At 38.2% G+C, this 72,089-nt stretch overlaps 1 protein-coding gene across 1 annotated transcript; it reads left to right on the top strand.

The window, feature by feature from the left end:
• Positions 1-19,186: 19,186 nt before the first annotated feature.
• LOC100796678 (CDPK-related kinase 1) lies at positions 19,187-45,309 on the top strand. The gene is made up of 11 exons (XM_003535860.5): positions 19,187-20,432; positions 21,785-21,915; positions 22,205-22,246; positions 22,380-22,488; positions 39,847-39,925; positions 40,016-40,312; positions 40,411-40,526; positions 43,883-43,990; positions 44,066-44,128; positions 44,213-44,380; positions 44,692-45,309. Exons 1-11 carry the CDS (start codon positions 19,932-19,934, stop codon positions 44,827-44,829), a joined length of 1,752 nt encoding a protein of 583 aa, XP_003535908.1. The 5' UTR covers positions 19,187-19,931; the 3' UTR covers positions 44,830-45,309.
• Positions 45,310-72,089: the final 26,780 nt, after the last annotated feature.

Genomic DNA, 72,089 nt, shown 5'->3' with positions numbered 1-72,089 from the left:
AATTCAAACCATGGTCACATATTTATAATCTTTTGATGACTCAAGTCAAAGTTTGTGACTCTTGGCAATTTCTTTTAAAACTAGTCACTTAGAAAAGTTGTGACTTTTGAAAGAATCTTCAGAAACAAGTCACTCGAAGAATTGTGACTTTTGGAAATGAATTTTTTGAAAACAGTCACTGGTAATCAATTACTATTAAGGTGTAATCGATTACACATCAACAGATGTGACTCTTCATTTTGAATTTTGAAAATCTTAACGTTTTAAAACCTCTGGTAATTGATTACATGATTATGGTAATCGATTACAGCCTTGTAAATCAATTTGAAAAACAATGATGGCTATTGGTAATCGATTACTACCTTCTAGTAATCGATTACCACAGAGTAAAAACTCTTTGGTAAAAGATTTTGTGAAAACTTCATGTGCTACTCAATGTTTTGAAAAACTTTTTAATACTTATCTTGATTAAGTCTTCTCTTGATTCTTGAATCTTGACTCTTGAATCTTGATCTTGATTATTCTTGATTCTTGATTCTTGAAACTTGATTCTTGAATCTTGAAACTTGAAACTTGATTCTTGAATCTTTGCTTGAAACTTTGCTTAACTCTTGATTCTTTGGCATCATCAAAATAACCATGGAAGGCATTGCTTCCACACTAGCCAAGCGTCATCCTCAGATCCTTCTTGTTGGACTAAACTTGACTAGAACTGCATTAAGACATACATACCAACAACTAGGTTACTGTACCCTGATCCCTCGTGACAATACGATAAACTAGCCCCGTCCTGTCAAGTTCTAAGGATCAAACCATTTCCCAATGTTGAGTGACCCTAACTGAGCATGCATCTACGTGATCAAGGTAAAAGCATACTAACATGAAATACTGATAGTATAGAGAACACATAAAACACCATTAGATAGATATAGAAGTATTTTCATCAAGTACCCCATAGGAAGAACCAACTGAGGATTTAGCTCTCCATAGCAGGGAGGCTTCTTTTACAACAAAGAGAAGAGAAAGTGAAATATTTAAGAATTACAGGTAGTGGGGATGTCTCCTCCACCTCTAGAAACCTCATAATCACTCAAAATCTCATCCAATGCTCTACAAGATAGCTTCCTCTTCAAGCTCGGTTCTCTCCAGTCTCTCCATAACCAGAAACTCTCAAAACTCAACAACCCTCTCAATTTCAAGATTCAGCTTTAAATAGGCAATTATGTTGGGAGGCGTGCGCTTAGCGGGAGATAGGCTCGCTTAGCTCATGTAAGTGACATCTGGCTTAGCGCCAGTAATGCTCGCTCAGCCTGGAGGTTCAAAAGGTGTGCTTTGCGAATTGATTCTCGCTGAGCGCATCATGACAGCTCATCTGCTTCCAGGATCTTCTACGCGCTTAGCCATGAACTGTTGCGCTTAGCGGATGGTTCACTAAGCCAGAGAATTGGCTTAGCGAGCGGCTCAAAATCAGCACTTCCACAAACTTGCTTATTTTACCAAAAATTGAAATGGAAAGGTTATTAAATACACAAAAGTGGGATACTAAGTACTTATTACCTAAATTTACAAAAAGTAATTACAATACTACAAAAAGAATTGTAAATGGAAGGAGTCGAATACAATTTACACAGTTTTTTTACACAAAAGTTAGTCGTATTAACCGACTAACAACTCTCACCAAACATGGAGAACGAGCAATTTCTTATTGAACAGACTTTGAGATAAATGCAGGAGCGCAAGTCACTTGAGGAAACAAACCAACAACTTACACTCACATTTCAGTGGAAGTTGAATAAGCAAAGATATAATTGTGAGAGAATGAGAGACATGGATATCAAAATTATCCATATTATTAGCATTGTGACTGTTATTTACAGTAATGACATAAACTTGAAAATCCTAATGAGTCATTGGAGACATCTAACAACAACCTTCAAATTGCCCCATGCACAGTGTTGCTTGCCAATGTCAGAATTTACAAGCGATTATCCTCCTCAAATTTTAGCCAACCTGCATCAATTAGACTTTGCACCTTATGCTTCAGGGTCATACAAGGCTCAAGGGAATGCCCCGGAACTCCTCCATGATAATCACATGTTACATTCGAGTCGTATCCTCGAAAAAATGGAGGTTGAGGAACCTTGGCTAGGGTTATGGCTACCATTGCATTATCGAGTAGATATGGGAGCAAGTTAGCATATGACACCGGAATTGGGGTGAATTCTGTAGGCTTTTTTGCTGGAAAACTCCTTCCCTGGTTGGTGTTTTGGTTTGTGTTAAGGGTGGTGTTTGGTATTCGATGTGCGACCGGCGGGCCTTGTGGCTGATTTATGGGTGGCCTTTGTGGTTGATTGGGTATTCTTGGCTGATAAGGTGGTGGGTAATGAGAAGGGTTGATATTGGCTGAATAATGACATTGTTAAGCTGGTGGGGAATTTGGCCATGTAGGAACGACAGTCACAACATGGGTTCTTCCCTCCTTCTCATCCTCTCTATTTTCCCCAGGCTTCCTATTCATCAAAGCAGGATGATCAAATTTGCCTCTTTTCAAACCCACTTCGATCTTTTCGCCAGCAAAAACTAAATCGGCAAAGCTTGAAGGCATGTAACCCACCATCTTTTCATAGTAGAACACTGGTAATGTATCTACTATCATTGTTATCATCTCCTTCTCCGTCATTGGGGGCGCTACTTGAGCTGCCAGGTCCCTCCACCTTTGGGCGTATTCTTTGAAGGATTCATGCTCCTTCTTGCACATGTTCTGTAGCTGCATTCTATCCGGAGCCATATCAGAATTGTACTGATACTACCTAATGAAGGCAACCATTAGGTCCTTCCAAGAATGAACTCGGGAAGGTTCCAGACTAGTGTACTAGGTGACGGCTGCCCTAGTAAGACTTTCCTGGAAGAAATGCATCAATTTTCATCTTTTGCATATCCTCCCATTTTCCTACAGTACATCTTCAGGTGATTATTGGGGCAAGTAGTCCCCTTGCATTTATCGAAATTTGGCACCTTGAACTTCGGAGGGATGACGACGTCAGGCACTAGGCACAACTCTGCCATGTCAGCAAAAGCATGATCTATGCCTCCTTCAATGGCCTTCAACCTTTCTTCTATATGATCCAATTTCCCTTTTTCCACCATAGCAGGAGGGACTCTCCCTGCCACAAAATGCAAGGGTTATGGTTGTGGGTGAAACTGAGGGCTCTCCAAAGTGTTTGGCAGGGGTATACCACCAGCTGCTTGCCCCTCAGTGGCGTATCCGAGGCAAGGCTCGAAGTTGGCTAGATTGTGGTAGGGTACTTTATGTGTCTCCCCCATGGGTTGAGAGACATGTGCATGATCAGCTTGGGAAACTGATCAATTAAAATAACATGGACCGTCACATCTTGTCAAAGTGAAGCTGGAAAGAACACATGGACGTCAATAGTCCTCAAATTTTTTTGTAAATTAGCACAATTATGTGTTGGCAGTAGACAAAGAAATGATGTAACTCGATCCATCTTCTGCCCCATCTTTCGCAAGTTGGTTACTTCCATACTTGACCTTGACTTGATGAACCTTTTCTTAAAACCTGTGCTTGGTTCAACCCCATAATCCAAGGAAAAGAAATTTTGATTGGCAATACTTCAGCAACCTATCATAGAGATGAATGATTAGGGCATACTCAGGATATGCATGGCAAATGTAATTATGAGATTGAGATGCCCGAAGAACCATCATTTTCCTAGTTAACCATGCATTAGGTACCACATTCACATGATTTTCAATCATTTTTTTCTAGAGAAATGGTTGTATAATCCCAACAAGGTTAGTCTATAGTCATTATCATGGTACCCAACACATGTATCTAAGAATGTGGTGTGACTTCTTTTTGTTCTCTTCTTTTTTTGTTTTTGTTTTTTTTTGTTTTGTTTTCCCCTTCTTTTTTTTGGTAGAGGAAAATGCAAGGATCATGCATACAATGGAAATGGAATATATGCAGTTGGCAGAACAAAAGCATGCAAAATGAAAAGGGTATGATAATGCAGTGATTTATGCAAATGCAATGCATGAATGTGATAAAGGATGAATGCAGGAATGATATGTCCATTATGATGCCATGAAGAGATGCATGATGCAATCAAGGAACATGCCAAAGTGAGTTTGCTATGTGCCGCTAATTCAAGAATCTAATGGAAAGGATCCAAAAGTCCCTTTCTAGTGACAACCCCAAAGGGTGGTCTCAAGTAACTTTACTGGCTTCTAGAGATATCATCCTCTTAGGTAATACATTGTGGCGATAGGGACTATCAACGACAATGCATCACTAGAAGAGGAAAACTCTAGATGAGGCTTCATTGTCATCAAGCGAGTCGGAGACCCAGCATGACCATAGATCGACTTCCACTCCTTATGGCTCACATAGACCCGAGTATAGGGCCTAATATCTCAATGTGTGTGCAAGGTGTAGGTGTCATGTGTGTGTAGAAAAAATATTTCTAACTATGAATGTAATCGATAGACAAACACACACCAAATACAACAACATAGCAAAGGTTATATACAAATATGGAGAAAACAAAAGAGAAAAGGGAAAAAAAGTCATGATAAAAGCATTGCATAGTGATTGAATGGCCTAACTCTTTAACAGTCCCCAATGGAGTCGCCAACTGTCGCAACCTACCCTTCGGCGGGAAGGCAACGCGAGACTCGATGGTGCGTCTTCACGGAAGGAAAATACGCGGAGTCGCCACCAATGTTTATTCGAGGAAAAGGCTAGAAAAATAAAAAATATGAAGGTCTGCGTATTTTGAAAATGAGGGTTCAAGAGTTGTTTACGCACGGGCAAGGTATTAGCACCCCACACACCCATCACAAGGGACATCAGCCTTTAATCGAGTGTGCAAGATATGACTTCAAAATTATGTATTTTCCATTTTTATGTTTTTTTAATGTATTTTCCCTTTTTATGTTTCTTTTATATTTTTTGGGGTCAACAAGGGTGTTGCCCTTGCTCCTACGTATCTTCGGGTGCGATGAGGAAATCAAACCTACGTAGTTCTTTAAGTCTGAAATTTTGTGTGTTACATTGATTTTATCTTTTTTGAAAGATTGATTTTAATTGCGAATGAAAGTCGTTTAAGGCATTGGACCTCGAAACGATATTTTAAACTTTTGAAAAGCGGAGAGAATCGTTAAGGCGTTGGACCTTGAAATGATCTCTTGATTTTAGATGAAATGAAGAAGTTTATCAGTTGGTTTTATTTTGGTTTTCTGTTTATTAACCTTCAATCCCTTAAAGATAAATTGTGGTACTAACGATCAATTGAAACTTACTTTACAAAAGAAAAGCGATTACCGATGATAGGAGAAGGAGATGAAGATGCACAAAACAATAAAGAGGACCCCCTAAGGGTCCATAGAGTGAATTCAAAACTAAAAAATGAAAACTAATCGGACAAAGAATGATTGAAGAACGATGTAGAAATTGATTGCAGTCGCAATTCGACGACATTTTAGCTTCTTTTTCTCTTCTTTCTTCGCAATTCTGGACCTCTGGACCTAGGAACCCCTTCCTCATCCTCCCTTCACGCCTATTTATGGCAAAACAAGGCATTTGGGATGAAGGTAGCTCGCCTAGGAGAGCTGTTACTTCATTTTGAAGTAACCTTGCTCGCCCAGGCGAGCTCAGCTCGCCCAAGCAAGCTGGTGTTGGATCAAGTGGCCTCGGAATAATTAAGAAGGGGGGTTGAATTAATTATGAACGTGTCTTCACTAATTAAAAATCTATTCTTCCTAATGTTACTAGATTCAATTAGGCTTTTACTACTAAGTTAAGAGAGTAAAGAACGGAAATAGAAACTTAACCAAAAGTAAAAGGGATAATTAAAAGTACATAGCGGAAATTAAAGAGTGTAGGGAAGAAGAAGACAAACACAAGATTTATACTGGTTCGGCCACAAACCGTGCCTACATCCAGTCCCCAAGCAACCTACGGTTCTTGAGATTTCTTTCAACCTTGTAAAATCCTTTACAAGCCAAAGATCCACAAGGGATGTACCCTCCCTTGTTCTCTTTAAAAAACCAAGTGGATGCACCCTCCACTTAAACTGATCCACAAGAGATGTACCATCTCTTATTCTCAGTATAACAATCCCCAAGTAGATGTACCCTCTACTTGTACCACAAAGGATGTACCCTCCAATGTGTTGGCACAAAGAATTCTCAGGCGGTTAGTCCTTTGAATCTTTGTAAGGGGAAACAAAAGATATCTCAGGCGGTTAGTCCTTTGAAATCTTTTGCTTAAGGGGAAGGGAAGAATCAAAAGAATTCTCAGGAGGTTAGTCCTTTGAATCTTTTGTAAGGGAGAAGAGAGACACAAAAGAATTCAGGCAGTTAGTCCTTCGTTATTTTGGCAAAAGGAGAAGAGAATGAAAAAGATGAATAGCACAAGTTTTTGAACAAAGAACTTTTCTTGGAAGAGAAAGTGTTGAACAAAACTTTTTAGAAAGATGAAGAGAAATGAATTAGAAAGTTCTGTTGAAAGTGTTGAAAGAGATGAAAAAAGATATTGAAAGATAGATGATATAGATCATAGATCATTTTCAAATTCATGCCATGGTCACATATTTATAATCTCTTGATGACTCAAGTCAAAGTTTGTGACTTTTGGCAATTTCTTTAAAACTAGTCACTTAAAAAATTTGTGACTTTTGAAAAAATCTTCAGAAACAAGTCACTTGAAGAATTGTGACTTTTGGAAATGTATTTTTCGAAATCAGTCACTGGTAATCGATTACCATTAAGGTGTAATCAATTACACATCAATATATGTGACTCTTCATTTTGAATTTTGAAAATTAAAATGTTTAGAAGCTCTGGTAATTGATTACAAGTGTTGTGTAATCGATTACACTAGTTTAAAATGATTTAAAACTGTTAAACACAAGTTGTAACTCTTGAAATTTGAAATCTTAACGTTTTAAAACACTAGTAATCGATTACTACCTTCTGGTAATCGATTACCAGAGAGTAAAACACTTTGGTAGTGATTTTGTGAAAACTTCTTGTGCTACTCAATGTTTTGGAAAACTTTTTTAGTACTTATTTTGATTGAGTCTTCTCTTGATTCTTGAATCTTGTGTCTTAAATTTTGATCTTGATTATCCTTGAATCTTGATTCTTGAAACTTGATTCTTGAATCTTGAATCTTGAATCTTGATTCTTGATTCTTGAGAACTTGATTCTTGAATCTTTGGAATTTGCTTAATTCTAGATTCTTTGGCATCATCAAAATAACCTTGGAAGGCATTGCTTCCACAGCTGGTTACTTCACCATGAAGTAATTTGGTGGCCCAGGCGAGCCAGAGGCTAGCCTGGGCGAGCCAGGGGTCTGAAAAAGTGTACAGATGACCTTTTTGCCCTCTCTTTTGAGTATTTTTCGTACTTTTCTGAAACGTCAAAAAACCTTACGAATTGCGCGGCAACTAGCGTTAAGCAGCTCAATTCAGCTAGCAAGAATCAAAATGTTAGCAGATGAAGGTCCCCGAACGAAATTAGGGTATGACAGTTGCCCTTCTTTACTTATCTTTTATTGGAAATAAATGGGAAGTAAAGATAAAGACACTGTTTTCGTTCGAGCGATCTTGCTATTCGACCGGGCAACTGGCGAAAACCAAAGAAGTGAAACCGAGGAAACATAAGGACATCAAAGTTCTTCTTTTTTTTATTTTTCTTTTTTCTTTTCTTTTTCTTTTTTTTCTTTTTAAAAGCATAAAAATAGAGGACGTCGAGTCTTATGAAGCACAAGGACAAAAGACATTGAAGTCTTTGAGATGAGGACATTATCATCTTTGAAAGCATATATGGCTGAAGACATTGTTGTCTTTGAAATGTAAATGAAGGCATTGTTGCCTTTTGAAAGCATAAATGACTGAAGACATTGTCGTCTTCGAAATGTAAATGAAGGCATTGTCGCCTTTTGAAAGCATAAATGACTGAAGACATTGTCGTATTCGAAATGTAAATGAAGGCATTGTCGCCTATTGAAAGCATAAATGACTGAAGACATTGTCACCATGAAGTTATTTGGTGGCCCAGGCGAGCCAGGGGTCTGAAAAAGTGCAAAAATGAGTTTGTTATGTGTCCCTAGTTTAGGAACCTAATGGAAGAGATCAAAAGTTCTTTATCCGATGATAACCCCTAAGGGTAGTTGTATGTAACTTTCAAGGTTTCTACAGATATCTTCCTCTTTGGTAACAACATCGTGGCGGTAGGGACTACCAACGACAATCAAAAGAGGAAAACTCTAGATGAGGCTTCACTGTTATTAAGCGAGTCAGAGACCCAACATGACCACAGATCGACCTCCACTTCCTATGTCTCACACAAACCCGGGTATAGGGCCTATAACCTCAATGTGTGTGCAAAGGTGTAGGTGTCATGCGTGCATAGAACAAACAAATATTCCTAACTATGAATGTAATAGATAGATAGACACATAAAAAAACACTGTAACACAGCAAGGGTTATATACAAATATGGAAAAAACAAAAGATAAAAGGGGAAAGGGAACATAAATAAAGAAGAAGTCACGATAAAACATTACACACCGATCAAATGACTTAACTCTCTAATGAGTCCCCAGTGTAGTTGCCAACTATCGCAACCTACCCTTCGATGGGAAGGCGAGGCGAAATAAAAGTGCGTCTTCCAAAAAAAGGAAAATGCATGGGAGTCACCACCAATGTTTATTCGAGGAAAACATTAGAAAAACCAAAAAGAAGGTTTGTGGATTTTGAAAATAAGGGTTCGAGAGTCGTTTACGCATAGGGAAGGTATTAGCACCCCACGCACCCGCCACAAGGGGTGACAACCTTTAATCGAGTGTGCATAACGTGACTTCAAAATCGTTTATTTTCCCCTTTTTATATTTTTTCTTGGGGTCGACAAGGGTGTTGCCCTTGCTCCTACGTATCCTCAGGTGCGATGAGGAATTCAAACCTACGTAGTTCTTTAAAGTGAAAAAGTTGTGTGTTGAATTGGTTTTAGGCTTTTGAAAGATTCATTTTAATTGACAAAAACAAAAGAGAGGTCGTTAAGTCGTTGGACCTTAAATGATCTCAAGTGGCTTAAATGGAGAGAAATTCAGTTATATGTCGGTTTTATCTCGATTTTGTTTATTAACTTTCAACCTCTTTAAAAGATGACTTACGACACTAATGATCGGTTAAAATTTACTTTACAAAAGAAAAGAGATTACTGATGATAGAAGAAGGAGATAAATATGCACCAAAAGAACAAGGAGGACCCCCTAAGGGTGCATAGATCACGTTCAAATCTCTAAGAACAAACATTAACCAAATGATGAACGAAGAACACCGAACAAAGAACGATGTAGAGATTGATCACAGTCACGATTTTGTAGCGCTTCGACTTCATTTTTCTCTTCTTTCTTCTTTTTCTCTCTTATTTCTCTCAATTCCTTCACTACACAATGTTGGAACCCTTTACTCAGCCTCATTCACGCCTAAGCGAGTTGGAGCTCTCCCAGGCAAGCTAATGCTTCATCCTAAAGTAACTGGCTCGCCCAGGCGAGTTGGTTCCTTCAGCCTTAAGCAATTTGGGGGCCTAAGCGAGCCAGAGGCTAGCCTGGGCGAGCCAAGGCCCCACAAAACTTAGCCAAAAGACCCTTTTGCCCCTCCTTTTGGGTATCTTTTGTGTTCCTAATCAAAACGCTGAACGATCTCTAATTTTGTGCGGTAACTGGTGTCGAATAGCGCAGTTGGGCTAGCGAGAATCAAAACATCGTTGAATGATAGTCCCCAAACGAAATTAGGGTTTGACAGGTATCCACAATGAATTTTAAATAAGATTTTATAGGTATATATAAAGTCCAATAAAAATCAAATTAAAACAATCATAATTCATGACATTCTGAATAAATAAAATATTTAAATAAATGATGACACCTCAACACATTCAAATAAATATAACAAATACAATTTAATGATTCTCAAAATCATTAGACTCAATTCTTTGGTTCCCAAAACTAGTGTGAATCTCAGATTCGTCAAAGGGTCTATAAGCTCATATTTCATGCAATGGTGTCCCGCTACCTTTCCTTTCATAGATATAGGTATTTAGAATTTCTTCTCCATCCCAAATAGAGGTATTTATAATTTCATCTCTATCCCAGATGGAGGTATCTATCTTGAAATTCAAAATTATCAATTTATGATATGAACAATGCATCATTCACAATCATACATACAATTATACAACTACCAATGTAATCACTCAATCACAAGACACAACATGCCTGTGAGAAAATATCATAGAGGAACATCAATTTACATAACGTGTATATATTACTTGTGCATAATTAAATTAAAGTCATACATAAATGTAAATATACATGTTTATATAAACTAGTTTAAGCACAAGACACAACAAGTAATTCGAATTCTTCGTTATCTTTGCCTCAACAAAATTTTTCCGCTTTCTTACTTCTTATCAACCCTTGAACAACCCACTAATGCCAAGAAAGACCGTTTATTTGTGTGTTTCTAGGAAAAGAAACTGTCTATCGTTATATAAGCATTGTACGTAATTTGAAATTATATCTTTTGAGATTTGTTTGACCAATCTTTCTTTATCTCTTACTTTTCATTATCTTTATTTATTATTATCTTTAACCAATCTAATATATTATTATACTAACATCTTTTCAAAAAATATAATAATAATCTAATATATTAAAACAATTTAATATATCTTTTCCTTTACTAAAAGATATATTCATATAACCTTGATCTAAATAATTATTGGATTATTTTTGGGATTTTACATAGTTCACTTTTTAGCGTTGACTTTTGGCTAATGCTAAAATATGAAATTCTTGTAGTGGAATGGAAAAGAGCATGGGTGTTAGGGCAAAAGAGATTCAGATGGGGAGAGAAGAAAGAAGGGAAGGGAAAAAGGAAGGGAGCATGGCTGAAGGGAAATAACTTTTTTTTTGTTATAGAGATCATTGGCTTTAAATTGCAAAACTTGTATTTTAAATTTTGGTAAAATAAAATGTTCAATATTGGTCCTTGCAAAATTTTCAATACATTTTTTGTCCTCACAAAACTGAAATGTGTTATTTTTTTACTCGGAATAAGGTTCGAACATCATAACCTACAAGCATGACTTTTTACATTAATTATCTACACAATCGATGTAAAAAAAGTCACATTTACATTGGTTATATGCATAATCGATGCAAAAAATATCACATTTACATTAATTATATGTATAACCGATGCAAAAAATGTCATCATCGTAGGTTTGAATTTATCCAAACTTTATGTCTGGGCCAAAAAACAATATATTTCAATTTTGTGAGGATGAAAAACATACTAAAAATTTTGTTGGAACGCATTTCAAACATTTTCATATTTATGAGGACAGAAAACATATTTTAGCCTTGAAATTATTAATAAAAGTATTTGTTTATTTATAATAGTACATATTAAAAATATTTGTATAATACTTTGTAAAATTTATTAAAATTTTATTTAATAATTAACAATTATTTTTTAATTGATGTTTTAGAATTACATTCAATTAGCAACAATATTGTAATATTGATCTTCATGTTTTTTATTTTAAATATTAAAAATTCCTTATATTTATATATTTAATTTACTTATAAATATTCTATTAAAAATTAAAACCATTCTTGTTAATTACATAAGTATAAGTATAAAGAATAATTTATTTTATCCTTTTGTGCATTGTCCATGTCCCAATTCGGTTCTTATTAATCCCTAATTTTCAATATAGTTTTTTCTTAAAAAATATTAATTGTTAATATTGTTAATTTTTGTTATTAGAGGAGATTAAACTTATGATTTTTTTCTCTTTCTTCCTCCCTTAATCACTTAACCCACCTTATATATCCAATTTCGAATATAGTTTGACCAATTAAGTAGTTTTCTCTTCAGTATGAGTGTTCATGAGCCAATTTAGTTTGAATTTAGGAGGAAATAAAATTTGAAACAATTGATTTTAGTTGGTTTGAATATTGATTTTTTTTCTAACTCGAACCAATTCAAACTGAGAAAAACGAGTAGGTTCCAATTTGCTCATTAGATATCCAACAAAAAAAATAAAATATTTTTTTTAAAAAAAATAATATGATTTTATCCAAATTTAATAAAGAATGTTGTCATAAAACAATGTGAGCAACATATTTAAATGAAATTACCTTAACCAACTAAGTAATATTATAAATTATAAAAAATAACACATGATGATTGATTAAATCATAAAATTACATCTATATATGATAATAAAAAAATAAATTAAATTATACAATATAAATCTTGATTTTAGAGGTGAAGGACAATAAAAATAATTCAAGACATATAATTGTTAGTATAGAGCAATAAAAGAAGAGAAAGAAATAAAGGGAAGAAAGAAAAAGACACACAGTTTAACGTGGTTCAGCACACAATGTATGTGCCTACGTCCACGGCTACACTAGGAGAACTTTTTATTACTTGCACATAAAAGCTTACAAGGTGTCTCTATATATAACACTAGTGAGACACAAGTTTTTACAAACCAAGCGATGTGGGACTAAGCCCACACAAGTTTTACAGACCAAGCGATGTGGGACAAAGGAACTAAGACCACAAACTCTAACAATTCTCCCACTTGGGGTCTAAGTTCCAAACTCTAGCAGCTCCTTGTAAGCAACGAGTTCATCGACTCTTTACCTAGTGTAGCGCCTTCATCTTCAATTATCCTTGAAGGCCAACTGAGACAATGCAAAGCCTCAGTTTGTCAGTTGTAACAGCTTTAGTCAACATATCTGTTGGATTCTCTGATCCTAAGATCTTCAATAAAGATAAGTTTCCATCATTTATCAACTCCCTGATAAAATGGTATCTTAATTGAATATGCTTGCATCTAGAATGGAAGACTGGATTCTTAGCAAGACTTATAGCACTTTGACTGTCACTAAACATTGGAGCATTATCTTGTTCTTTCCCTATTTCATTGAGAAAATTCTTTAGCCAAATCATCTCCTTAGCTGCTTCTGAGATAGCTATGTACTCGGCTTCCGTGGTTGAGAGAGCAACTCTATCTTGAAGTTTAGACTTCCAACTCACAGCAGTACCTCCCAAGGTAAAAATGTAGTCTGTGGTGCTCTTCTTGGTATCAAAATCTCCTCCCAAGTCTGCATCTGAAAATCCCTGTAAAGTGAGATTGCCTTTTCTGAAGCACAAACACATCTCTAAAGTACCCTTCAGATATCTGAGTATCCACTTTACACCTTCCCAATGCTCCTTTGTTGGATTTGATAGGAACCTACTGACAACTCCCACTGCATGTGCTATGTCAGGTCTGGTACACACCATAGCATACATCAAACTCCCAACTGCTGATGCATATGGTACTCTTGACATGTAACATTTTTCTTCATCTGTCTGCAAAGATTGCTTCTTTGAAAACTTCAAATGAGATCCCAAAGGGGTATTCCTGGTCTTAGAATCTCCAAGGTAAAACCTGTCAAGCAACTTGTGTATATATTTCTCCTGAGACAGCTTCAAAATTCCTTCTGATCTGTTTCTAAGAATTCTCATACCAAGGATTTGTTTAGCTGGACCAAGATCCTTCATTTCAAAGTTTTCTGCCAACTGCTGCTTCAACCTGTTAATTTCTGCCATACTAGATCCTGCAATCAACATGTCATTAACATACACAACAAGGATAACATAACTATTAGTATATTTTTTTACATAGCAGCAATGGTCCATGTCACATCTTTTGAATCCTGAGTTGCTCATAAACTCATTAAACTTCTTGTACCACTGCCTCGGTGCTTGTTTCAAGCCATACAAACTTTTGTGAAGCTTGCATACAAGATTCTCCTTGCCTGACACTTCAAAACCTTCAGGTTGGGTCATATAGATGTCTTCCTCTAAATCCCTATGCAAGAATGCAGTTTTAACATCTAACTGCTCCAAGTGAAGATTCTCTGCAGCTACTATGCTCAGAATAACTCTGATGGTAGTCATCTTTACAACTGGAGAGAAGATCTCTGTGAAATCAATTCCTTATTTCTGCTGAAACCCTTTCACCACAAGTCTCGCCTTGTATCTTCTTCTACCGTCAGATTCTTCCTTTAGCCTATAGACCCACCTATTCTGTAACGCCTTCTTTCCTTCTGGCAATTTAGTTAAAGACCATGTCTTATTCTTCTGAAGGGATGTCATCTCATCTTTCATCGCTAGCTCCCACTCAATAGTGTCATTCCCCTGTGTAGCCTCATTGAAACATTCTGGCTCACCAGCATTAGTTAACAACAAATAATGCAATCAAAGGGAATACCTATCTGGTGGTACTGAAATTCTGCTAGATTTTCTTGGAGGAGTTGATGGTTCTGGTTCTGACTCAACCTCTATGCCTGTACTCTGGTTTTTGTTGGCTACATCACTTTCTGAAATTTCTTCAAGTGTTGCTTTCTCAGAAATTTCTGACAGTTTACCTGCACATGTAGATTCTGCAGAAAATTTGTCCTTATAAAATAAGTTCTCATTAAAAGTAACATTTCTGCTTCTGATAACTTTCTTGGTTTGGTCATCCTAAAACCTGTAGCCATACCATTCAGATCCATAACCAATAAAATAACACTTCCTCGCCTTCGGATCCAATTTATCTCTACTATTAGAGTCTGTTAGTATATATGAAACACAACCAAAAATTCTCAAATGTGAAAGTTTTACCTCCTTTCCAGACCATACTTCTTCAGGCAACTGATAATTCAAAGGAACTGATGGTCCTCTATTGATGAGATATGCTGCTGTGTTTATTGCTTCTGCCCAGAATGCTTTAGGCAAGCCAGATTGGATCCGCATACACCTTGCTCTCTCATTCAAGGTTCTATTCATCCTTTCTGCAACACCGTTTTGCTCAGGTGTTCCTGGTATTGTCTTGATCATTCTGATCCCATGTTCTGAACAGAAGTCTTTAAACTTTTGACTATCATACTCCCCACCATTGTCAGATTTTAGACTTTTAACCTTTAGACCTGTCTGATTTTCAACTTTTGCTTTCCACCTTTTAAACATAGAAAACACATCAGATTTATTTTTAAGAAAATAAACCCATACCTTTCTGGTAGAGTCGTCGATAAAGGTGACATAATAGCGTGAGTTTCCAACAGATTTCACTGGGGCTGGCCCCCAAACATCTGTGTGCACCAATTCTAGCTTTTCAGCTTTCAGAGTCTTCCCTGCCCTTGAGAAACTGACCTTTTTCTGCTTTCCAAGGATACAATGTTCACAAGCACCAACATCAACATGCTTGAGGCTTGATAGCTTACCCTTTGCCGCCATAAGCTTCATTCCTTTTTCACTCATATGTCCAAGTCTTTGATGCCACATGGTTGAATTATTGACAACCTCAGTAACTGCTACCATATCCTCATCTGCAATCATGTAAAGAGATCCTCGCTTCTTTCCACGAGCCACAATGAGATTGCCTTTTGTTACTTTCCAAGCTCCATCTCCAAAAGTGGTGTGATGTCCCTCATCATCCAACTGCCCTATAGATATTAAATTTCTCTTTAAGGTAGGAATATGTCTGACATTGTGCAATGTCCATAGGGATCCACTAGAGGTCTTGATGTTGATATCACCTCTTCCGACAATGTCAAGAGATTTTCCATCTGCAAGGTAAACTTTTCCAAATCTTCCAGAAACATAGTTAGATAATAAATCTTTAGAGGGAGTAGTGTGGAACGATGCACCTGAGTCCATGATCCATGAATCAACAGGACTATCCAAACTGCAAATTAATGCATCATCAAGTTCATCAGTTGCTGCATTTGCGGATTCATCATCATCGCGCTTCTTGTTTTTGTGCGACTTGTTCTTCTTTGGTGCCTTGCACTGATTGCTAAAGTGACCTCTCTTGTCACAATTCCAACAAGTAACGTCACTTTGAAATTTTCTCTGACCTTTCCCTCTTGACTTTGATCTGCCTCGACCATTCTGACCCTTCTGGGTAGTCCTTCCCTTGCCTTCAGTATTCAATGCTGAATTGGAAACATGACTGGAAGATTCTCCTGAATCTCTCTTGCGAACATCTTCGCTCAAGATCAAGTCACGGATGTCACTAAGCTTTAATGTGTTCTCCCTTGTAGAACTACTAACTGCAGTAACAGTTGCAGCCCAACTATCCGGTAGTGATGACAATAGAATCAATGCCTTCACCTCATCCTCAAATTTAATCTGCACAGATTCCAATTGGGCAAGAATAGTATTAAACTCATTAATATGATCAGTTATAGAGATACCTTCTCCCATCTTGAGGTTGAACAACCGGCGCATCAAGTATACTTTGTTGGCTGCTGATGGCTTCTCGTACATATCTGATAATGCCTTCATTAAGCCTGCAGTAGTCTTCTCGTTCACGATGTTGAACGCGACGTTCTTGGCTAATGTCAATCTGATCACGCCAAGAGCCTGTTGATCTAGCAAGTTCCATTCTTCTTGCTTCATGTCTTCTGGCTTAACCCCTGATAAGGGCTGATACAGCTTCTTCTGATATAGATAATCCTCTATCTGCATCTTCCAAAAGCTGGAATCTCTGCCATCGAACTTCTCGATCTTCACCTTCCCCTCTTCTAATGCCATTGCTCCCACTGCCTCCTCTAAACTGAGAAGACTCCCACTAATTCCTTTAAACTAAGGAAATCCCGTGGAATAACCAAAAGCTCTGATACCAGTTGTTAGTATAGAGCAATAAAAGAAGAGAAATAAATAAAGGGAAGAAAGAAAAAGACACCCAGTTTAACGTGGTTCAACACACAATGTATGTGCCTACGTCCACGGCTACACTAGGAGAACTTTTTATTACTTGCACATAAAAGCTTACAAGGTGTCTCTATATATAACACTTGTGAGACAAGTTTTTACAAACCAAGCGATGTGGGACTAAGCCCACACAAATTTTACAGACCAAGCGATGTGGGACAAAGGAACTAAGACCACAAACTCTAACAATAATAGTATGTAAGTGAAAACAATTTAAAGGACACATAATAGCATAATAGCATGTAAGTTAAATAATAAAAAATTATAATAAATATATAATTAATTTGAGGGTTGATTTGGATTAAGAAAATGTGAATCCAATACCTGATTTAATCATTATCAATTTTCAATTCGTTTGGTTTGGGATTAATAAAAAAAATCAAGATTATCATATTTAACGAATTATGTGATGTAAGTGCTTTTTTGTTTGATCGTAACGAACTGTGTTATCCTTTTTCATGAGTGATCCATTGGGACCCTCCATGTGCGAACCTATTTTTTTATGAAGCTATTTTCTTTTGCAGCTTAACGCTAGAGTTTAGGATTAAATAAAATATTAGAGCACAAACTCTGTAAACATTCAAATGAATATAATAATAGGAATTTTCTGACCTACGTCCTACAGATGTTTCTTTAGAAATATTAATTTAATGAGTCATAATTTTAATTTTATTAAAAAATATAAAAAATAGTGATAAGAATATATTCTTTAACTCACACTTTTTATTTCTAATATATATATATATATATATATATATATATATTCAATTATTAATTAATTTGATAAAAATTATAAAATTAGAAGAAAAACTCATTACATAAAACACGAGATCTACAAAATTTCTTGATTTTAAAAAATTTCAACAAATAAATTATAGTTTATTAAAAAAAATGTGTGAGAGTGTTTTCTATTTTTTATATAAAAAATTTCTAACTTTTTAATATATTTATTCTACATAATAATTGAATATGTCATCGAAAAATATCATATACGCTTTACAGGATAAAATAAATGGATAATGTACAGTGAGAAATTAAAATAATAAAAAATTTCAATATCAAAAGAGTGAATTTAGGTTAATTTTTTTAATCAACAAAATAATGTTTGAATTATTTTTAGAATAATTTAAAGCATTATTAATATTATTAAAAATATTTACTTATTATGAATTTTAATTATAATATAATTTATAAATTTAAAAATACTTATTTTTTGTAAATTGTAAATAAAATGATATACAAATAAATAGATTCTATACAATGCATACATAAAAAATACTAATTTCTTAACTAAGTATTTTCAAAATTATTCATTGAATAAAATTTAATTAGTCAATAGTATTTTAGATCAGTAATTAATGAAGAATAAATTCTACTAGTTATGTCAAAATTGTTTTTCTTGTGTTCAAGATGACACTAAAGAAGTGCAATAATGTACCCAAGACAATTGAAGGTTTGATGAAATGCTTTTTTTATGTCATGAAATGGTTGCTTTGAAATATTTTGGCATTAAGTTTGACTCACTGTTTACAACATTTCCTTTGTTGCCTCTTGCATAGTATACATAATTTAACTTCCAGATTTGACCATCAATTAAAAAAAACCCACCTCATTCACTGAATAATTTCTAAAAGAAATTACAAAACTTTCGACGACAACGAAAAATAATTCTTAGGAGAGTCAAACGACCAAAAAAATGTGCTTTCAGCTTTAGTTTTCCCCTCAATTGAAATGTGTTTCTGATCTCAAGCCACTTATTTGGCAAAACAAACAAATAGACCCACCATGCAAAAATTCAAAAAATAAATAAAGTAGAAAAAGACAGCCTTTCAAAGCCAATAATAAGATAAGGTCAAAGTCAAGAGTTTAACTATGCACGGATAATGAAAGCTTTAGTTTTCTCTTTTTTTATTCTCATTATTTTTTTTATCGTATTAATAATAAGTATTAGTAATTAGTAATACTAAAAATTATCAACATTTATCTTTAGAGTTAAATTAAATATATAAAAATAATATTTTTTTATTAAAATATTTACTACATTAAAATATAGAGTGTAATAAATATTTTTTTTTCAATCATTTGTTATTTTAAATACTTAAAATCTTAAAAACTTATATTAGCAAAATCTTAGTAGTATTATTTTTGCATAAAAACTTGAATTTCATAATTTCTTGTAATTACATTGTTCCCATATGAAATGGATAGTAATACATCATCTCAGTTTTTGTGGGATTAATAAGGACAGACTGGAAGGATCCAAAGCCAACCCCACTCACTCACCATTATTGTCAGACAAGGCACAATACACCCTCTCTCTTTGATAAAGTGTGTTTCTACATAGAAACTGTTTACCAAGGAAGTACTAACAGCTAGAGAATAAAATAAAATAAAGCCTTACAAAAAGCAGAAAAAAGAGACTTGTTTTCTTTTCCTTACGGCTTCTGCAAAGCCAGCATCTTTCCTTTCCCTTACCTTTTTCTTTCTAGTGTTCTTCTTTTGGTTCCACCCATCATTCTTTTTTTGTTTTTTTATTTTTAAGTTATTCTATCCCTTGTTCCGACCAAAGAAGATTCTCCTGTAGATCAATTCTATCAGATTTCCAATTTTCAACCCTGAAAAAGCCTAAAAAATTTCCTTGATTTTCATTCAGGAATTTTCCCTCCCTCCTATTTTCTGGGTTTCATTGATAAACCCCTCTCACCCCCAATTTTTTTTTTTAAAAGTTCATTCTCTCTCTCTAGTACATACCTCACTTTTTTCTTCTTCTTAATTTTCAATATTTTTGAGCTTCAAAAGCCTTTGAATTGGACAGTTCCCTGGTCTCAAGTTTTGAACTGGTGAAATCTCTCCTCATCCTTCTTCTTCCTTTTTTTCTTCTTCAATTCCTCCAAACGGTCCTTCCTCTCTCTAGTACACAGCTCACTTTTTTGTCTTTTCAATTTTCCTAATTCTCTATATCTGAGCTTCAAAACTCAAAATCCTCTGAATTTGGCACTTCCCTAATCTCAAACTTCACTTTTCCTCCTCCTCCTCCTTGTTCTTATTACTACAATTCTTGTAGCTGATTTGATGGGAATCTGCCATGGAAAACCCATTGAAACCCAACAAAGTCAAAGAGAGACCAACACCCCATCAGAATTCCCAAGTGAACTCCAAACTCCCACAAAAACCCCCAAATCCTCATCAAAATTCCCATTCTACAGCCCAAGCCCCCTTCCCAGCTGGTTCAAAAACTCCCCTTCCTCAAACTCAAACCCTAGCAGCGTCAGCTCAACACCCTTGCGGATCTTCAAGCGCCCCTTCCCTCCGCCCTCTCCGGCCAAGCACATTCGCGCGCTGCTCGCCCGCCGCCACGGTTCCGTCAAGCCGAACGAAGCCTCCATACCGGAGGCCAGCGAGTGTGAGCTCGGCCTCGACAAGAGCTTTGGCTTTGCTAAGCAGTTTTCGGCTCATTATGAGCTCAGTGACGAAGTCGGCCGGGGGCATTTTGGGTATACCTGCTCCGCTAAAGGCAAGAAAGGGGCGTTCAAGGGCTTAAATGTTGCTGTCAAAGTCATTCCTAAAGCCAAGGTCTCATTATAATAATTATTCTCTTTACTACTTTCATTTTAGGTTTATGATAAATGACAATAATTTTATTTTGGATTTTTAATAATTTTTTTCACTGTTGTGTGTTGTGTGTTGTGAGTGTATTATAATTTTTGTTTTGAGTCCTCTCATCTTAATTGATGGCAGGATCTCAAAAACAAAAATTTCAATTTCAATATATCGAGACTCACATGAAACGAAAAAAAAAGAAAAGAATTTGAAACAAAATTTGATTAAAGAGCTTAAACATATTTTGATTATTTAAAATATTTTGAAATTTAGTTTTAATTTTTATAAAATTTTAAAAAGTTGTGATCACTGTTCAATATTTGGGTATGAGGTTCCATTGCTGGCTTGGCTTGAAAATGGAGTCGCAATTGAAAGTACACCTCGAGTCATGATTGGAGGAGGTATCATTTAGGCCGACCCGATAAAGGCAATTGGTTGGATGCCAAATAAAAATCTCAGATAACTAGCGGTTAAAAAAATATTTTTAAGGAAACACGTAATTTTTAATCTCTTGAATGACTTAATAATTTTTATATTTTAAGGAAACACATTTTGAGTCTCTTTTTTTTTTTGGATATTTTTGTTTAGTATATTTTTTGTATTTCACACGTAAAGATATAACAGTTGTGTGCATACTGAAAGGTTTTAAAAAACTGTTGGCAACTATAATTAAGGTTGCAATGTCAAGATTTTTGAAGTAATTAAGCTTGGATTACCATGATTTTTGGAGTAATTAAGGTTGCAATACCAAGATTTTTGGATTTTTTTTAACTGCAATTGTGACCGCACTAACCCTTGTCCATAAATATTAAGGATTGCGATGAAACTTCTACATTGTCCGTGAGTGTAATTTAAAACCTTGGTTGTGTGTTAGTTAAAGCCAGGTATCAGGAATTTGTTGGTTCTTTTCACCATCACTGCTCTCATGATTGCAAGATTTGTCTTTATAGGGAAAATACCATTTTGTAAAGTTGGTGGGAATAGTTGTTTTGGGAATACATTCAAAGTATTTTGAACTCTAATTTAAAACTGTCCATGTGTGTATGACAATTTGGTTCCTTTTTTTTTTCCTTTGCTTGTATGATCAGGTTTAATTGGCTAAATCTGGAACCATTAATATATAGGATTTTGATGTTTTTATTGACTCTACTACAATCATTCCCCACCCCCTTAATGAAGTACCTTCCAAGGATCTATTTTCTCTTGGTGACTTGTGGATGAAGTGCAAGTGTCACAACTATGATCATTTTTCTCCTTGTGTCTGTTGATTATGGAATCCTGTAGTGTGCTCTTTTATGTCTTATAAAAATTGTGATGATTGGCAGATGACCACAGCAATTGCTATAGAGGATGTAAGGAGAGAAGTGAAGATATTGAGGGCTTTAACAGGACATAAGAATCTGGTGCAATTCTATGAAGCCTATGAAGATGATGACAATGTTTATATAGTTATGGAGTAAGTTGATACTAGTACTCTTCTTTTAACCATGTTGTGAATCCCCTTTACCAGCTTTCATGCTGTTGAACAATTGGTATTATAATCTCAATCTGAATGAGTTTTCTGGGGAAAAGCAGACTTCTTTTACATAAGGAATTTACTCCCAAAGCAGTAAAACAATTATGCTGTTTTTTTTAAAAAAAAATATATATATATATATTGGGTTTATTGAGCAGGAAACTTGAAGAGGTTAATTGAAGTTAACCCATTAAAGATCTTACATTCTTATGTATCTTATGCGATTCAGGTTGTGCAAAGGAGGGGAATTGCTAGATAGGATTCTTTCCAGGTAACAATTTTCATCAATTTGCTTTTCCTGTGCTACAAGCGTAGGAAAATGTCCGAAGACATTCTGATTTAATTATTTCACCCATGCCTATATTAACATTTTAACCACGAACAAGTTCAATTGTGGTGTGTAGGGGTGGAAAGTACTCAGAAGAGGATGCCAGAGTAGTTATGATCCAAATATTGAGTGTGGTAGCTTTTTGTCATCTGCAGGGTGTTGTTCACCGTGATCTCAAGCCAGAGGTGATTAAGTTATAAAGCTAATTAACTTTTATTTTTTTTGGTAGCTGAGAAACTTAGGCATTGAGGTTTTCTTGTTTTTGGGATTAATTACATCATAGAACTACATTTCCACTATGTTTCTCATTTAATATGGATACTGCACTAGCCAGTGTGACACCCTCTACCCCTCACATACATACTAATAAGGAATAAAAAAAAAATTTAAATATTAATTAAAAGTATTTTTAAAACATTTTTTTTAAACAAGTCTTTCAAAGGGGAAAAAGGCTCACATTCATTTTCTTCTACATCATATTTAAACTTGTCCAAATAAATAATAAAGTATTCTCGACTCAACAAGGTCGTCTAAGCTTCATACAATTAATATAGAACCTATATCTTAATGTCACATCCTATCAGAGCGTTGTGTTCCCGTGTCCTCTAGCATGAGGTTCTTCATAGTCATCCACCTATATTCATCTGCTCCCTCGAACACAAGTTCAAGATCATCACAGGATCCAAACACAACAACACACAGGGAGTGAGTTATCACATTCCTAGCTAATAGAGAAACAAGACAATTAAATATACATATTATATAAATGAGATACCACTTGCTTAAACATAGCTCACGTAACTTTACCACTTCGTCATTCAAAATTCACTTTTCAATTATCAATCACATTACACAAGAATCCCACACTTCGATCAAGATATAATAACACATCAATTAGCAAGCATATGCAATAGTTATGCTAAGACTTAATCCTATATGCAATGTGGTACCATGTCAGTGAAAAACCACCCTGGGGCGCTTAGGAGTACATAACAAGACACACCACACCATGGGTTTGTCAGGTCACTCTCACTAAGTAAGATCATATGGAGACCAGTCAGGGTCACGATGTTTTGCAAGAATGCTCCAACCATATGAGATCAGCATAGGCTTAAAGGAGCACTCAAACCCGGTGACCCCCAAGGCCTACAGTCCGAAGAGTCCGTCAGGGCCTCTCCCTCCTGATTCAGGTCCAACCCCTAAAATAATTTTTGCATGCAGACACTGCTCATGAATTATACAACACCCACGACCTTACACTCGTGTTTTAAACACGTTCAACACAATTGCGCTACGATTTAACACTGGTTCCTAAATAGGAAACCTACATTTTCTCTTTAACACTGCGCATCAACGCTTTTCTCAAGATAACACTGGTCGGGTTATTGTACAATTCATAGCTTACAACACAAGTAATTTCACATCAAGTGTTAACTACACACTTATCCACAACTAGAACTCATTCACAATTTCACATCTCATAGTGTGACAATCCACCATCACATGTTTACACGTATCTCACAAATTAACACATGTTCAACTTTACACTTATACTCAATCTCAATAACAATATTATAATCTCAAAGCAACATGTTATTCTACAATTCATCACATACTCACAATTTGAATCATCATTTCATATCCTCAATATAACAATTTATATATAAGACCATCACAACATGAGGACTAAAACCCCTCAAATAATATTACACAATTATATCAAAATCATAGGTCGAAACATACAAATATCAAGAGCACAATTTATCAAGCAATCTTCATTAGGACATCAATATTTTATTTATAATCATAAAGGGAAAAATTGTAATTTAACAAACATCCCAAAATAAAACCCCAATTTAATCCTCTAAGGATCCCTACACATGTTCTCACTAATCCCCAATTGTGAATAACTCATCCCTTACCTCTGAGCGGACTCACGTGTCTTCAGCCAGCGATAGCAACATCTCTAGCGGTTCCCTGAAATTTTTTCAATTATTCCTCTGACTGCTCCGATAGAATTCCCAAACGTCAGAGAGACGGAGAAGAGATTGAAACTTCCACTTGTACTGTCTTCATGCGATTCCTTTTTCTTCCTCCACGAATATTGTCTCGCAAATCCCAACGGTGGAAGCGTGCATAATTGAATTTCGAACAACATATCCAAATTTCATGAAAATCCAACGGCTAACGAAACCGGGATCGTAGTTTTACCGAGACAGTTTTGGGTTTCTGCGGGAAATTAAAATGTTAAAATGCGAAGGGCTTTTCTCTAAGCTCAGATATGATTTTGAAATTCCCAACGGTGAGAATGTTCGGAATTGGGTTGCAAACATGATACTCAAATTTCATGACGATCCAACGGTGAACGAGTTCGAGATCGTCGTTTTACTGAGACAGGTTTGGTGGGCTGCGAGAAAAAGAAAGGGTTTTGAGAGGAGGAGAGGAAAAACGAAAATGAGGCCAAAATGAGGCAGCTGACTTAACATAACTATTTATACCTAGGGTACTCAGCCTATTATTTGCTCTATATTTATTTATTTATTTATTTTTACTAAAAAACTTTTTAAATTTATTTACGAAAAATTGGGATGTTACAGCCAGTCCTGGAAATTTTTTGCTGTACTTGAATACTGGACAAAAATGAACACAATTCTCCTGCAAGTTTCCACGCCATGTAATTACTCAATGCATTTTCTTATCTGTTACTATGTAGCATTTATATCCCAACATGTTAGTTATAACTAAGGATTAAGAATGTTTTTGTTAGCCTCTTTTTAGAATTTTCAATGACAACAACAGTCAACAACAACAACAAAAGCCTTATCCCATTCAGTGATCTTTTTAGAATGTTCAATAATTTTGTTAATTACTTCATAGTTAGTGCTAACATAAACCTAACAAATTTATTCTCAGCTCCCTTTTAACTCACTCATAGGGAGTGATGCTCCTAATAGAGTATACCTACTCTGATGGATTTATTTTTCTTTCATTAGTATAACTGCCGACAGCTGTCATTACAGCTGTAGACAGCTGTAGTAACTAACTACTGTTAGTTTGTTACTCTGTTTGTTCTGTTATGCTAGTTAGCTCTTATATAAACAGAGCATGTAATGATTCTAAACTGGGTTGAGTAATAATATCTTCCTCTCTCTCAAACTCTATTATGGTATACAAAGCTCAATTCTGGTCTGATTTTCATTTATGGCTTCTGCTTCCACAATCAATTCTCCTCTTCCGTCCCCACAGCGGCATACTTTGCTGGTGTAATATAAGTGTGACTGAGGAGAGAGTATGAGAGAGAAAGGTAGAGAGAAAAACAGTGAGTTGGGGGGGGGGGAGAGAAATAGAGAATGGGATCCCGACATCAAAATGTCGACACTGGGTATGGCCAGCAAGCTGAGAAGAGACGAACAAACTGAAGGGATGTATCCAATGTCCAATCTTTCTACTTCACAAGATTCCTAGAAGAGATGAGTGAAAAGGAGCTATGGTATGAGTTTAAGAAATGGGGGGATGTGCGTAGGGTGTTCATTGCAAGAACTAGGAACAGGATTGGCAAGAGATATGGCTTCGTGAGATTCAAGGGGGTGGGCGATGTGAGGAGACTTGAAAGACAATTGGATAACCTGATAGTAAGGGGGTTGAAACTACACGTTAACATACCAAAGCACGGAAGAGTGAGGATGTTAAGGGGAGAAACAAACGCAAATGTCAAGTACAGGATTGGGGTAACCTTAGATAAACCATGCGATGGGGGGAAATAACAAGGTAACCTGGAAGGTGTAACGGAACAGCAGCCCCAACGAAGGCAAATGACAACCTCGTATGCGAGAGCGGTGGTGTCAGGCAACAAAGCATGGGGTAAAGTCCGAACTTAATGCGTGCGAGCCCAATGGGAACAAGCTCTTACTCGTCAGTGCATCTGAACATACTTGCAGAGAAATGGACATGACTCAGTAATTCTTGGGTTGGAAGACTGAAAAACCCGGCGATGTTCAATAGAGTGGGAGACGAACTCTTGTGGAAAGGGGGAGAAGACATCAAGTCAAAATACTTAAGGAGATGACATGGTACTGCTAGTGGGACTCACAGATGATAGAGCTGTATAACTGGTAAAGGAAGAAATAGACGAGGGGTCATCCTTGTTCCATTCGCTGGAAAAGTGGAACCCGCAGATGCGAACCTGAAATAAACTGGTTTGGGTGTTGTGCTGGGGAATCCCTCCACATGCATGAGATTTGGAATATATTAAGCAGATTGTGTTGGTGGCAGGAGAAGTGGTGGTAGTAGATGACAATGTCAACGATTTAAGAGAATGGATATGGCGAGGCGAACTCTTGTGGAAAGGGGGAGAAGACATCAAGTCAAAATACTTAAGGAGATGACATGGTACTGCTAGTGGGACTCACAGATGATAGAGCTGTACAACTGGTAAAGGAAGAAATAGACGAGGGGTCATCCTTGTTCCATTCGCTGGAAAAGTGGAACCCGCAGATGCGAACCTGAAATAAACTGGTTTGGGTGTTGTGCTGGGGAATCCCTCCACATGCATGAGATTTGGAATATATTAAGCAGATTGTGTTGGTGGCAGGAGAAGTGGTGGTAGTAGATGACGATGTCAACGATTTAAGAGAATGGATATGGCGCGGGTGCTAATTAAGACATCATGACAACCCCTAATCCAACACGCTGTCTCAGCGTTGATCAACGGGGAGGAATACACAGTATACATGGTCGAAGAAACCTGCTACAACCCCGACAGATGCAAATGGTGGACAGGAAGCTCGATAGGAGTGTCAATTGAACTAAGCTCCGATGACAGCAAAGTCGGGACCCCATGGTTGGATGACGAAGTCATATTGGAAAATGAATCACTAGCGGCGCTTAGCGTAATGTTGGCTGACGGCGATGAGCAGGTGAGGGGTGAGGATGCGAGACAGCAAACCAGCGGTCAAAACTCCTGCCATGGACCACTGGGTAATAACCTTAGGTTACTGACACGAAGTCAGAACCTAGTTGCATTGGAAGGTACAAGCGGACCAACCGTAGCAGACAAAAGCAAAATTGGGGAGGTCACAAGGGGACAAAGTGAGGCTGATGGAGCGGAAGCGGGAGTCAATCGAAGCTTCACCCAACAAAGAAGGTTTGGGGAAAAGTACACAGAAGGGGTGACAATTACTACTATATCGAAGGAGAAAGAAGACAAAAATGGGAAAAATTGGAAGCAGTCAGATGCAGTGAACGGGGTGAAGAACAACAACGAAAGTGGGTAGGAAATGGATCCACTGATGTCACAATTTTGAAATAAAGGTGCAAGGGTCTCATGCTTGTCCACATGATAAGGAGGGAGATAGGCCTTTAATGGGCCATACTAAAAACACCAACACTGGTATAAATGAAGGGGCTGATGGTAATATGGTAGGAAAAGCAGCGTGATGAAAGCTTATTCCAAAGTTTATTCTAGAACCAGAGGGTGCAGTAAGCAAATGGGCCACATCAGAGTAGATGGGCCTGTTGATGAGATATCAACAAAGTCAAACAAAAATGACCAAAAGTAGGCTAGAAGCGCATCAAATACTTGTGATAAATACTCACCAGTAACAAGAGGCAGTGGTTTGAAGGAAGTGACAGAATGGGAAGAACAAGATAAGGGACAACATGAACCATGTGCTCTACCAGATAGCAAATATAATGAAACCTGTAATCAGATAAAAGAAGTAACATCATATTGGGTCATGGCTCAGGATTTGGGAGTAACATGTGGGGAAAGAGAGGAATCATTGATCACTACGATGATTAATCTGGAGGAAAGGGATAAGATCGAGGCTGATAAGATGGGGAAATAGGATGGCTGAATACTGAAGATTGTCACTTACAATATAAGAGGGCTGGGGAGGGGGGTAAAGTGGGTTGTTTTAGACTTAGTGAACAGAAAAAGAGAGAGAATATAGAGAAAGGAAACTGATATTATTGAATCTGAAAGTTAGTTACAAAGGAGTATTTATAGGCCTCTAGACCTTCAGCCTAAGTACAAAACAGAATAATAGAATAGGAGGAAAATTCTGTCAGTAGACTAATAGTCTAATACTAGTGAGGTGCTAACAGCAAAAGCTAACAGCCCTTGCAAACTGTTTTCACAATTATTTACAAATACTCTAATACCCCCCCCCCCCCTCAAACTCAAGGGGAAGAGTTTTCAGAGGAAAATCTCTTCACATTGAGTTTTCTCCTAAGAACTTCAAATCTTGCTGAAGAAAGAGGCTTGGTTAGTACATCAATCTACTGATCTAAAGTCGGGATATGCAAGATTGAAAGCTGCTTAGCCAGAACCTTTTCCCTAACAAAGAAGACATCTATTTCCATATGTTTCGTGCGACTGTGGAACACTGGATTATGTGCAATGAAAACAACACTTTGATTATCACAATAAAGAACAGGAGTAGTGAAGGAAACTCACAATTCTGTTAAAAGAGCCCGAATCCAAGTCAATTCAGTAGAAGTTTGAGCCAAGTTGTGATATTCAGCTTAAGTACTGAACATGGCTGTGACTTTCTGAGGTGGAACGCCTATCATCCACATCAGATGCCCAATCAACATCACAGAATGCATAAAAAGCCAAAGGTTTCACAATAGGAGCAGATTGAAGAAGTAAACCATGAGAGAAGGTACCCTTGAGATATCTCAAGATCCTTTTAACTACTGCCCAATGAGAGTCCAGAGGACTGGCCATAAATTGACAAACTTTATTAACAACAAAACTGATTTCAGGGTCTAGTGAGAGTAGCATACTGTAGAGCACCCACTACTGATTTGTAGAGAGTTGGGTCATGAAACAAATCAGCACCATGTTTGGATAGTTTACAATTAGAAACCATGGGAGAGGAAATAGAATGTGCTTCAGCCATTTGAGTTTTGTTAAGTAAATCACAAATATATTTGCTGAGTCATTAGTATAGAATTATTAGGAAGGTATTTAATCTCTAGTCCCAAAAAATAATCCAAATGACCCAACTGCTTGAGAGAAGGCAGTGTTTAGTTTGGAAGTTAGCTGCTGAATCAGAGAGACAGAACTGCCTGTGATGATGACAATATCATCCAGATAGATTGAAAGATAGATAGTATACTCCTGATGTGTGTGGATGAACAAAAAAGAATCACATTTGCTTCCCACAAACCCAAACTGAAGTAGTGTAGATTTTAACCTGTCAAACCACTGTCTTGGGGCTTGTTTTTGTTAGATTTCAACTTAAAACCAATTGATACTAAGTGAAGTTGTCCAACAGATATATAAGCTACACCCAAAGAATTGAGGTAGACGATGTGGGACTTCCTAACATCCCCCCTTCACAGATGCCTGCCGGCGAGCCTACTAGAATAGGCAAGAACTAAGATGGGCTATAGGCTTTGATACCATGTTAGATTTCAACTTAAAACCAATTGGCACTAAGTGAAGTTGTCCAACAGATATATAAGCTGCACCCCAAGAACTGAGGCAGGTGATGTGGGACTTCCTAACAGTTTTAAGCCATAGAGAGCCTTGTTAAGCTTGTAGACTAGGGATTTATCTATAACCTCAAAACCAGGAGGTTGAGTCATAAATACAGATTCCTCAAGAAACCCATTAAGAAAAGCATTGTTGACATCAAGCTGAAATAACTTCCACCCTTGACAAAGAGCAAGAGTGAGAACAACACGAATTGTGACAGGCTTGGCCATAGAGGAAAATGTCTCATGAAAGTCAAAACCATGAACCTGATGAAAACCCTTAGCAACCAGCCTGACTTTGAACTTGTTCATAGAACCATCAACATTTTCTTTTACTTTGAAAACCCATTTGCACCCAATAACTTGTCTATTAGGAAGTAGGGGAACTAAGTCCCAAGTTCTGTTTTTTAGTAAAGCATCATACTCCTCTTGCATAGCTGCAAACCAATTTGAATTTTTCAGGGCATGTTTGACAGTCTTGGGTTCAAAATCAGCAAGGAACAATGAAGGATGCAGTCTAGGATTATGTATTCCAGACTTGGACCTAGTTTGCATAGGATCAGTATTAATAGGAATTGAAGTTGGTGCTGTTACAAACTCACTGTGAGACCTTGCATTTGATGATTGAGGATGGACAGAAGTAGACTCAGATGAGGGTTGATTGGAGACAGAGGAAAGACCTGGAGGAACAGAGGGAGCAGAGGGTGAGTGAGAGGAAAATAGTTGAGAAGGTTGGGGTATAGGAGCTATAGATGGAGGAAACAGGTTAGGATCAAGATTGAAATAGGAATCAAGGTTTTATACTGAGCTAGAAGAAGAGGGAAATAGATCAAAATAAGAAAATCTCAGCTCATTGAACAAAACATCTTTGGAAATATAAATTCTGCCAGTTAAAGACAAACATTTGTAACCCTTATGAGATGAGAAGTACCCCAAAACCAAAAACTCTTGAGAACGAAAATTAAGTTTATGAGTATGATAAGGTCTCAACAAGGGAAAACAGGTACAACCAAAAGTTTTAAGGAATTGGAAATTAGGATCTTTGTTGAAAAGAGTGACAAAGGAAATGATGAAGTTGAGGGAAACAGTAGGAAGTCTATTAATTAGATAGACAATAGTAGTAAAAGCATAGTCCCAAAACTGTAAGGGTAAAGATGCATGATGTAACAAGGTAAGGCCCAGATCAACTATGTCTATGTTTTCTTTCAACCACACCATTTTGATGATGAGTGTGGGGACAAATTAGTCTGTGAGGAATACCATAGGAGGTTAGGAGAGCAAAAAAGGGTCTGTATTCACCCCCCTAATCAGATTGGACACTTTTAATTTTAGTATTAAGCTGTAGTTTAACCATGGATTTAAAAGCTTGAAAAACATAAGTAGTTTCAGCCTTAGTTTTAATAGGAAATATCCAAGTGTATCTGGAAATGGCATAAATAAAGGATACATAATACTTGAAACCAAAATAGGAAGTTAAATGAGATGGTCCCCACATATCTATAAAAATAAGTTCTCGGGGAGAGTAAATAGAAGTAGAAGAATGAGGTGGTAGCCTGAGACTTTCCCATGCAACACGAAGCACAAAAGTCTCCAAACTTTTTATTAGATGAGGAAATATTACACAGGTTGATGACTAACTTCATTACATGACTATTGGGATGGCCTAACCTAGCATGCCAAAGACTAACAGTGCTAGGAGGAGAAATAACAGAATTGGAAGCTACACTGAGGTTGACAACAGCTGAGGAGAGTTATCTTGAAGCTTGATGTTATGAAAAGAATAGAGACCATTAACACCAACAACACCCTGAAGAAGGACCTTATTGATCGCCTGAGATTTCACAAGACATAAGTGAAGATGAAATTCAAAGAAAACAGTTATCTTTAACAAACTGACTCACACTTAACAAACATGCAATAACTTGTGAAGTTTGAAAGTTGAGTCATTAGGAGACACAAAAAAGAAGGAACCAACACTAGAGATACTTAAACCTTCACCATTTCCTATGAAGATTTGGTCAGGTTGATCAAAGTGTGCAAACTATTTGATATTTTGTGATTCACCAGTCACATGGAAGTAAGTTCCAGAATCTGGAATCCAGGTTGAATTAGCTTTACCATTGGCATGAGAGGATGAGTTTGTAAGCATATCACTGGATTGATTTGATGGTTGAGCAACTGTCTTGGAATTAGGATTAATCCAAGTGTTTGAAGGTCTAGTCGAACTAGACGAATAAGGAATTGGTTGAAGTGTGGCAGGATTAAAGAAAGTAAGTGACTCATGGGGTTGAAAGTTCATGTTAGACCGAAAATGACACATTTGCAGTATGTCCATATTTGAGACAGATTTGGCATTGGAAGTTGGCAAATCGGCCACCACCACGACCCTTGCCAGAACCATTGCGGCCAACACCTCGGTCAGAAGGATTTCCACGACCACCATTGTCGTGGCCATATGCTCCCCTATAGCCACCAGAATCACCAGATTTATATGAATTTGAGTGCAAATAACCTTGAGTGTAATTCAAGGATGGAGAACTGAGCACTTGAGTGTCTATGTTGTAGCAAACAAGACGAGTCTCATGTCCGTAAAGCAGAGCTTCAATCTCAGTGATGGACGGAGAGTGTTTCTTGCTTTCGATCACTGAGATCACCAGCACGTAATTGGATGGGAGACCTTCCAAGAGTGCGTCAACATATTCCTCATGGTGAACCAGAACTCCAACACTGACAAGTTCATCGATGTAGCCTTTGATCTTATGAAGATATTCATCCATCGATTTACCTTTGAGTGAAACTGCGCACATCACAGTTCACAACTGACGTGCACGTGATTGGTGTGAAGGCTGAAATGCTTGTGAATCTTCTCCCAAACTTGATAGGAGTGATTCAAGCCAAGAACACATGAGAGAACAATCTTTGAAAGAGTGGATTGGAGCCAGAAAAAAGGAGTGTTTGGTCCTGAACTTCCCAAGCTTCGTACTCCGGATTCACGTGATCTGCTATTTGATCATCCTTTGTGAGATATCGAGGTGGAACAATTGTATTAAGGACAAACCATTGCAGTTTGTGCGATTTGATTATTGGTTCGACATGTTGTTGCTAGTGTAGGTATTTGGAATCGTCGAGCTTCTCGGCGATGGAGGCCAGAAATGAGTGCGAGACAAAACTCTAAGAAGCAAAAGCCATGGATGTTGAAGAAGGATCTAGAAAATTCGAAGAGAAGAACTTCTATGAAAAATTGACTTTGATACCATCTTAGAATGTAGGATTTTGGCCTAACTCAACCCCAAAAGCTAGCTCAAAGGGTGAGGGTTGTCCTTCACTTATGTACTTTAATTTGACTTTATCTTTAGCCGATGTGGGATTTGGGTTTTTTTTCAATACACCCCTCACACCTAACACTTCTTGGGCTTGGTGCATGGATAATATGGTGGGTGACCCTTTGAATTAATACTAAATATGTTTTGATATCATTTTAGACTTGGCGAACAAAAAAAGAGAGAGAAATATAGAGAAAGCGAACTGATTTTATTGAATCTGAAAGTTAGAAGGAGTATTTATACGCCTCTAGACCTTCAGCCTAAGTACGAAACAAAATAACAGAATAAGAGGGAAATTCTGTTAGTAGATTAATAGCCTAATACTAGTGAGGTTAGCTTGCCCTTGCAAACGGTTTTGACAATTATTTGCATATACTCTAATAGGATGCAATTAGAAAAATGGTAAAGAAAGAAATAACTGATATGCTGTGCCTACAAGAGACCAAGGTGGAGCAAATGGACAAATCTATTTGCCAAGCACTGTGGGGTGATTTGGAGGTATGTTGGGAGTTGCAGCCAACACTTAATAGGGTAGGGGGGTTACTTTGCTTATGGAGTGAACAATCCTCCTTTAGAATGGAGAGGAAGACAAGGGATCATGACTTTATTTATTTAGAAGGCATGTGGGTTCCTGATGGGCAAAAGATGTCCATAGTCAACATATATTCTCCATGCGATGTGGCTCAGAAGAGGAATTTGTGGGAGCAAATCAGGCAGTTGAGAAATTCAAGCTTTGGAGGGTTGTGGTGTATACATAGGGATTTTAATAGTGTAAGAAACCTAGTTGAGAGAGTAGGGATATGTCAAAGGGGGGTGTATGACAGTAATGTGGAGGAATTCAGTGATTGGATTGCTGAGCTTGATTTTGAAGATGTGCCTTGTGTGGGCAGAAAATTCACGTGGTACAAGCCAAATGGGACGGCAAAAAGTACGTTAGATAGGGTCCTTGTTTCTGCGGAATGCTTTGAAAAATGGCAAGGCTGTATCCAATTTATAATAGAGAGGAATTTTCAAGACCATTGTCCAGTTTTGCTAAAATCTGAAAACATTGACTGGGCAATCAAGTTTTGCTAAAATCTGAAAACATTTTCAGACCTTCAGGGTTCTGAATTGCTGGTTTCAAGATAAATCATTCAAAAAGGTTGTACAAGAATGCTGGGCAGCAGATCACATAAGGGGTTGGGGTGGATTTGTGCTTAAAGAAAAACTAAAGGCAATCAAGGCAAGGTTGAAAGTTTGGAATAAGGAACAATTCGGTGATATGCAGAAGAAGATACAACGTATTGAGAGGGAGCTAAACAAGTTGGAAAGTGAAGGTGATGAAAGACTGCTATCGGATGATGAGTTGTTGACTCGGAAAAAACTGCAGTTATGGATAACTGCTCAATCACATGAATCTTTACTAAGGCAGAAGGCAAGGTCAAGGTGGATCAAAGAGAGTGATTGCAACTCTAGTTTCTTTCATAGGATTGTAAATGCAAACCGCAGTTCAATACCTTGAGGGGCATGCTTGTTGATGGTGCTTGGATTGCTGAACCTGGAATGGTGAAAGAGGGGATACGCTTGTTCTTCAAAAACAGATTTGAGGAGGTAGATTGGGTGAGACCCAAACTTGATAGGGTTAGATTATGGGCCATTGATCATCACTACAATGTTAAACTGACGAAGCGATTCAGTGAAAAGGAAGTTAAGGAAGCTATGTGAGAATGTGGAAGTGACAAGCCTCTTGGACCAGATGGCATTAATTTCAAATTTATTAAAGAATTTTGGGAGGTGATCAAAGCTGATGTGCTTTGATTTATGGACGAGTTCTTTGCCAATGGAGTGTTCCTAAAAGGGAGCAATGCTTCATTTCTAGCACTCATTCCTAAGGTGCATGATCCACAAAACCGTAATGATTTTAGGCTTATCTCCTTAGTAGGGTGCATATACAAAATTGTGGCCAAGGTACTAGCAAGGAGGATGAAGGAGGTGATGCCATTAATTATAGATGAAAGAAAAATTGCATTCATAGAGGGGAGACATTTGTTGCACAACACCCTGATTGCTAATGAAGTAGTTCATGAAGCAAAGAGGTGAAACAAACCGTGCTTGGTGTTTAAAGTTCATTTCGAAAAGGCCTATGATTCAATTTTCTAGGATTTCAGAGAGGTGGAAGGAGGATGCCGCTATGTTTCTAAATTGCAGTCTACTAGCTATACCTTTTCTCTACTTGGGTATCCCGATTGGGACAAACCCAAGGCGTTCTGAGGTTTGAGATCCCATTATCAAGAAATGTGAGAGAAAGTTGTCAAAATGGAAACAAAAACTACTTTCATTTGGGGGAAGGGTAACTCTTATAAAATCAGTTTTAAATTCCATTCCTATTTATCTCTTTTCTTTTTTTAGGGTACCTAATAAAATATTGGACAAGTTGGTGAGGATAGAACAGAGGTTTCTGTGGGGTGGAGGATTAGAGTAGAGGAAGTTTGCTTGGGTAAAATGGGACTCAGTGTGCCTACCAAAGGAGAAAGGAGGGTTGGAAATCAGGGACCTAAGGAAGTTTAACTAGGCACTTCTTGGAAAGTGGCGATGAAATTTATTCCATAACCAAGGGGACTTGTGGGCTAGGGTGCTGGTCTCAAAATATGATGAATGGAGGAATTAGGACAAGGAGAGGAGGGGCAGCATCGAATCATCATGGTGGAAGGATATTAGACATATAGCTCATTCCACTAAAGAAGGGAGTTGGTTTGTTAGAGGGATAAAGTGGAATCTTGGGTGTGGAGCATGGGTGCGATTCTGGAGGATGGGTGGAAGGATGATGGTGTACCACTTATGTTGAAATACTTCAGACTGTACTCTATCTCCTATCAGCAACGATAGTCCATTCAGCAAATGGGAGGTATCACAGGTACAAGGTGGGAGTGAAATTTCCAATGGAGGCAACCACTTTTTGATGCTGAGATTGATTTGGCATCCAAGTTCTTGGAAGAAGTGGATGGTATCATCATTTATCTTGATCGTGTAGACAACTGGACTTGGAAGGGAGATTCAAGTGGTGTATACACTGTGGGGAATGCGTATACGATGCTTATGGGCGACTATACAGATGAAAATCAGGATGGAGCTTTTAGTGTGCTGTGGAAAGTAAGGGTTCCAAGCAAAGTTTCCTTTTTTGGTTGGAGATTATTGAGAGATGGACTACCAACTAAGGCGAACCTGCGTAAGAGACATGTGGAAATCTGTGATCCAATGTGCCCATTTTGTAGAAGTTCCGAAGAAGATGCAGCACATATATTTTTTAGCTGCAGTAATAGTCTGCCATTATGGTGGGAAGCTTTGTCTTGGATAAACATATTGGTAGCATTTTCCCAATGTCCGAGATAACATTTCCTTTCGCATGCGCATGGAAAGACATTTGGTGTTTGGTTCCAGCGATGACAATGCTGGTGGATATCCTTGACATGGAATATTTGGCAGCATTGTAATGTGATTGTTAGTACTGGGCCTAAAATACTGTCAGATTTTTGGTATAGTAACCTTAGGGAGACATTTTGTAATCAGGGAGGATGAGTATATAAGTAGAGGGTAGTACTGGGCCTAAAATACTGTCAGATTTTTGGTTTCCTAATTCATGTTATGCAGATTTTGTAATAAGCTTGTATTAGGGCACCACATTTCTGCTCATTTTGGCCTTCACTTGTATACTTACCAGTACTGTTTTAAATATAATATATTATTAGTTTTGCCGATTAAAAAAAAATACTTTGCTGGTGTCTTTTTCATCTTCTTCGTCTTTGAAAACATTCTCACACTCGATCTCTTAGAAGTTGGCTGGCAATAATTATCTCCTTTGGTGTAACAAGTTGAGCCAATCATCAAATATCACAAACTCTTCCATTTTCTTGTAAATCCAGTAATTCCGCCAAAGTTTCTTATGATTGCAGATCGCGACAATGGAGTTGAGACCGTTGTTAGGAAGTCCTACATCGCTTGCCTCAGTTCTTGTGATGCAATTTATATATCTGTTAGGTAATTTCACTTAGTGTCAATTCGTTTTAAGCTGAAATCTAACATAGTATCAGAACCTATAGTCTATCTTAGTTCTTGCCTATTCTAGTAGGCTCGCCTGTTTTGGCAGACATTTGTGGAAGGGGGGTGTTGAGAAGTCCCACATCACCTGCCTCAGTTCTTGGGGTGCAACTTATATATCTATTGGACAACTTCACTTAGTGTCAATTGTTTTAAGTTGAAATCTAACAATCGTAATGTCCACTGAGCATCTCGATCTTGTGCTTGATGGACTTTCTCTTGAGTACGATTCATTGATTTTTCTGATTAGTAGTCGTGTTGCCAATTTTACGACTGATGAGGTTGAGACCATGCTCTTGGAGCATGAATATCGCATTGACAGGGCCAAAAAGCGTTCCCTAGTTTCAGTTAATCTCAGTGAAGGAAATTTTAGGGCTAATGATTCCTCTCAACCTTCAAATTCCAATTCGCAAGGTCAAGTTCATCTGACTTCTCAAAATGCTAATGATTGCACGGCTGGGTGCAGTGGCCATGATTTTGGCAGACACAATCGCGGTGGTTGGAGCTTTGGACGTGGTGGTGGTGGTGGTTGAGGCTGTTTTGCTGATGTTCAATGCCAGGTGTGTCACAAATGGGAGCATGATTCCAGTGCATCTCACCATGTCACCAATATGTTCCAAAACATTCAGCAGTTAACTCCTTTTGAAGGTCCTGACCAGATTACTATTGGTTATGCTCAAGGACTTAACATCAATTCCTCAAGTGTCTCTACATTTCCCTCTCCTTTAAAACCTAATTTGTCTTGTCTTAAGTAATCTGCTGTTTGTTCCCTCAATCACTAAAAATCTCATTAGCGTCAGTCAATTTTGCAAAGATAATGATGTTTTCTTTGAATTTCATTCTTCTTTATGTCTTGTTAAATCACAGAACGCTAAGGAAATACTTCTTCAAGGGTTGGTGGGACATGATGGTCTCTACCAATTTCCTGCCTTACAATCTTTGGTGCCTCGGACTTCTCAGTCTCTTAGCACTTCTGATTCTGTTGTTCCCATTGTAGATACAGCTTCCTGTAAATCTGTTGTTTCCATTGTAAATACAGCTGCTTGTATTTCAAGTTCCTTTTCTACTTGGCATTCTAGACTAGGTCATCCTAGTGTGGATGCTATGAGAATTCTCTTTAAACTTTGTAATATTCCACCAATCAATAAAACTGTTTCTGATTTTTGCAATCATTGTCGTGTTGTGTTGGCAAGTCTCACAAACTTCCATCGTCTTCCTCTAAATCAGTCTATTCAAAACCTTTTGAACTTATATTTACTGATTTGTGGGGCCCTGCCCATATTCCTTCTCCCTCAGGTTTTAAGTATTACATTACTTTTGTTGAGACCCTTCACCTAGTTTCTCAATGACCTGGCAATTCTGCACGAATTACTATGCCCCGCACCCATCACCAAAATGGGGTAGTGGAAAGGAAGCATCGACATATAGTGGAACTTGGTCTACCTTATTCTCTCAAGCTAACATGCCTCTTAATTATTGTGATCATGCCTTCACTTCAAGTGACTATCTTATCAACCAGCTTCCCTCTTCTTCCATCAACCATGAGGTTCTGTATCAAAGGCCTTTTCAGAAATTACCCTCTTCTTCCATCAACCCTTACTATCCTCTCTCCCTCATAGCATACTTTGCTTCCTCCCACCACTGTTACTACACATGACTCCATCAGCCAACCACCAAGTCAACCTACCTCACCATCCTTACAAGTTAATGAACCTGAACCATCATTCCAACCTACCGAACCTGAATCATCCACACCACTCATTGCAACTTCAGCACCCCCTCTTCATTCTGAACCTCCTTTACAGCCTTCTCTAGTTTAACCTGGCAATGTACACTCAATGTGTACTCGTGCCAAATCTGGCATTGTTAAACCAAGAATCAATCCAAAATGATTTCTCACCCATCCTGAACCCAACCAAATCTGCTCTTTCAAATCCAGCATGGTTTGCTGCTGTGAAGGCTGAGTATGGTGCATTACTCAGAACTGGCACCTTAGTTGACTTGCCACCTTCAAGGAAAGCCATTGTCTGCAAGTAGGTCTTCAGGGTTAAGGAAAATCCTGATGGGACAGTCAATAAATACAAAGCCAGGCTTGTTGCCAAGGGCTTCCACCAGCAGCTTGGGTATGACTACAATGAAACCTTTTCCCCTGTCATTAAACTTGTCACAGTCAGGTTAATTCTCTCTCTTGCCCTCACATATAAATGGCCTCTACAACAGCTGGATGATGTCAACAATGCTTTCCTCAATGGAACTCTTCAAGAGGAAGTATTCATGACTCAGCCTCCAGGCTTTGACTCCTCCAACAAACAGCTTGTGTTGAACAAAGCCCTTTATGGCTTAAAACAGGCTCCCAGAGCTTGGTTTGACAAACTTAAAGCCACTCTTTTCCAGTTTAAATTCTCCTCCAGCTGGTGTGATCCCTCTCTGTTTGTCTATTCTGAGCAAAATTCTGTTGTTTACATCCTAGTCTATGTTGATGATATCATCATCACTGGAAACAATTCCAATCTTATTCAGTCACTTGTTTCATAATTGAATGCTGTGTTCTCTCTAAAGGATTTAGGACAGCTGAATATTTCTTTACATGGGTGTATATATTCCTTCAATTTAGATTGTTCTGATGTTTTTCTAATCATGAATATTGGTTTTATGCTTCAGAATTTTCTTTTCACTTCTAAGGATGACAAGTCCACGCTGAAGGCCATTGATTTTGGGTTGTCTGACTATGTAAAGCCAGGTTGGGCATATTGCCTGCTTTCTATACTTCTCTTTATTTATTGACAGAATATATCAACCAGTGCTAACAATCAGAATTTTTTTTTTGTAGATGAGAGGTTGAATGATATTGTGGGAAGTGCTTATTATGTAGCTCCAGAAGTTTTGCATAGATCTTATGGGACAGAGGCAGATATGTGGAGCATTGGTGTAATTGCTTATATTCTTTTATGCGGAAGCCGTCCCTTTTGGGCCCGGACAGAATCTGGTATATTTCGGGCTGTACTGAAGGCAGATCCAAGTTTTGATGAGGCTCCTTGGCCTTCTTTATCGGTTGATGCCAAAGATTTTGTAAAGAGGTTGTTGAATAAGGATTATCGTAAAAGATTGACTGCGGCTCAGGCACTAAGTATGTCTTTCCATTTCCCATGGTGGTGTATATGGTATCAATATTCTTACTTTTTTATCTCATTAATTCTGTTGCTTATAGCCAGATTTTATGCATAGGTCATCCATGGCTGGTGAATCATCATGATGATATGAGGATACCTTTGGATATGATAATCCACAAGCTTGTTAAAGCTTACATTTGCTCGTCTTCGTTGCGCAAATCTGCTTTACGGGTATGTGGTACTGGTGTTATTTGGCTATGGTTTTGGATTTTTTCTTTTAATATTGTTAAAGTTTTTTATGCTATCATCTAATCATGCATCATGAAATCATTAAATGAGTTTGACTATGACAACTACTTGAAAAGTCAACCATTTCCAATCATGTATCAACAAATGATGAAAATTACTCAAATTTTCTCGTGTCGGCAAAATCAATGACGATTATTCTATCAAGACGATAGCTAATCCCTATCCAAACAACACAAGGATCATTGCCCTTCCAATTCTTAGCAAAGATCGGATGATACTCCGTAAGACCAATCACGTAAAGCAGAAGCTCCACTCTAGGATCACAATCACCAGAACTGGGCAAACGAAAATTATTGGAACCAGGGGGCTTTATCCACCTCAACCCCATGAGCAAACACAGTCATTAGTCCCTGAAACAAGTTACCAGACAAGTTCACAATTTTGAGCCACGGAAGACCCAACAAAGAAGCTGGAACAGAACCAGTGAACTTGTTATGACTCAAGCTCGGAACTTCCAAATCCTTCAGGGCAGAAAAATCAGGCAGGGGACCCGTGAAAGCGTTAGTGTAACAGAACATCGGTCAAGTAAGCCATGCTATGCAAAAACATCAACAGTGCCGCTGAACCTGTCTTTGCTTCTCTGTTCATTCAATCACAAAGACTTAATCCTCATGACAGAGAAGCTTAAGGGTAAAGTTCCCTTGAGGTTGTTGAAGGCCAAGTGCAAAACGTGCAAGCCAGAGATAATATTGAAGAAATCCGGGAGGGAGGGAGCCTATGATGTTGGCAGAGTTGGCGGAGAAGTTCTGAAGTTTGGAAGCTTCTCAGAGAGTATAAGGAATCTCCCAAGCCTGATTTTTCTGCCCTGAAGGATTTGCAAGTTTTGAGCTTGAGTCTTAACAAACTCACTGGTCCAGTTCCAGCTTCTTTGTTGGGTCTTTTGTGGCTCAAAGTTGTGAATTTGACCAGTAACTTGTTTCACGGGCCAATGTCTGTGTTTGCTCATTGGGTCGAGGTGGATAATGCCCCTGGTTGCAATAATTTTTGCTTGCCTAGTCTCGGTGATTGTGATCCCAGAATGGAGCTTCTGCTTTCCGTGGTTGGCCTTATGGAGTATCATCCGAACTTTGCTAAGAGTTGGATAGGGAAATGATCCTTTTATAGTGGTTAAGCATTGTGTTTAGCTTCTTTTGTTGATGGTTAAACTTTGTTGCTTCTGCCTATATGATGGTTAAGCACTTGTTATTGGTTTGCTTTTGTCTTGAGTGGTTAAGCATCATGTGTAGCTTCTGCTTTTGTGGTTAAGCTTTGTTGCTTCTGCCTATATGGTGGTTAAGCATTTGTCATTGGTCCGCTTCTTCCTTTTAGGTGGCTAAGCATTGTGTCAAGCTTCTGCCATGGATGGTTAAGCATTTTTCATTGTTTTGCTTCTGCTTTTTAGGTGGTTAAGTGTGTTTGCTTCTGTTAAGTGGTTAAGCCATGTGTTATGGCTTTTGCTTAATGGTTAACCATATTCCAATTGTCTTTGAATGCTTTCAGTCATTTTTACTCTCTTGCAAGGGGCTGTTAGAGAAATGCCCTAGTTCCTTTGGCCTTGTCTTTTCACTTTTTTTATTGTAACAAGCTAAAAGCATAGTAGGCTTTAGCTTGAGGGGGAGTGTGTTGGTTGTGTCTCCCAATCAGTGCTAATCTTTTTGAAGTCCAGTCCCTTTGTGTTATCTGAGTTTGAGGGACCCTCCTTGTTTTGGTCTAAGGAAGTATTAGAGGAAGTTCATCATGACTCAGCATCTGAGCATTAGTCATGGGTTTCAGTCAAGCTTCACTGTAACATTTTAGAAGAAGAATCTTTACCACATGCTGGAGTCCTCTACCTTGAAGTTGTTTTCATTTATGATGCTTCAGTGCATATGTTCCATGCTTGGAGCATACAATCTATGTGCTTCAGCTTGAGGGGGAGTGTTAGATTGTGTTATATTTTCTGATATATCAGTGACAACAATAAACTGCTTTAGTTTATCTACTCTGACATAGTAGACTTAGGCTTCTACCCTATGTAATCTTTCTTTTCTCTCTTACTTCTCTTGTACCCAAAGACCTTTGGCCTATATATATGAAATTCTTTTGGCCAAGTGGGGGAACCCAACACACTCAGACACTCAACTAAGTTCTTAAAAAATGTAGACCATTAACTCTTACAAAGACCACAGTTTTAGAGATATTATTTACCATGAGATCCCTCTTGACTAATTCCTCTAAAGTCTATCTTGGTTCCCTTCTCTTTTTTACAGAACTATAAACTAAGCAATCTAGTCTTCTCACTAGTGCCTCTTGTGGCCTTCTTTGTACGTGTCTAAACCATCTTAACCGATTTTTTGTCATCTTTTCTCAATTGGTGTTACACCATTCTCTACTCATAAATCATTTCATATCTTGTCCTTTCTTGTGTGGCCAAACATCCATCTTCAAATTCTCCTTTCTGCTACTCCCACTGTCCCACCTTTCTTTTGTGTTGTCCCTTTAAAGCTTAACATTCACTTCCATAGAGTATGGCTGAATGTATAGCAATATGAGAAAACTTACTTTTGAATTTGGTAGTTATTTTGTGATCACAATTAGACCCTGATGCCTTTTTTCCATTTTAGCCATGAGCCATCCTACTTGTATCATGTATGTAACATCCTTATTAATTTTTGCCTCATTTTGTAGTATGGAATCCAAATATTTAAACTTCAAAACCTGTGGTATGATATTTCTCCCATTTTTATTTCCACGTCATATTCCTCATCTTTTTATAAAATTATTATGCATATTTGTCTTGTTCCTATGTAAGCGACAACCTTTCCAAAGTTTGTCTCCTTAACTGCTTCCCTTGATTCCTTAATCATAACTATATCATCAGCAAAATGCGTGCAATCAGACATTCAAATTTAAATGGGTTATTTTGAATTTTAATATTTGTATTTTTTGTTTTTTAGATCAAGCCAAATAAACATTCCCAGCTATTATGATAATAATGAGAGGGCTCAATAGGAACATAAAAGGAAAGCAGAATGAATGAATTGCTAAAATTGGTAGAAACTCAAACTAAATGTTTTCAGATAGGGATTAAACCTCCCCTGTCGAAAGGACCAAATTATAAGAATGAAGGAGAGAGAATCATAGAAATTTCTGCACTGATCAATTGATAACAAGTTAATTTATCACCTGGTTTAAGAGTTTGTGAACTTGCCTGTCACCATTTGCAAGTGTAATAAACTATTCTACCTTTCTTGAAGTAACCTATAGCAATTGCTCTTAGAAACATGGATGTTTATTGATACCAATTGTCATTTTTTCAGGCTCTTGCAAAGACATTAACAGTAGCTCAGCTAGCTTATCTCAGAGATCAATTTACTCTGTTAGGGCCAAACAAAAGTGGATTAATTTCTATGCAGAACTTTAAGACGGTCAGCACATATCTGAAGTTAGAAGTTATTGTTCCTTTTCAAATTTCTTTAAAGCATTGACGTTTATATTGGCAGGCTGTTTTGAGGAGCTCTACAGATGCCTCAAAGGATTCACGGGTCTTAGATTATGTCAGTATGGTAAGTTTGAGGGATCATCACTCCTCATTAACTGTTTTAACAAATTAGCTTCACTGAAAAGTTAATTTGTTATCTATGTTGCAGGTTAGTTCTATCCAATATAGGAAATTAGATTTTGAGGAGTTTTGTGCTGCTGCTATAAGTGTGCACCAACTCGAGGGAATGGAGACCTGGGAGCAACATGCAAGGCATGCCTATGAGCTTTTTAAAAAGGAAGGAAATAGACCAATTATGATTGAAGAACTTGCCTCGGTACTTTTACATCCCATTGTGTCTAATATACCACCAATATGTTGTTACATGATTAAATATAGTGCATGATGCCTAGGCTGCCATGATTTTTTTACTTTCTTTCTTCTTTTCGGGGCATACATAGAAGTTAGAACCAAGAACCTGATTAGTTTATTCCCTAGAGCTTGTTAACTGATTGTGTTTTAATTGCCCTCTTTATTTTATCAACATGATAGATATACCTCTAATGAGATTTTCTATCAGATGCATATAGTATAATCCTTCATCACATGTATAATGGTACTGAGCTCTTTAAAATTGACACGTTTCAGGAACTTGGGCTTAGTCCATCAGTACCTGTTCATGTAGTACTTCAGGATTGGATAAGGCACTCAGATGGAAAGCTTAGTTTCTTGGGATTTGTCAGGCTTCTGCATGGGGTTTCTTCCCGCGCATTTCAGAAGGCTTGAGAGAATGTACACACAGTTGCTATTATTTTTTCTTGCCCGTTACCTTTAAATATTTTGATGGTACCTAAATGCATGAGCTAACTCCATCAGCAGACCTCAGTGGGCTTCTGCAAGTTGAAGGCAGTGGCTGATAGGAATTTGTTTCTGAAGCTTTATGCAACATATATCTATCCCACTTTTCCAAGATTTACAAACACAACCTATATTCCCCACCTTGTTTCTCACTCACTTTAGTTTGGTGGTTCTGGAGTTAGAAGCTTGTACAGTTGAAAGCTAGACCAAAAATTGTACCCACCTTGTCTTAAGGGTTTACCCCTTGTGTACCCATGGCACCTATCAATAAACATCACGTGAACTCCTTGATAATAGACAGATATGTAGCCTTTTTTTCGTAGTATTTTGTTGCATTTATATGTTATTATTATTCAAGGCCACAAGGGTTGGTACTTTTTATATACCATAGCATTATTGAGTTTTGAATCTATAACTTCTTGCAAACTATGCAAATGCAAAACCCTTTTCATCATATATGGGTGGCATTTGGTTAATGATCTATACACAATATCTTTAGATGGTACCAAACTTCTAACGATATCAGTGTAAAGTTTTGCTTTTGAAGACATTCAAAAGCTTCTGGAGTTCAGTTTTCAATGTTAGTGATTGAGTCTTAAGTTTAGGATGTTAATTTCAGATTTCTAGCATTAAAATTCTAATTCGTATAGCTAGAACATTCTTTTTCTTTTTATTATTTTGAATAGGTCTTGTATATTTTTTTTTTCCTTTTTTAGTTTGCTATCTTTAAAAGGAGAATACCTTCTGTTAGCGTATAATTATTGACCTAGGTTCTTATGTATCTCCCTTGTAAACATTCATACTAGAATATAATTGAAGCCACAAATTGAATATCCATAATTTCATCCAATGGACAGGATCTGTTTGGATCTTTCTCCAAGGAAAGGGAGAGTAAGTATGTCACAGGGAAAGCTAGAGCCGATCTCAAAATTGAAGCTCAAGCAATGAAACTAGAGAAAAATTTATGTACATGCATTATTGCTAAAGAAATATGAGATGCAACATAAGAGACATTTAAACGTGGACAACAACACTTTTGAAATCTTCGTAAGAATATACGTCATGATTTTCCACAAGGTGAGTCCACACAATTTTTGAATATTTTCATGCCATCACATGCCATCGGCAACAACTTGATATTTATGAAGAAATCAAATGGAAGTGGCTTGAAGACAGCAAACAATACACGACTATAGTCGAGAGAGACAAGACTTGCTAGTTCCTAGTTGGGCTTAATAAAAAGACCTTGATGAAGAATGTGGAAGAATCCTTGGAACCAAGCCACTTCCAAAGGTTCATGAAGTGTTTTCAAAAGCTTTAAGAGAAAAAAGTAGGAGAAAAATAATTTTGAGGAGCCAATCTCAAGTCTTTGTTTTGAAAATCAACTATGGCAACAATGGGAAATCAACCAAATCAATCTTGGTCTCCATAGGAAAAGACTTTCATGATGTTTGAACATTCATGTAAAAATCAATTAATGCAAAATCATCATGTAGTAGGGAGTGTTGGGACGGAGCTAAAGGTCATGAACAACTCTTTTCGAGGCATGTGAGAACACAAGCCAAAAGTATTTATCTGTGGTATCCCAGGCAAATCCCCCAGGATACAACATGAACTTCTCAAATGTGCTGAGGCTACAAAATTGGCAAGGTGGAAACTCAAACCTAGAAACAAAGAAAACAAAAGAAGAGACGAGAGAAAATTCATGGTGCGTCCAAAACATAATTTGAAAGGTGATATTTGTAGGGGAGAAAAAGAATTTGTTGGGGACAAATGATGTAGACTTCCTTGACCGCCCCTAAGATGCCTTGACCTTGGTCTTTCTTTGGGTAAGAGTGAGGGCCATAAGATTTTGAAGTAGACTTCCTTTTAAGTTGTTGCTCTACCCTTATTTCCCAATCTAAGTAGGCCTCTACATTTTCCTTCCCGTGGAAATATGAGAGGTTAATGTTAGCCTCTTGAGATTTTCTTTCCTTTTCTATCCTATGGGAGTGAGGTCTAAGATGTGACCTATGCCTTCCTTCATAATAGTCACAAAGTTTTTCACTTAGGCTTTTGCAAGGGTCATGACTACTATAGGAGGCATGTTTTTCTTTTCTTAGTTCTTTTAGTATTTTCCTTCTTTCTTCTTTCCTTATTTGTTCCCTCTCATCTTGATTTATTTCTACCCTCTCTTTTTCTTTTTCTTTTCTTTTTAGTTTTTCTTTCCATAACTTGAGGGAACTCAACTCATCTAAGATTCTAGATAAAGAGTCCTTATGACTAGTACCCCCACCATTAACACTAGATGAATGATGACTCATGTTGGTTCCTAAGTTGTGGTTCTTTCTTGTTGGGGGTTTGCAAAAGGTAAAAGCTAGGGTTCAAAAGAACTCACGATAAGTGTGATAAGCAAGAAGAAAGTATTGTGCAATAACAAGATAAAATAAGCGTGACTAGTAAAGAAAATAAGCTATGAAAGTAAGCAAGAAATTAAAGTGCAAGAAATGTAAATTAGGCGGATCCTAAGAGTGTTTGGATTATCACATTTAAGGTTCCCAAAAAAACACTCACTATCCTAAGGGAATAATTGCCTAAAATTATTACACACAAATGGAAGTTTGGTAACCTATTGGAGGCTCCCAAGACACTTCCAATGAAAGGTTTTTTTGTTACAAAATTTGAAAGCAATGAAGGTAAGTAAATTGCCAATTACTAGGTTACAAAAAAGTCCTCAATGTTTGTGGCTGTTCTATCTTTGGTTTTCACTCAATTTTGGAGTGCTTCTTAGTCCAATAGCTCTTAAGGTGGTCGACCCCTTGCTTCTTGACTCAAATTCTTCAAGGGATGACACCAATCCTTCTTTCCAATTTCCTATATGGCAACTCACAAACAAGGAAACAAAGAGACAAGCAATAATCAAATACCAAAAAATGAAATGAAAGCTAAACCAATAAAGTTTTAAAAAGACAAATTTTCAAGGATTATTCAACAATTAAAACAATGAAAAGAACATAAAAGCAAGCTAGGACTCAAAGAGAAACCTAGAATGGCTCTAAAGTAGAGTAAAACAAAAAAACAAAAAAAAAAGACTCAAGAAATCTCTAGTTTTGGAACTTGTTTTCACACTACTTTTAAATTTAAATTTTAGAACTAAGATTGGTATAAAAATAGGCACCAATTATAGAACAAATTTCGAGTCAAAACAACAAGCACACATCTCTTTCACTTTATTTTTTCTGGACACTGATTTTCCTGCCAACTTGTGTGATTTTTAGTATTTTTCCTTTTACCCAAATTACTTGGTTCTTTTTTTCTAATTTTGTTCCAAATGTCTAGAAAATTCAGTAAAACTTTCAGGTAAATATTCATAATGACCAATTCCTAGTAATTTTTACAAGTTTGTATGTTCAAGCTATCAACACCAGCAATTTCAACCTAGCAATCAAGAGTAGTGTTTATGTTGCTTAAGGCTTGGATAGTTACAATTTGTGTTTGCTTATGCTCGATTGTCATGAATAACACAATTCAAAAGAGCTTAAGACTTATTTTGATTCACAAATCTAGCCACAACTCAGCACCACAACTCAATTTCTTCATAGGCATCATATAGGAAACTTAGAAAACAAAAAAAAAGTTCAACAATAAGACTACTTCTAGGAATTGATTTAGAACATGTTATGAACTGAATAACATGCATGAATTAGACTCAAAATTCAAAAGATAGGCTAAGAATGACAAGAAAATGCGAACAAATGTATCTAGAATTCAATCAACCAAATTCAAAATTCAACACAAACTTAGAACATAATGTGATAATTATTATGACTAAACATGACTCTAAGACAACATGGATTAAGTGATTGACACTTAGATTTTTGTGTTTTTTTTTTCTAATCAATATTTTGGAATAAAATTTAGATCTAACGGTTTAGTACAAGAATATTATGACTGAAAAATGATAGAACCTAAAATCAACACAAAAACATGATTCAAGAGTAGATCTATAAAATTTGAACCATAGAAATGCAAGAACAAGTGTAGAACTAAGATAAATCGGTTTTATTTTTTTTTAATCTACTCTAAACAACACCAAACCACAAGACAATGGAGGAGATACATAGAGAAGAAGATGAAGAACAAGGAATTAAAGTGAATTGACCGAACAAAAAGATAGAGGACGCAAAGCAACATCACCTAGATGAAGATGCTCTGATACCGCATGACGTAGCTCCATGGGGAGCTTGCAGGCCTTGGATCTTCTTCATCAATGAAGTCCTTTGCTTCTTGAGGTCCAATGGTAGAAAAATGGAGAAGGAAGAAAGATGATTGGAGACATCACTTCAAGGAGAAGATGAGTCAAGAAGAAGCTCACCACCATAGGAAGCCATGGATAAGAGCTTGAAGGTAGGAGAAGATGAGTGGAGGGAGAGGGAGAAAGGGAGCACGAAATTTTGTGCCTCAAATGAGGTCTGAACTTTGAAGTGTAATTCTCAAATTATCAAAGTTCAAAACAATGTACACACAAGGCCTCTATTTATAGCCTAAGTGTTACACAAAATTGGAGGGAAAATTGAATTGCTATTCAAATTTCACTTGAATTTGATTTTTTATTCAAATTTCACTTGAATTTGAATTTGTTGAGCCAAATTTTCACTAATTATGATTAGTGAATTTTATCTATGGTTCAGCCCACTAATCCAAGATCAAGTCCAAGATTCTCCACTAAGTGTACTTAGGTGTCATGAGGCATGTAAAGCATGAAGGACATGCATAAAGTGTGACTATTTTTGTGGCACTGAGGTGTAGCAAGCAAATGCTCACCTTCCCCTAAGGAAGGTCCAAAATTTAATTGGATTAAGCTTCTCCCAATTCAATTAAATTTCTCTCCCAATACACACACATCAAATACTGCACCTAATGCACGTAAAATTACAAAACTACCCCTAATATAAAAACTAGTCTAAGTGCCCTATAATACAAGGACTGAAAAGTACTACATTACTAGGGTACTCTCCCTATACTATGGAACCCTAAATACAAGGCCAAAAAATAATGAAACCCTAATCTAATATGTACAAAGATAAGTGGACTCATACTTAACCGATGTGCCAAAAATCTACCCTAAGGCTTATGAGAATCCTAGGGCCTTCTTCAACAGCTTTGGCCCAATCTTCTTGAAGTCTTCTATTCAATGCCCTTTGGGGGTAGGATTGCATCAACAAAGGCATAAATACAATTCAATGAGATTATCGTGAATAAAAACAAATTTAATTGTGATTAAACGATAACTTAGAAAAAATGTGTTTAAGGAAATAGAAAACTTGAATCCCTAAATTTTTGGTAATCAAGCCCATGTGGATCAAGCCCATACGCATAAGGCTTCCATATTTTGCTAGTCACTTTGAAAGCCCATATCACAAAATGGTATATAAACATATGAGCCAAAGTTATCCCAATCATTGTGGGACTTGACCTTTTGTGATATCCTTTACAACAATCCCCCACATATTACAAAAGGCTAAGTAAACCATTGTGAGAAAAACATTTTAAGGATAGAAGAAAAGAGTTCCTGGGTTCAAATGGGATAATGCATCAAACCTGGTGTAGCAAGCTATTGAACTAGGCATAGACTGGTAAGACATGATACACAATGTAGTAGGTGTAGCAAGCTATTGAACCTAAAAACACTTGGTGTGTGCTAGTGGTTTATTACTTAACACTCATATAGGTGATTTCATAAAGTGTATGTTACAAATCATACACCACCCATAAGGGATATGAAAATCATTAAAAGCTTTATAAGTTGTTAAGTTTTCTCATGACCTTATAAAACCTAACTATAAAGCTTAGTCTCTCAATAATTTAACATGTAGCACTTTCTCTCACTATAGGAAGGGACTAAAAATGAAAAATGATTGGATCAATTTATTGCTAGTAAAACTAACAAATGACTTGTTTTTCCCATTGAACCTTCTTTATGAGATCTCCAATCACAAAGGTTGGGTTACCATCATTGTTTGTTATCAATTGGCTTAAGTCTCATTCCCCTTAATGTTTCTATGACGGTATTGCAATCAAGCACATTACTCTTGAGGACCAGAAACCTATAGGCAACACTATGTCCCGTATAACCAAGAAACATACAATCAAAAGTCTTAGGTCCTATTTTTCTTTTCTTAAGATTTGGCAACATTACTTTGGCTAAGGACCACCACACTCTCAAATATTTCGGGTTTGTTTTGTAACCTTTTCATAACTCATAAGGTGTTTTTTATGTTTTCCTATGTGGGATCCTATTTTGTAAAAAGCAAGCCGTTAAAAGAGCTTCTCCCCAAAGGTTATCAGGTGTGGAGGTATAAGCAAAGCATTCATCATTTCCATAAGGGTTCTATTTTTCTTCTCAGCTAATCCGTTTGACTTGGGTGAATATGGTGGGTTTACCTCATGGATTACACCTTCCTTAAGTCATTAAACAAATAGTTTTACCTCTAATCAAATAACTTTTACCTCCTCTAGGCATAGTTTGTTTTAAATCAGCATGATCAAAATGAATTAAGCCAAGCAATTCAATTTCACATTGAACAGAAGGACAAAGGGTTTTAGTTAATTTTGATTCAACACATACATCACATATTTTAGTTTGATTATCATGCATGTTGATTAAGCCTAGTTGTCGTAATTTGAAAACAAAAGCAGAGTTTGTATGTCCTAATCTAGCATGCCACATATCATAGGAATCAATCATATAAGCAGAAGAAGATGCATTTCCATTAATCACTTCAGAAGCATTTAGTATAAAGAGTCCTTGATCACAATATCTCTTTCCCACAAACACATTATTCTTAGTCATAACAATTTTGTATTCTTAGTCATAACAATTTTGTTTGACTTAAATGACACTTTCACCCCAACCTTCCGCAATGATAATATAGAGACCAAGTTGACTCTGATGGTGGGAACATGTAGCGCATCACTCAAATCCAGTGTCTTCCCAGATGTGGGCTTGAGAAAAACCTTTATTTTTCCTAGAACTAGAGTAGTCCGGGAATCACTAAGATAAACTTGTTCTATTCCATTCCCCACAACAGTGTAGGAGGTAAGCGCACTTCTATCAGCACATATGTGATTGATAGCCTTTGAGTCTACCACCCATTTCGTCACACTAGTCACAACATTGACCTGAGAAATGACCGCAACAATCATGTCATCTCCTTCAGCCAAGTTAGCCCTGGGCTTAGGAGGATTGACATTTTTCATTACACGGTTCCTGCACTATGGTGCATAATGTCCTGAATTTCCATAAGCAAAATAATTTTCATTTTCCTTAAGGTGTAGAAGCAGAAGCATGTGAGAAAGTAAATTTACTTTTATCCTTTTTGTGATCAATTTTGTGATCGTACCTATTCTGAGTGGGTTTGTCTTGTACCATGTTTTCCTTGGCAAATAAAGCTTTGGCTCTTGTAGTAGTGTGCTTCTTTTTGTTGGTATCCTTAATGGTTGATGTCAGTGATAAGTTTTGACAGGGACATTTGTTTGTGCATGTGCTTCAGCTATTGTTGTAACTAGTCTGGGATTCAGGAAGTTTCTCGACCAGAAGCTTGAAAACAAATTCATCAGGCAGGGTTGTGTTTTCCAACAAGTTGTGGTATTTGTTGATTTGCACCTTGATGTCCTTATCCTCGATCATTGTCAAATGATAATAGTTGCTGATGATGAACCATTGTCTGACCACATCCTTAGTAGGGTACTTCAGAACAAAGGAGTCCCAAATCTCCTTTGCTTCCTTGTAGGAACAATAGTCATTGAACAACTCGTCAGATAATGCACTCTGAAAGGTGTGATGACATACCTTATTCGCATGATTTCGATGTTCAAGCTCTTTGGCAAGTATTGCAGAGTTTGGCTTCTTGGTGATAAGAGTGAAGGCTACTCCAATGCATGTCAAGCAGTGTGTCATGTTCTTGCCAACGTTGGAAATGCTGGAAGGAAAACCCCCCGATTTTTGACACATCTAGGAGTGGCTTGTCAAAGGTAGCTTTTGGCACTAGAGGAGTTTGCATCGGGGTCGGGGTCAGAGTGGCAATATGGATATTTATGGCTTCAACCATAGTAAATATTTAGATTGTTGGAGGTGGAGATGAAGGTCACAAACAAGTCTTCTCGAGGCATGCGAGAGCACTGGCCTAAAGGATTTATCTGCGGTATCATACGCAAATCCCCCAAAATACAACAGGAACTTCACATATGTGTTGAGGCTTCAAAAATTGCAAGGGCAAAAACATGGTTTGAAAAGCGGTATTTATAGGGGAGAAAAAGATATTATTGGGGATAAAGACATAAATGCAATTTAATGTGGTTGTCATGAATAAAATCAATATCACGGCCCATTATCGCATGTGCAGGGGGGAATCGGTGGATTTACACTACGTTAAGCCCACGTGGGTCAAGCTCATGTGCAGCAAACTTACATCTTTCATACAAGATGCAAAATTTTAGATAAAACTTGTTCTTTCATTGTAGATAGTGGATCTTGTTGCAATTTTTGTAGCACAAGATTAGTTTCCAAGTTGAAACTCACTATCATTCCCCACACAAAACCTTATAAACTTCAATGGCTCAATGAGCAAAGGAAAATGATAGTTAACCAACAAGTGAAGGTACCTTTCTCCATTGGAACATATAAGGATGAAATTAATTGTGATATAGTTCCCATGGAGGTAGGGCATATTCTCTTAGGAAGGCCATGGCAATTTGATAGGAAGATAATTTACAATGGCCTAACTATTGCAACCTACCCTTCGGTGGGAGGGCGACGTGGGGCTCACGGGAGCGTCTTCCAAGGGAGGAAGGCGCACGGAGTCGTCACCAACGTTTATTCGAGGAAAACGTCAAAAAAACCGGAACGTGTGTGGTCTACGAACTTTAAGTGTGAAAGGTTCGGGAGTTGTTTTTACGCATGAGGAAGGTATTAGCACCCCATGCGTTCGCCACAAGGGACGACAGCCTTTAACCAAGTGTGCAATATCATGTCTTCGATTTGTTTTATTTTCCCTTTTTTACGTTTTTATGTCTTTTTATGCCTTTTGTATTTTTTATCTTTTTGTGGTCGACAAGGGTGTTTCCCTCGCTCCTACGTATCCTCAATTGCGATGAGGAAATCAGACCTACGTAGTTTTTTGAGAACTGAACATTGGTTAAGTTGTTTTTATCTTTTTTTGCAAGAAATATTTTAACTGAACAAAAAGTCGTTTAAGGCGTTGGACCATTAAAGGATCTTTTGATTTTTTTGGAAAGGAGAGAAACATTAAGGCGTTGGACCATTAAAGATATCTTGGTTTTGAAAGGAGAGAAACGTTAAGGCTTTGGACCATTAACGATCTCTTGGTTTTTGAAAGGAGAGAAACGTTAAGGCGTTGGACAATTAACGATCTCTTGGGGTGGTCGATAAAAGCGGGGCTTTTGCTCCTACGTATCCTCGATTTGTGATGAGGAACTCAGACCTACGTAGTTCTTGCAAAAGCGGTAAAGTTACATGTTGATTTTATGCTTTTGAACGGTCCATGTTAACCGATAAAAGCAAAGAGGACCGTTTAAGGCGTCGGACCTTAAAACGGTTTTTAGTGATTTTTGCGGACAAAGCTTGATTTGTGAATTGATTTTAGCTTTAGTTTCACTTTGGTTATTAGTCAATTCATTCAAGGAAACTTCCAAAGAAAAACGTCCGATTGATTTTTTTGATTATTTTATTCAAAGATATTTTGATTATTTTATTATTATTTTGCCTTTTTTTGGTTTAACCGTAGTTACAGTGTGAACGATTGGTTACATTTTGCTTTAATTGTAATTAAACGAGATTACAATGCAAATGATCAGTTGAAATTCATTTTATCATTTATTAGGCGAGATAACAGCTTAAACGATAGGTTAAAGCTCGTTAAAAACGGAAGAAAAGAAAACCGAAAGTGAACGAAATAAAGATGAAAGCCAACAAAACAAGGAATGAATTGAAAGTCTTGGATTCGAAAATTATCGATTGAAGAACGAAGAACGAATGAAGAACGGCCGAAAACCTTCACGGATTTGCTCATAGAAACGTCTCGAAAATGTTACGGAAGCACCTCGGCTTGGATTTTCTCCACGGAAACAATTTTTTTCACCCAGAACAGCTGAAATGCATAACATAGGGGTTAAGGACCCTTTGGAACGACCTCCCTTCGCCTATTTATAGGAAAAAGGGGGAGGAGGTTGCTGCCCAGCTCGCCCAGGCGAGCTAGGTTGCTTCCTCCTTAAGTAACCTAGCTTCCAAAATGTTATGGAAGAGGTCAAATTCGAAAATTTGAAAATTTCTATTTGCACCCCCATCTTGATAAGTTCACCCCCCTTTTTCGTAATTTACAAAAAAGTTACGGAAGCCTTACGGAAGCATATAAGACTTGATTTTCTTCTTTTTCCTCTTCCCTTTCACCAATATCAAGTGAAATATGCTTACCCAAGGTTTTCGAAAATTTTATGGAAGCATTACGGAAGCTCCGGAAGCATATAGGACTTGATTTTCTTCCTTTTTACTCTTTCCTTTCACCAATATCAAGTGAAATATGCTTACCCATGGTTTTTAGAAATTTTTACGGAAGCATTACGGAAGCGCTGGAAACCATTTTTCAACAAAACGTGGAGGATCTTGATAAGTTCACCCCCCGTTTTTGTGTTTTGGCTTTCTTTCTGAAATCTCACGAAACTTTATGGATTCCACCGCGATGAGTGTTAAGCCTTCCGAAGCGATCAACAATGGTCCTCAAATGAAATTAGAGTGTAACAATTTATTTACACACACCCCACTTTGCTAAATACACTCTCATTTTTGTGTTTTTGACCGATTTCTTTCTGAAACATCTTGAAACTTTACGGATTCCACAACAATGGATGTTAAACATTTTGAGGTGGTTAAACGAAGGTCGCATGCCAACAAACAATGGTCCCCGGAAGAAATTAAGGTATGAAAGTTGCCCCTATTTACTTATCTTTTATTGTAGATAAAAGGGAAGTAAAGATACGACACTAATTTTGTTCGAGCTGAATCTTTACCCGACCAACCACTAGCGCAAATCCAAGCAGTAAAACCCGTGAAGGCATGAAGATATTGGAATTCCTTCTTTTCTCGTTTAATTCATTTTCATTTTCATTTTCACTCTCCCCCCCTTTTTTTTAAAAGCGTACAAACAAAGGACGTCGAGTCCTACAAAGCATAGGGAAAAAGGATATTGAAGTTTTTGAGGTGAAGACATTGTCGTCTTCGAAATGCAAATGAAGACATTGTCGCCTTTTGAAGGCATGCAATGACTGAAGACATTGTCGCTTTCGACATGTAGATGAGGACATTGTTGCCATTGAAGGCATGCAATGACTGAAGACATTGTCATCTTCGAAATGCAAATGAGGGTCATTGTCGCCTTTGAAGGCATGCAATGACTGAAGACATTTTTGTCTTCGAAATGTGTGCGGATTACCATATAGGGCGTCTTCGCATGCTACTTGACTTCTGACAGGTTGGGGTAGCATAAATATGTGTACGGATAACCCTTGGGTGTCTCCGCATGTCATCGGATTCGCCGTCTCTGGATGACAAAGGTGCAGATGACGATGTTAGTCTCTGCGTGTAAACGGGCTCACTTGCCTCTGGTTGACAAAAGGTGCGGATAACCATAAGGTATCTTGGCATGTCATCGGACTCGTCGTCTTTGGATGACAAAGGTGTAGATGATGAAGTTAGTCTCTACGTGTCAACGGGCTCGCTTTCCTTTGCTTGACAAAAGGTGTGGATAACCATATGGTATCTTCGCATGTCATCGAACTCGCCGTCTCTGGATGACAAAGGTACAGATGACGACGTTAGTCTCTGCGTGTCAACGGGCTCGCTTGCCTCTGGTTGACAAAAGGTGCGTATAACCATAAGGTACCCCCACATGTCATCGAACTCGCCGTCTCTGGATGACAAAGGTGCAGAAGATGACGTTAGTCTCTGTGTATCAACGGGCTCGCTTGCCTCTGGTTGACAAAAGGTGCAAATGACGACGTTAGTCTCTGCGTGTTAACGGGCTCGCTTGCCTCTGGTAGACAAAAGGTGTGGATAACCATAACATACCCCCGCATGTCATTGGATTTGCCGTCTCTGGATGACAAAGGTGTGAGACTAAAAATAGTCTCGGCGTGTTAACGGGCTCGCTTGCCTCTGGTTGACAAAAGGTGCAGATAACCATAAGGTACCCCCGTATGTCATCGGACTCGCCATCTCTGGATGACAAAGGTGCAGAAGATGACGTTAGTGTCTGCGTGTCAACGGGCTCGCTTGCCTCTGGTTGACAAAAGGTGCAGATAACCATAAGGTACCCCCGCATGTCATCGGACTCACCGTCTCTAGATGACAAAGGTGCGAGACTAAAAATAGTCTCAGCGTGTCAATGGGCTCGCTTGCCTCTGGTTGACAAAAGGTGCGGATAACCATGAGGTACCCTTGCATGTCATCGGACTCGCCGTCTCTGGATGAGAAAGGTGCAGAAGACGACGTTAGTCTCTGCATGTCAACGGGCTCGCTTGCCTCTGGTTGACAAAAGGTGCAGATGATGACGTTAGTCTCTGTGTGTCAATGGGCTCGCTTGCCTTTGGTTGACAAAAGGTGCGGATAACCATAAGGTACCCCCGCATGTCATTGGACTCGCCGTCTCTAGATGACAAAGGTGCGAGACTAAAAATAGTCTCGGCGTTCTTTCACTAAAATGCGAACATGCTTTAGTAAAGAAACAAAACCTCCAACTGATCAGAGAAACATATAATTTTTGGTGAAAAACAATGTGTCTATCGGGGAAGAAGAGTATACTGATGAAATTTTCTCATAACCATAAATGAGATTTTGGATGTTAGTGTTTCATTTATAAACAACCATTTAGAGGAAACACTGGGTCCAACAAAATAGAAGAAAATCACTCAAAGTGTATCAATCTCACACAGGTAAGTGTTTTATCCTAATTCCGAACCATAGATATGTCATGACTTGATTTTGCAAATCATTTCCTATCAAATCAAATATTACATACGTGATCATGGATCAATAGGACTTTTTTGGGAATGGTGTGTTTTTTTTTTGTGGGAAATTTGGCTTTGAGTGTTTTGGCCTTTTCCTTTTCTGTTTTTGTTTAGTGCGAGGCAAAAAAGTCACCGACGCACAGGATTTTGGTTGGCAATCAAAGGGAGAGGACCACTTCAAGTCATGGTTTCCTTTCTTTTCTTATTTGCTTGTGACAATTCAAATATTGTCTGGTCTGAAGACCTTTCTGTATATTTCTTTTGTTTTCTTCCGATCTTGGATCGAGAACTTTTCTTTTTCTTTTGTTTTCTTCTTATCTTTGATCGGGAATTTCTCTTTATCTTTTGTTTTCTTCCGATCTTTGATCGAAAACTTTCTTTGTCTTTTGCTTTCTTTTGATCTTTGATTGGGAATTTCTCTTTTTCTTTTGTTTTCTTCCGATCTTTGATCGGGAACTTTCTTTGTTCTGGAAGCGTGTTAGCAGCTCAATAGTGAATGACTTTTTTTCTTGGGAGATCCCATTGTTCCTTCTTCCGAGGACAGGGATGGAAATTCTCATCCTGGGTCAAGGTTTATGGTGGTTTGAGGTCTTGGGTCAAAAGGCTTGCAGAACGATCGGACATGATGTATGTCAGGGTGTTGGTTTGGCCAGTGGTTCAGGGATAAAGGGGATGCCCCACATTTATTTCCATGACACACATACAACAATGATGATTTGAAAATTTTATGCAAAACTGGTCATGCATGCACCCATGTGGACACTCAAGCATCAAGTTTTTATGGTCATGTGACACTAGGGCTCAGGATCCATTTTTCCTATTTAAGTTAACCCAGTGTTTCCGAAACATGGTCTTTTTATCAATTCATGCATTCATCTGAGCCCATTCTGGGCGTTTGGAAAAATTTTCACAGCATTCACCCTTCAGGTGCATACACATTTTTCTTCAAAGACCTTGTGTTCTAAATGACAAGTTCATTTCCTTTCAAAAGCATGTTGGCTTTTTAGCTAACCAATTTTATTTTTATTTTACTTTTTTTGTTTTTTTCATGAGGTATTTTGCTTCCTAAACATATGTATATTTTTGTGAGGTATTTTTGCTATATACATGCGTATCCAAGGTATCTTGCTACCTAAACATACATACATACATACATACATACATATATATATATATATATACATATACATACATACATACATACATATATATATATATATATATATATATATATATTGTGAGGTATTTTTTTGCTACCTAAATTACATACATGCATATCTAAGGTATTTTTGCTACCTTAACACACATACATATATTTTGTGAGGTATGACTACCTTCCGAGCTTGTGCTTGTTTTATTTAAATTCCTATGATCATGAGCAACTAGGTGTGTCTTAATATGACTTGAGAAACAAAGGTGATCAAACAACAAGCAGAGATTTAAAAGGTACTAGGTTGCCTCCTAGTAGCGCTTCTTTAACGTCTTGAGCTAGACGCGTGATGACTTGTTGGTCACGGACCTAGTACTTTTTCTTACCTTTGGCTTTGGACTTGGTCGCCTGCTGGTCAGCCACGGGTCGTAGGCAACGCTCCAGTCTTTGTAGATGAGCTGAGGGGTTTTGGAGGTGGTGGCGGTGCATCTATAGCCCTTTGAAGGCGAGGACGTGTAGTCCTCTGAAGGCGAGGGCGTGTAGCCCTCTGAAGGGGAGGACGTGTTGTCCTCTAAAGGCGAGGACGTGCAGTCCTCTGAAGGCGACGACATGTAGCCCTACGAAGGTGAGGGCGTGTAACCCTCTAAAAGGGAGGACGTGTAGTCCTTTGAAGGCGAGGGCGTGTTTCCCTCTGAAAGGGAGGATGGGTAGCCCTCTGAAGGCGAGGACGTGTAGCCCTCTGAAGGCGAGGACATGTAGTCCTCTGAAGATGAGGACATATAGCCCTCTTAAGGCGAGGACATGTAGCACTACGAAGGCAAGGGTGTGTAGCCCTCTGAAGGGAGGACGTGTGTAGTACTCTGATGGTGAGGACGTGTAGTCCTCTGAAGGCATCCTCTAAAGGTGAGGGTATTAGTAGTCCTTTAAAGGCAAGGATTTGCAGCCCTCTAAAGGCGAGGATGTGTAGTCCTCTAAAGGCGAGGGCGTGTAGCCCTCTGAAGGCGAGGACGTGCAGTCCTCCAAAGACGAGGATGTACAATCCTCTAATGGCGAGGATGTGAAGCCCTCTGAAGGTGAGGACGTGTAGTCCTCAGAAGGCGAGGGCGCGTTGCCCTCTGAATGTGAGGACGTGTAGTCCTCTGAAGGCGAGGATGTGTAGTCCTTTGAAGGCAAGGCGAGGGCGTGTAACTCTCTGAAAGCGAGGACGTGTAGTCCTTTGAAGGCGGGGGCGTGTAGCCCTCTGAAGGTGAGGACGTGTAGTCCTCTGAAGGTAATAGGTACTAGTACCCAAGGGTCCACCCTTATGAGAAAGCAAGAGATTGACTCATTAAGAGGTGATAATTCATGCAACCTTATCCTATCTTTTGCAAATCTCTCCTTGTTTGATTTAGTCACTTGACCATTTTGGAGTGACGATAATGGAGCTGTTTGACATTTAATCAATCCATTGAAATCCCAGGGTTTGCCCCCCTTTTTCTATTTAAAAACATCGACGAGTGAAAATTTTTTATCTGCCCCTAGGTTCGCTTGAGGCTCATGCACGGTGCCCCTCATTGCCCCAGTGTAAGGCTTTGAGGTACCAATCGTTGTCTTTCGTCATGACCTTGTAGCAGGGAACCTATTGGGTGAGAACTTCTAATCTACCCCTAGGTTCGCTTAAGGTTTATGCATGGTGCCTTTAATTACCCCAGTGTAGGGCTTTTAGGTATCCATCGTTGTTTGTTTTCACAACCTTGTAGCAAGGAAGAATGAAATAAGCGGTTGATTCTCGCAAAAAGAATTTTTCAAGGATGAGAAATAGTGGAAGGATTTTTTTCAGTTGACGGATTAAGTCAAATGACTCCTATTCTTGATAACTTACTTCTCTCTAAAAAGACAAACTTTCCAGAATGATAAAATGAGGTTACATGAATGTCTATATTTTTACTTGAAAACACAGTCAATCAAATGTTTTTTTTTTCTTTTTCTTTTTGAACTTTTCTGCTTTACTTGTTGTTTACGGAATCCTCACCAAATGTGTAGCACGGGTAATTTCTGATTAAACGGTCTTGGAAGTCCAAACTCAGGAGCAAAGGTCGCTTGAGCAAACAAATCAAAGGCTTGTACCCACATTCCAGTGGAAGCAAAGATGTAATTACGAGAAGATGAGGGACAAAGATGTCAAATTTATCTATTTTATTTAGCCTTGTAACTGTGGTTTACAATAATGGCATAACTTGAAAATCCTGATGAGTCATTAGAGACATCTAACAACAGCTTTCAAAATTTCCCCATGTGTGGTGTCGCTTGTCAATGTTAGGATTCACAAGCGATTCTCCTCAAATTTCAGCCAGCCCGCATCAATTAGACTTTTCACCTTACGCTTCGAGGTCATACAGTGCTTAATGGAATGTCCTGGAACTCCCTCATGATATGCACATGTTGCGTTCAAGTCGTATCCTCGGAAAAATGGAGGTTGAGGAACCTTGGCAGGGGTTATGGCTACCATTGCATTATCAAGTAGATATGGGAGCAAGTTAGCATATGACACCAGAATTTGGGGTGAATCCTACAGGATTTTTGCTGCAAAATTCCTTTTTGGTTGGTGTTTTGGTTTGTGCTAAAGGTGGTGTGCGTCATTGGAAGTGCGGTAGACAGACTTTGTGGTTGATTTAGGGATGGCCTTTGTGGATGATTGGGTGGTGGGTAATGAGAAGAGCTGATATTGGCTGAGTAATGATGTTGTTGAGTTGGTGGGGGATTTTCCATGTAGGAATGGCAGTCGCAACATGGGTTTCTCCTTCATTCTCGCCCTCTTCATTTGCCCCAGTTTTCTCATTCGTCCAAGCAAGATGATTAAATTTGCCTCTTTTCATACCCACTTCGATCCTTTCGTCGGTGAAAACTAAATCATCAAAGCTTGAAGGTGTGTAGCCCACCATCTTTTCATAGTAGAATATTGGTAATGTGTCTACCATCATGATTATCATCTCCCTTTCCATCATTGGGGGTGCCACTTGGGCTGCCAGATCCCTCCACCTTTAGGTGTATTCTTTGAAGGATTCATGCTTCTTTTTGCACATGTTTTATAGTTGCATCTTATCCAGAGCCATATCAAAATTGTAATGATACTGCCTAACAAAGGCAACCATTAGGTTCTTCCAAGAATGGGCTCGGGAAGGTTCCAAGTTAGCATACCAGGTGGCAGCTGCCCCAGTAAGACTTTCTTGGAAGAAATGTATCAGCATTTTCTCATCTTTTGCGTATGCCCCCATCTTCCGACAATACATCTTTTAGACGGTTCTTGGGGCAAGTAGTCTCCTTGTACTTGTCAAAGTCCGACACCTTGAACTTGGGAGGGGTGACGACATTGGGTACCAGGAACAACTCTTCTAGGTTAGCAAAGGCATAACCTCCACTTTCTTCAACGACCTTTAGCCTTTCCTCTATATGATCCAACTTTCCCATTTCTGCCATGTGGAATGCAAGGGGTGTGGTTAAGGGTGATACTAAGGGCTCTCCAAAGTGTTTTGCAGGGGTATACCACCAACTGCTTGCCCTTCAGTGGCATATCCGAGGCAAGGCTCGAAGTCGGCTAGATTGTGGTGGGGAATTTCATGTGTCTCCCCCATGGTTTGAGAGACATGTGCATGATCAGTTTGAGGTTGTCGGCTTTCAAAGAGTATGGGAGCGGAGTTATTGACATCCTCACTGGGAGTGTATGCCACATTGGGTGGTGTATAGTTGGGAGGCAAGTCATATGGTGGGAAGGCATGCTTGTTTTTGCACTAAAAGGGGCCCCCCCATACTTCCCAACTCTTTGCCTTCCAGACCTACCATATCTGAGGTTGGATGATTTATTTGGTTGAGGCCCTATGGGGGGTCAGGTCCACCTCGGCAATGGTGCTGGTAGCGGCTATTGCAACCGCATTGACCTCCATTATCTCCTTTATGCTCATCATGGCCTCCATCATTGTGGCCATTTGCTCTTTTAAGGCCTCCGTGTCAGCCTTCACTTGCTCTTGCACCTCTTCCACTTCACCCATTACTCTAGCACGGGTTCGGTAAGGGCGTCGTAAAGCGTGTTCTTTCCTTTTGATAACAATGATTAAGTTCATTTTTTTTTCAAGGAAAGAATGTAATGAGCAATGCAACCAATGAAAAGCATGGATGTATGAGAATGATGCACAATTGAAGTATTGCAAATTTTTACATAGGACATGGGGTTGAATCAATTTAGATTTTCAACGTGGTCCATGACATCTTTGTCAAGGTGAAACTAGAAGTAACAAGGACATCAACAGTCCTAAATGTGTTTGGCAGTAGATGAAGCAGCGATGTAACCCGATCCATCTTTTGCCCCAATTTTGCAAGATGGTTACTTCCATACTTCAACTTGACTTGATGAACCTTTTTCGTAAAAGCATGAGCTTGGTTCAACCCCATAATCCAAGGAATGGCAATTTCGATCGCCAATACTTTGACAACATTTCTTAGAGATGAATGACTCGGGCATACTTATGCTATGCATGGCAAATGTAATTATGAGATTGAGATGCCCGAAGAAACCTCATTTGCTAGTTAGCCATGCATTAGGTACCAGTTCAATCATTTTTTTTTAAAGAAACATGTTTATGATCCCAACATGGTTAGCTCATGGTACCTAACACATGCAACTAAGAATGCAGTGTGAACTTTCATGCTTCCTTTTTTTGTTTTTGTTTTGCAGATGAAAACGCAAGGATCATGCATGAGTAAACATGAAAATAAAAGGTATGCAAAAAGCATGTAAGATGTAGATGCATGGTGATGAAATGACTTATGCAAAATGAAATGCATGAAATGATAAGTGAAAAATGCAGGAACAAGATGTCCATTACGATGCCATGAAGAGATGCTTATGCGATGCATGATATGAAGGCATTTACAGACATGAGAGCCCGGAAAATCATCTCTTCTTACTTGCACATTTGGGGGTGCAGTGTCCCATGTGTGCAGTTAAGAAGGTGATATGGATCTTCCGGCTTCCTGTGACAAAAGATGAGACCAACATACAATGCGTGCATGACGACATGATGCAGACACGCAAAAGCACAACATAGGGATGCACACAGTATGACAATATCCACAAATAATCATACAGCAAAGGCGTACATGACATTTAAGTTATATGCATGGCTGTGTTTAAAAGGCACACAACATGTTCGCTTTGTACCCCTATTTTAGGGACCTAAACGGGAGGAACTAAAAGGCTTTTAGTGATAATTCCCAAGGTGGTCATATCTCTCTTGATGGTTTCTAGAGGTATCATTCCCTTCGGAAAAACATCTTACGGCAGTAGGGACTACCAGCAACAATATGTTATCAAAGAGAAAAACTCTAGATGAGGGATCACTGTTATCAAGCAAGTCGGAGACCCAGCATGACCACAGATTCACCTCCACTCCTTATGTTTCCCATGGACCTGGGTATATGGCCCATTTTCAACTCACCGTGTGTACAAATAGTGTTGGTGTTTGTGTGCATCAAATGAATAAATATCTATCTCATGCATACATTTCAAAAACACACTAAAAGCATCAAAGAGTTATATACAAGAATGTAAGACAAATAAAAGGAAACCAACAAAAGAGGAAGTCATCATAATGCACGAGATTAGAAGGCCTAACTCTCTAAAAATAGTACCCAGTGGAGTTGCCACCAACCTACCCTTTGGCGGGAGGGCGACGCGGGGCTCACGGGTGCGTCTTCCAAGGGAGGAAGGCGTGCGGAGTCGCTACCAACGTTTATTCGAGGAAAAGGTCGGAAAAACCAGAACGTGTGTGGTCTACAAAATTTAAGTGTGAAAGGTTCGGGAGTTGTTTTTACGCACGAGGAAGGTATTAGCACCCTACGCGTCCGTCACAAGGGACGACAACCTTTAACCAAGTGTGCAATATCATGTCTTCGATTTGTTTTATTTTCCCTTTTTTTACGTTTTTATGCCTTTTGTATTTTTTATCTTTTTGTGGTCGACAAGGGTGTTTCCCTCGCTCCTACGTATCCTCAATTGCGATGAGGAAATCAGACCTACGTAGTTCTTTGAGAATTGAATGTTGGTTAAGTTGTTTTTATCTTTTTTTGCAAGATATATTTTAACCGAACAAAAAGTCGTTTAAGGCGTTGAACCATTAACGATATCTTGGTTTTTGAAAGGAGAGAAACGTTAAGGCGTTGGACCATTAACGATCTCTTGGTTTTTGAAAGGAGAGAAACGTTAAGGCGTTGGACCATTAACGGTCTCTTGGTTTTTGAAAGGAGAGAAAAGTTAAGGCGTTGGACCATTAACGATCTCTTGGGGTGGTCGACAAAAGCGGGGCTTTTTCTCCTACGTATCCTTGATTCGTGATTAGTAACTCAGACCTACGTAGTTCTTGCAAAAGCGGTAAAGTTACATGTTGATTTTATGCTTTTGAACGGTCCATGTTAACCGATAAAAGCAAAGAGGACCGTTTAAGGCGTTGGACCTTAAATGGTTTTTAGTGATTTTTGCGGACAAAGCTTGATTTGTGAGTTGATTTTAGCTTTAGTTTCACTTTGGTTATTAGTCAATTCATTCAAGGAAACTTCCAAAGAAAAACGTCCGATTGATTTTTATGATTATTTTATTCAAAGATAATTTGATTATTTTATTATTATTTTTTCAATATATTTTGATTATTTTATTATTATTTTGCCTTTTTTTGGTTTAACCGTGGTTACAAGGTGAACGATCGGTTAGATTTTGCTTTAACAATGATTAAACGAGATTACAATGCAACAATGATTAAATGAGATTACAACGTAAATGATCGGTTGAAATTCATTTTATCATTTATTAGGCGAGATAACGACTTAACCGATCGGTTAAAGCTCATTTAAAATGGAAGAAAATAAAACCAAAAGTGAACGAAATAAAGATGAAAGCCAACAAAATAAGAAATGAATTGAAAGTCTCAGATTCGAAAACTTATCGGTTGACGAACGAAGAACTAATGAAGAACGGTGAAGAATGGTGGAAAACCTTCACGGATTTGCTCACGAAAACGTCTCCGAAGAGTTACGCAAGCACCTCGGCTTGGATTTTCTTCACGGAAACCATTTTTTTCACCCAAAACAACTGAAATGCATAGCATAGGGGTTAGGGACCCTTTGGAACAGCCTCCCTTCGCCTATTTATAGGAAAAGAGGGGAGGAGGTTGCCGCCCAGCTCACCCAGGCGATCTGGGTTGCTTCCTCCTTAAGTAACCCAACTTCCAAAATGTTCTGGAAGAGCCTAGATTCGAAAATTTGAAAATTTCTATTTGCACCCCCATCTTTATAAGTTCACCCCTCTTTCATAATTTACGGAAAAGTCACGGAAGCCTTATGGAAGCATATAGGACTTGATTTTCTTCTTTTTCCTCTCCCCTTTCACCAATATCAAGTGAAATATTCTTACCCAAGGTTTTCAGAAATTTTACGGAAGCCCCGAAAGCATAGAGGACTTGATTTTCTTCTTTTTTCCTCTTCCCTTTCACCAATATCAAGTGAAATATGCTTACCCAAGGTTTTCGGAAATTTTTATGGAAGCATCACGGAAGCCCCGATAACCATTTTTCAACAAAATGTGGAGGATCTTGATAAGTTCACCCCCCGTTTTTGTGTTTTTGGCTGTTTTCTTTCCGAAATCTCACGAAACTTTACGGATTCCACCGCGATGAGTGTTAAGCATTCTGAAGCGATCAACAATGGTCCTCAGATGAAATTAGAGTGTAACAGTTTATTTACACACACCCCACTTTGCTAAATACACTCCCGTTTTTGTGTTTTTGACCGATTTCTTCTCGAAACATCTCGAAACTTTACGGATTCCACAACGTTGGGTGTTAAACATTTTGAGGTGGTCAAACGAAGGTCACATGCCGACAAACAATGGTCCCTAGATTAAATTAGGGTATGACACTAACTAATGAGATTACCCTCACCCATCTTGGCACTAAATTTGTGTTGCATCCTCAAAAACCTTCACAGGTAGCTAAGGATCAACTTACAATGAAGGAAAAGAAGGATAAGGAAAAGTTAGAAAAACAAAAGAAAAAAAGGATAGTAAGGCCTTAACTCCAAAGGTCAAGGAGATGGAAAAAGAGGGAATGTGTTCCTCTAAGAAAGTTGTAAAGAATGAGAGTCATTTTGAAACAAAAGGAGATATTAAGAGAGCTCTTCTTCTCAAGCAATCTTTCTACATTCTCCTCTCAAAGGAGACTTCCCTTAGCACTACCACAATTCCCCCACTTGAGACCATTAGCCAAAGGTCCAAGAACTCTTGCAGGAATTTGGTGATGTATTTTCCAAACAGATACCCCCTAAGTTACCTCTTCTTAGGGGAATAGAACACCAAATAGACTTAGTCCCAGGGACAAGCCTTCCTAATAGGCCAGCTTATAGGACTAATCCTCAAGAGACCAAGGAGATTAAATCCCAAGTTAACGAATTGTTGGAGAAGGGCTGGGTCCAAGAGAGCCTAAGTCCTTGTGTTGTGCTTGTGTTGTTGGTGCCCAAGAAGGATGGTAAGTGAAGAATGTGTACAAATTGTAGGGCCATCAACAACATAACTGTGAAGTATAGGCACCCCATTCCTAGGCTTGGTGATATGCTTGATGAGTTGCATGGTGCAAACATATTTTCCATATTTTCCATAATCACTAAATAAGGATGAGAGAAAGTGATGAGTGGAAAATTGCTTTCAAGACCAAGTTTGGGTAGTATGAGTGGCTAGTGATGCCTTTTGGGCTCACTAATGGACCAAGCACCTTCATGAGGCTAATGAATCATGTCCTAAGGGAGAGCGACGCGTGACTCGCGGGTGCGTGTTCCAAGAAAGGAATACGCACGGAGTCACCACCAACGTTTATTTGAGGAAAACGTCGGAAAAACCGGAAAAGACGTGATCTACGAACTTTAAGTGAAAGGTTCGGGAGTTGTATTTACGCACGGGGAAGGTATTAGCACCCCACACGTCCGTCACAAGAGACGGAAACCTTTTAATTAAATGTGCAAACATGACTTTAATTTTATGTTCTCTTTTATGTTTTTATTCCTTTTCATATTTTTTATCTTTTTGCGGTCGACGAGGGTGTTTCCCTTGCTCCTACGTATTCCTTAATTGCGATAAGGAAATAAGACCTACCTAGTTCTTTGTGAACAAAGTGTTTGGTTAAGTTGTTTTTATCTTTTTTTGCAAAATATGTTTTTATTGAATGAAAGGTCATTTAAGGCGTTGGACCATTAAACAATCTTTCAATTCCTTTGAAAAGAGAGAAGACATTAAGGTATTGACCATTAATGATCTCTTTATTTTTGAAAGAGGTAATAAAGTTACATGTTGATTTTAGGCCTTTAGAAATCTACACTTAACAAATAAAAGCGTAGAAGACCATTTCAAGGCGTTGGACCTTTGAAAATGGCTTTTTTTAGGCGATGACAAAAGTTCGGTTTATGAATTGATTTTAGCCTTAGTTTCGCTTTGGTTATTAGTCGATTCAATCAAGAAAGAGAAATCCCAAAGAGAAACGTCCGATTTCTTTTTTGGTTTATTTTACTAAAAGATATTTTTTTATTATGATATTATTATTTTACCTCTTTTTGGTTTCCAACGTGGTTACGTCACGACCGAACGGTCGGATTTCATTTTAATAGAAATTAATGGATATTACAATTCAAATGATCGGTGAAAATTTATTTTATTTTTTGATTAGGCAAGAAAATGACTTAAGCAAATGACTAAAGCACGTCAAAATGGGGTATGAAAAGTAAATGCAATGAAAATAAAAGCACGTGAAAACAAATGAGGACTACTAAGGGTACATAGAATGAATTAAAAAGTTCGATTTCTGGAACTTACCGGTTGAAGACCGAAGGACGATGAAGAACGTTGAAGAACGGTTGAAAATCTTCGCGAAATCACCCACGGAAACGTTACGGAAGCGCCTTGGCTTGGATTTTCTTCATGGAAACAATTTTTTTCACTAATTTCAAGTGATTCTCGAATTACCAGGAGGGTTGAATATTTTTCCCTTTCACCTCTCCCCCTATTTATAGGAAAATGGGGGAGATGCTTGCCACCCAGCTCGCCCAGGCGAGCTAGGTTGCTTCCTCCAGAAGCAACCGCCTTCTGGAGGAATTTTCTGGAAGGCCCAAGTGGGACTGGTTGCTATTTGCACCCCCATTTTTACTAAGTACAACCCTGCCTTTTTTTGGTGATTCTTTTTCCGTAACGTTACGAAACTTTACGAATTTTGTAACGATGCTTGTTTTCTTTCCGTAATGTTACGAAACCTTACAGCTTACGTAATCATCCCTTTTTTGCCTTCCGGAATGTTACGGAACTTTACGGATTGCGCACTACCACTTCCTTTTAATTTCCTGCATGTCGCGGAACTTCATGGATTGTGCTACAATGCTTTCTTTTGACTTCCGGCACGTCACGGAACTTCACGAATTGCCTAACGATGGGTGCCAAGTACCTCGAAGTGGTCAAAGGAGGGTCGCATCCCAACAACGGATGGTCCCCAGACGAAATTAGGGTATGACACCACTCAATGAGTTGGTGAAGAAGAATGTGGAATTCACATGGTGTGAGAGAGAAGAGCAAGCCTTTGCTTTGCTATAAGAAAAGCTCACCAAGGCACTCGTTCTAGCTCTCCCTGACTTTTATAAAACTTTTGAGCTAGAGTGTCTTAACTACCACATGTATGATAAGGAGCTTTATGCCGTAGTTAGAGCCCTCTAAACTTGGGAACATTGCCATTTTCCAAGGAGTTTGTTATTCATAGTGATCATGAATCACTTAAGTACATTAGAGGACAATGCAAGTTAAACAAGAGGCATGCAAAATGGGTAGAGTTCCTAGAGCAATTTCCATGTGTTATCAAATACAAAAAGGGAAAGACCAATGTGATTGCAGATGCTCTTTCTAGGAGACACACATTGCTTTCTTCTATTGGAGCTCAAATTTTAGGATTTGATAACATAAGGGAATTGTATGTTTATAATGAGTACTTCTCTCCCATTTATGCTAGTTGTGGGCATAAGGCCCAAGATATATTCTACATTGCTAAGGGGTATTTGTTCAAGGAGGGAAGACTTTGTATACCCCAAGGATCCATTAGAAAGTTGTTGGTCAAAGAGAGCCATGAGGGTGAGCTAATTGGGCATTTTGGAATTGATAAGACTCTTGTCTTCCTCAAGGAAAAATTCATTTGGCCCCATATGAAAAAAGATGTCCACAGGTATTGCACTAGGTGTGTGGCTTGTTTACAAGCCAAGTCTAAGGTGATGCCTCATGGGCTATACACACCCTTACTCATTCCATTTGCACCCTGGGTAGATATTAGTATGGAATTTTTCCTTGGGCTTCATAGGACCCAGAGGGGTGTAGACTCTATCTTTGTGGTGGTGGTGGATAGGTTTAGCAAGATGGCACATTTCATACCATGCCACAAGGTAGATGATGCTAGTCTCATCTCAAGACTCCTCTTTAGAGAAGTTGTGAGGCTTCATGGTTTTCTTAAGATTATTGTGTCTAATAGAGATGCTAAGTTCCTTAGCCATTTTTAGAAAAATTTATGGGCTAAGCTAGGAACTAAGCTCTTTTTCTCCACCACTTGTCACCCACAGACTGATGGGCAGACAGAGGTAGTTAAAAGATCTCTATCCATATTGTTAAAGGCTTTCCTAACAGGGGGGTTCATAGAACTACCAGACAGTCACCTTTTGAGGATGTCTATGGGTTCAATCCTCTCTCACCTTGGACTAATTCCCCTTCCTATGGTGGTGAGATTGTTTTTGACTCATCTTCTCCTTGAAGTGGCGTCTCCAATCACCTTTCATCCTTCTCCATTCCGCTGCCATTGATCTTCAAGAAGCAAAGGATTTCATTGATGAAGAAGATCCAAGGCCTACAAGCTCTACATAGAGCTACATCAATAGCTATAAGCAGACATCCTACTTCTTATGAAATTGTACCCTTCCATCCCCCAACTAACTTCTAGAATCTTTCCTGAATGAGGTTATTTAGTTTCCTTTTTGTTACATAAATCAGACATGAGTCTTCACTTAACAACTAAAAGTGTTCCTATCACAAATGGACTGAGTACTTGTTCCTCCTTGCCGAGGACTTGGATGCATGAGTATCTGGCAAAGCGGAGGGGAGGGTACTTGTAAAAGGAACTTCGATGACCGAGTGAGGGTTTGGCTCAAAGCTATTAATGATATATAGTAAGTAGGTGAGAATGAATCTATGCTTTATCTGGGGGATTCACCCCTTTTTATACTAACCTTGCTGGGCTTGGAGTCTATGGGCCTATCACATCATGATTACCAGTTGAGTAATACTCCTCTTAATCAGGCTTAAGTACCTTAATTGATTAATTATCCTTAAAAATATTTAGTGATGATAATCATGGTCGAATTGTGCTCGTTGCTCGCACATGCTGAAGGTTGAGATGTTTGGCATATGTGGATACCTTATTTGGTTTGGCCGAAGGGTGTGTTCGGTTTGGGTGTGCCAGGTGTCCCTTTGTCCTCACTGGGTACCTTATTCGGTATACTGGTCCTTAAGCCCCTTTTCAGCCTAGGCCAAAAAGAGGGGCTTTATGACATGTTAGAACGGTTACTTCCCTTGACAGTTATGCAATTTTATTGCCATGAAGTGATAGTTACATCATGGACGTAACGATTACTGTCCACGTCTCTTTTCCTTCTCATGTTGGGCATCCAAACGTCGTGTGTTCTCAGCTGTAGATCTGTTTTGATGAAACAGTGGGGAAGTATTATTGTTGGGTCTCGTTTCAGGTTCAACTCCTATAAATAGGGGGAGGTCCCCCCTTCACTCTTCGCCTCTAATATTTGCTTCTTTGTTTTAAGTCGAACAGTGCTTTCTCACTCTCAGCCAAGTAGTGTAATCAATTCATTTGTCAAGTAGTAATAATGGTCTTGGTTG

The sequence above is a fragment of the Glycine max genome, chromosome 10 (genome assembly GCF_000004515.6).
Source record: "Glycine max cultivar Williams 82 chromosome 10, Glycine_max_v4.0, whole genome shotgun sequence".
In the NCBI taxonomy this organism is placed as follows: domain Eukaryota; kingdom Viridiplantae; phylum Streptophyta; class Magnoliopsida; order Fabales; family Fabaceae; genus Glycine; species Glycine max.
This window is presented reverse-complemented; position numbering and strand designations above follow the sequence as displayed.

What these genes read in the sequence shown, in the direction of transcription:
- LOC100796678 (XM_003535860.5), top strand. Translation starts at nt 19,932, where the DNA reads ATGGGAATCTGCCATGGAAAACCCATTGAAACCCAACAAAGTCAAAGA. An exon ending in ACCGTGATCTCAAGCCAGAG is followed by an intron (nt 22,489 to 39,846) that starts GTGATTAAGTTA and finishes TTTATGCTTCAG; the next exon opens with AATTTTCTTTTCACTTCTAA. An exon ending in TCTTAGATTATGTCAGTATG is followed by an intron (nt 44,129 to 44,212) that starts GTAAGTTTGAGG and finishes TCTATGTTGCAG; the next exon opens with GTTAGTTCTATCCAATATAG.